Here is a 60,948-nt window from a genome sequence, read left to right on the forward strand (position 1 = left end):
CCTTTCCTACATGCGCCATGAGACTATGAAAGCTAAACATACTTCGGTCCTATTTCCACTTTGAGGCCCTAGAAAATTGCCAAAGGATCCACAGAGATGCCTTGCCTAGGGCTAGCCTGGAATATATCATAAGCTCTACTATGTGTTGGTACTAAAATCAGATGATGTACATTTTTTTGAAAAATGATCGCCTGTTAATATGGCATGATCAACAGCCTGAGCACATCCCTTTGATTTCTGAGACCATGTCTATACTACAGAGTTAAGTCAACGATCGTAAACCGCTGTAATTACATCACTTGTGCATGTTCAAACAACACTCCTTGTGTCAGTGGAGCACATCCACAGTCGGTCCTCTAGCACCGAGAGCAGAGCACCATGGATAGCTATCCCACTGTGCCAATCGCCACTTTCTCCCACTAGGAGTTCTGGGAATGGATTGCAGCGCACCGTCCCATGATGCAATTTTCTCCGTCCCATAATTCTAAGGGCTTCCAACTGCATTTCACACTGTTTTTCAACTGCCCCTGTAAACCTTATGCCTGCCATCTCTGCCTGAAAGCATGGATCCTGCACAACTCACCAGTCTTGTGATAAGTGTTATGAACACAATGCGGCTGATCCTGCAGTATTTCATGAGCTGAGAATCTGAACAGGAATCTGTGCTGCCTGCCCTGCTGTGTACTATGGAAAGACACAATTCAAGATTGATGTTGGCATTTATGAAGCAGCAGCTGCACACAGTGGACTGTGGTTATTGGGCTCAGGAAATAGATTGTGATGCAGGTATGGGATGATGAGCAGTGGCTGCAAAACTTTCATATGCACAAAGCCACCTTGAACACTCTGCAGAGCTCACCCCTGCCCTGTGTCACAAGGACATCAAAATGAGAGCTGCCCTTACGGTGGGAAAGCACGTGCTGATCGCTGTGTGGAAGCTAGCAACTCCAAACTGCTACCAGTCAGTTGTGAATCAGTTTGGAGTTGGGAAGTCCACCACAGGGGTTGCTGTGATACAAGTTTGTAGGGCTATTAATCACATCCTGCTATGAAGGACTGAGACTCTGGGCAATGTGTGGGAAATAGTGGATGGCTTTGTGGCAATGGGATTCCCTAAATGCAGATTGGCATGGCAAAATTTCCTACAATGGGGGAAGAAACAAAGCAACTCTGCTAAGGAGTCTTCAGCAGAGGATTGCAGAGTATCTGCGAGAAAGTTTCCTAGTGATCTCTATGAAGGATTCCCAGGAGATCTCAGTGTCCATTAACAAACTTTTCCACAGGGCCCTGCTGTATAGGGGAATGTGAAACAGATGCAAACAGTACTTAGTCTTGTTAACTTTGATCCCTTCTCCCACGTGCACCATGTAACCAAATAAAGGATACCTTTAACTCATCCTACCATGCACTATCAAAGAAAAATAAGTACTTACTGGAGCTCCCCTCCCTGCTTCAGGAATGTCAGAGCCAGACTGCTGGGACTGGCTAGACCCCTCTGGAGTCACAAAGAGGTCCTGGCTCGCCACGCCACCGGACAAGCCTGTTGTCTGTCCCACATCCTCCTCCAACTTGGCCTCCTCGTCCATCACTTCATCCCCAGGGTTGACTCTGCTGGCTGCTGCCTCCGGTCTCCCCCAGGTATCCACAGGGCTCTTGGCTGTGGAGGTGGTGTCGCTGCTGAGGATGGCATGCAGCTCCTTGTAGAAGTGGCATGTTTTTGGCACTGCACCAGAGCAATGGTCGGCCTCCTTTGCCTTCTGGTGTGCCTGCCTCAGCTCCTTGATCTTAGCATGGAACTGCTGCATGTCCCTTTCATGCCCCTTCTCATCTGTGCCACAAGCAATCTGCTCATCAGTGTCAAAGTTCCTATGGCTGTATCGGAGCTGTGACTGTACAGCCTCTTCTCCCCACAGATCCAGTAACTCCAGTGTACTCCACATGGGAGCCCATTTGCTGCAGAAAGTCAGCATGGTCAGCTGGGAAGATGCAATGTGTGCTGTCCACGCTGAGTAAACAGGAAGTGGAATTTCAAAAATTCCTGGGGCTTAAAGCAGGAGGGGCACATGCCTGTATACCTGGCTATAGGGCAGCAGAATAGAAACTGCTTACCAGAGCGGTCATGATGGGAATTGTGGGACACCTCCTGGAGGCCACTTAGGGCGACATAAGCAAGTGCAGTGTCCACACTGACACTGCATCGCTCTAACTTTGTCAGAAAAAGATCTATTCTGCTCGTTGAGGTGATTTTATTAGGTTGGTGTAGCAGTCAGTTAAATCAGTGGGAGGAACATTGTTATGCATACACCTCCACTGTTTTGTCCACAAAACTGTGTAGTGTGAATAAGGCCTAAGTCTACAATCCAACAGTGAAGTCTGTGTAGGCAGAATCCTGTGCACATGCAAAGCTCAGTGCAGGACTGGCACCTAAATCTGATAAATAAGAAGGGAGGCTTCACATCAGAGGTACAAAAATGGAGAATTGCTTACACTGTAGTTTGGTTTCTACAGGGAAATCAAGAACAATTAGTGGCTTTTTGATCTGTTTTTATTTAATGAAGTTTAAAAGCCATTATTTACAGATCATGTTTATTTCTTTGCTAAAAGTTTGTATAAGTGTGAGGCTTGCTGTGTCTGTGAGAGACAAATATAATTGGCTACAGCCTGGCAGGAGTTATGTAAATTTTCCCTTCAAATCACTAGTAATGTACTTCAATTGGGATCCCAAATACTAGTGTAATTACAGTCCCAGGTCCCTCATGAGCAGAAGCTGATAATCATGCAGTGGTTTTGGATGTGGACTAGGATAAAAACACAACATTAATTTCTTATCTCCATTATACCAAGCTCTTCACAATGGCTAGGGTATCCTAGTTTTACAGGAATAAAAGACCTATCTCACTCCAAAATCTAGATCTTTGGTTTATTTGCCACACTTTAAGCTTAATCTGGGAGAATCTCTGTGTATATGACAAAGTGCACATATTCAGCAGCAGAAAATAGCAGATTAAAAAGGGGGTAAAACATTTGTTATCCCATGTGTGACCAAAAAGCATGGGAGTGGAAAAAGAAATAAATTCTTGGAGCTATGGAGTAATGATGGCAATGAGGCTAGAAGACCAATTTAGGGAGCAAGCATAATCTTGGTAAATAGACTCTTTCAGAAAGGGACAGTCTTTTTGTTGTAAATGTGTACAGTGCCTAGCACAATGGAGCATAGGCTCTGCTGCTTTATAAATAGTAAGTAGGTTGTGTCCTTTTCTCTTGGAGGTGGAACTTCCCAAGGTTAGACTATTGCAGTGCACTCTATATGGCAGAACCTGGATTTGGAGACCTTCACGGCATCCTGCAACATCCACCTACTTTCCATAGGGAAGAGGGTTTGATTGGGGACTCACTGAAGGATCCAAGAGAGAAGGGGGCTGAGAGAAGGTTGTAGAGGTCCTTCTATCCTTTAAGATTTACAGGTATAGCTCATGTTCAGATGTCCTGTTTCGTGAGCTGTATTACAATGATTATATTACATCTACCTGCTGCAGAGTATCTTACATCTTCCTCTGAAGAATCCGGTACTGGTTGCTGTCTGAAACAGGATACTGGACTAAGAATCATAGGACTGGAAGGGACTTTGAGAGGTCACCTAGTCCAGTCCCCTGCGCTCGTGGCAGGACTCAGTATTATCTAGACCATCCCTGACAGGCGTTTGTCTAACCTGCTCTTAAAAATCTCCAATGATGGAGATTCCACAACCTCTCTTAGCAATTTATTCCAGTGCTTAAGCACCCTGACAGTTAGGATGTTTTTCCTAATGTCCAACCTAAACCGCCCTTGCTGCAATTTACGCCTGTTGCTGCTTGTCCTATCCTCAGAGGTTAAGAAATTTTTTTTCTCTCTCCTCCTTGTAACAACCTTTTACGTACCTGAAACCTATTATCATGTCCCCTCTCAGTCTTCTCTTTTCCAGACTAAACAAACCCAATTTTTTCAATCTTCCCTCATAGGTCATGTTTTCTAGACATTTAATAATTTTTGTTGCTCTTCTCTGGACTCTCTCCAATTTGTCCACATCTTTCCTGAAATGTGGTGCCCAGAACTGGACACAACACTATAACTGAGGCCTAATCAGTGGAGAGTAGAGCGGAAGAATTACTTCTTGTGACTTGCTTACAACACTCCTGTTAATACATCCCAGAATGATGTTTGCTTTTTTTGCAACAGTGTTACACTGTTGATTCCCAGATCCCTTTCCGCAGTACTCCATCCTAGGCAGTCATTTCCCATTTTGTATGTGTGCAACTGATTGTTCCTTCCTAAATGGAGTACTTTGCATTTGTCCTTATTGAATTTCATCCTATTTACTTCAGACTATTCCTCCAGTTTGTCCAGATCATTTTGAATTTTAATTAGGGCTGTCAATTAATCACAGTTAACTCATGTGATTAACTCAAAAAAATTAACTGCGATTAAGAAATTTCAATTGTTATAAGTGCGATTAAATATTTTTGGAATTTTTCCTACATTTTCAGTATTGATTTCAATTACAACACAATACAAAGTGCTCAATTTATATTATTTGATTATAAATATATGTACTGTAAAAATGATAAACAAAAGAAACAGTATTTTTCAATTTGCCTCATACAAGTACTGAAGTGCAATCTCTTTATTGTGAAAGTGTAACTTACAAATGCAGATTTTTTTTTTTTTTTTTTTGGTTACATAACTGCACTCAAAAACACAACAGGGTAAAGCTTTAGAGCCTACAAGTCCACTCAGTCCTACTTCTGCCAATCGCTAAGACAAACAAGTTTGTTTACATTTACGGGAGATACTGCTGCCTGCTTCTTATTTACAATGTCACCTGAAAGTGAGAACAGGTGTTCACATGGCACTTTTTGTAGCCGGCATTGCAAGATATTTACATGCCACGCTAAACATTTGTATGCCCATTCATGCTTCAGCCACCGTTCCAGAGGACATGCTTCCATGCTGATCATGCTCGTTAAAAAAAGAATGCGTCAATTAGATTTGTGACTGTACTCCTTTGGGGAAAAATTGTATGTCTCCTGCTCTATTTTACCTGCATGCTGCCATATATTTCATGTTATAGCAGTCTTGGATGATGACCCAGCCAGCACATATTCGTTTTAAGAACACTTTCACAGCAGATTTGACAAATGCAAAGGTACCAATGTGAGATTTGTAAAAATAGCTACAGTACTCAACCCAGGGTTTAAGAATCTGAAGTGCTGCCCAAAATCTGAGAGGGACGAGGTGTGGAGCATGCTTTCAGAAGACTTAAAAGAGCAACACTCTGATGCGGAAACTACAGAAAATCAACCTTCTGCTGGTGGCATCTGACTCAGATGATGAAAATGAACATGCGTCAGTCTGCTCTGCTCTGGATTATCATCAAGCAGAACCCATCAATAGCATGGAAGCATGTCCTCTGGAATGGTGGTTGAAGCATGAAGGGACATATGAATCTGTAGCACGTATGGCACGTAAATATCTTGCAACACCAGCTACCAGGGGTGGCAGGTTTGTAGAAATTTTGGTGGTGCCCAGAACCTGCCCCCTCCCAAACTCCACCCCCCACCTGCCTAAGGCTCTGGGAGGGAGTTTGGGTGGGGGGAAGAGGTCTGGGGTGCAGGCCCTGGGCTGGGGCAGGGGATTGGGTTGCAGGCTCTGGGAGGGAGATTGGTTGCTGGGTGAAGGCTCTGGATTGGGGCAGCAGGTGAGGGTGATTAATCTTTTTAATCACTTGATGACCCTAATTTTAATCCTATCCTCCAAAGCACTTGCAACCCCTCCCATCTTGGTATCATCCAAACTTGATAAATGTACTCTCTATGCCATTATCTAAATCATTGATGAAGATACTGAACAGAACCAGACTCATAACTCATCTGTGTGGGACCGCACTCGCTGTGTCCTTCCAGCATGACTGTGAACCACTGATAACTACTCTCTGGGATTGGTTTCCCAAACAGTTTTGCACCCACCTTATAGTAGCTCCATCTAGGTTTAATTTCCCTAGTTTGTTTATGAAAAGGTCATGCGAGACAGTATCAAAAGTTTTACTAAAGTCAAGCTATACCACATCCATTTCTCCCCCCCCCCCCCCCCAAGACTTGTTACACTGTCAAAGAAAGCTATCCGGTTGGTTTGACACAATTTGTTCTTGACAAATCCATGCTGACTGTTACTTATCACCTTTTTATCTTCTAGATGTTTTGCAAATTGATTGCTTACTTATTTGCTCCATTATTTTTCCGGGTACAGAAGTTAAGCTGACTGGTTTGTAATTCCCTGGGTTGTCCTTATTTCCCTTTCTATAGATGGGCACTATATATGACCATGGCATTGATTCCATCTATAGCTGTATTATGCCTAGAATTTCAAACAAATGCAGTCAGATGTTTGAATAAACAAGCAATGGCCAATACTGCCCTATGCACTTAATTGTTAATAACACACCTTCAAGCTGAATAGACATCCAAATTGTAGTACTAGATTTCATAGGCTATGTCTACACTACCACTTAAGTCGGCAAAATGTATGTCGCTCAGGGGGTGTGAATATTCCACCCCTTTGAGCGACACAAATTACGCCAGCATAAGTGGTAGAGTGCACAGCACTATGTCAATAGGAGAGCTCCTTCTAGTTTGTTTTCAAATATTTTCTCCCTTCTACAACAAATTTGAAAAAGAACCACAAAAGTGTTATTTTGTCCAAGAATGCTCAATAACATTGTATCATTGTATTAGCTGAACATTTTGACACCTTTATTCTTCAAAGAGATGTTTAGAACAAGTGAAAATCCATAGGCCGTCCTACAACAGCTGGGTAGCTACAGGTATGGGGGTGAGTGTACTGAGCCATAAGCTGCAGCAGTGAAGGGACATGCTACTCAAGATGTGGGGCAGGTGGGAATAATCATGTTGCTTGCAGGGAGGGTACCCCTATTTCACCCCCTTATAGGACTGATACTTTTTACAAAAAGTATGCCCTATGAAGTATCATTTTAAAACATATTATTTGCTGATCATTATGGTTCTGGTAAAATGTGTGGCTGTATGTAAAATCTGATTCCACTATATGATATTACTAAGCCATGTTTTGGAGGGCAGTCGCCCACCAGTTCCCCAGAGACAAAAGGCTAATCAACGTCTCAAGATCAAGTGGACCATCATCTGATTCAGTGGCCAGTCTTCCACAGGAAAGAGGGTGTAGGCAAAAAGTCTACATTTTGATAAAGAAGCACCTTAAGGTTCCTGTCCACACAGACTTTCCCCAGATGATTCTTGTGCAAGACAAAGTGCTCTTAGAGGAGAGGGCAGACACCCCAAATCATCCTTCCCTTTCTCTATACTAATGGCATCAGCACTTGAAAGGAAGCAGCACGGGGAAGGGGGGAGATCCTGACTGAAGGATTCAGCCAGTTAAGACTGTTGGAACTTATGGTGAGAGAGACCTTTGCTTAAAATTCACTTAGCTTGTTAAGTTAGATATTAGTTGCATTTTACCTTTTTATTTAGAATCATAGAATATCAGGGTTGGAAGGGACCTCAGGAGGTCATCTAGTCCAACCCCCTGCTCGAAGCAGGACCAACCCCCTACTAAATCAACCCAGCCAGGGCTTTGTCAAGCCTGACCTTAAAAACCTATAAGGAGGGGGATTCCACCACCTCCCTAGGTAACCCATTCCAGTGCTTCACCACCCTCCTAGTGAAAAAGTTTTTTCCTAACATCCACCCTAAATCTCCCCCACTGCAACTTGAGACCATTACTCCTTGTTCTGTCATCAGTTACCACTGGCACAGTCTAGATCCATCCTCTTTGGAACCCCCTTTCAGGTAGTTGAAAGTAGCTATCAAATCCCTCCTCATTCTTCTCTTCCGCAGACTAAACAATCCCAATTCCCTCAGCCTCTCCTCATAAGTCATGTGTTCCAGTCCCCTAATCATTCTTTATTTGTAATCACTTAAAATCTATCTTTCTGTAGTTAAAACAAATGTATTATCTAAACTGGTGTGTTTGGACTGAAGTGTTTGGGAAACTTCATTTGGGATAACCGGATTTCTGTATATAATTTTCTATTAATTAAATGATGGACTTCATATGAGCGTGTAGTGTCCAGAAGGTTGCTCGGAAGTATAAGACATACATTTCTGGGGGAAAGTCTGGGACTGGGAGTTTGCTCGTGCTGCCTTGCAGTGAAATTCAAGAGTTGCTGGCAACCGGACTTTTACAATATAGCTGAGTGATTTACATGTTGGAGGCTGTGTGAGCAGACCAGGAGTGGTTGCTCTCTCAGTTGAGCAGTGAGAAAGGCACCCCGTGTTGGAGAACTGAGGGGACACAGCTCTCCATCACTCCAGATTGTATCCTGGGGTATGTCACTGGGTTCTTAGTTTTAGAAAATGTTAACTTTCTAAGTAAGCAAACGCAATGTTGCTGATGCTATACGACGTTACTGAGCTCCGCTCGAGGTCGAAGGCTGCTAACTTCTCACTGCAGAGGAAGCCAAGCCTCCTTCAGTCTCTTTGCTCTTGCCCAGGCTGTTTGCATAGCAACCCCGCGCCCAGCAGGAGAGCTGTTCCGGGAGTAGGAAGCGCCGGCAGACAAAGCCGGCTCAGTGCAGCCCGCTTTCCCCACGGCAACTCCAGCCGCAGGGCAAAGGGCTGGCCACAGCCAAGCCCTGCCGTGCGACGTGGGGCAGGCCCTTCCTGACCGGGGCGCCCAGGGAGATGGCGAGCGCCCCTCCGGCCCCGGGGCTGCCGCGCGGAGCGTCTGAAGGGCTCCGGAAACACCACCTGGTAGGCGCCCGCCCCATCCCGGGCTTCCCCCACCCGCCCCTCCAGCCCGTGTCCCCCCCCGCGGGGAACTGGGGGCGCCCCTCCCCGCCGGGCGAGCGCGGGGGGAGGGGCAAGGGTTACGCGCCCGGCGCGCTCTGCCCCTGGCCAGCTCGCGGGCTCCCCGCGCGGCGACGGTGGCGCGGAGACATTGCTTCCGGGCTCCCGACTACATAACAACCACGGCGCATGCGGAGAGGCGGTCCGTTACGCTCTTGCTTTAAGGTTTGTCAGAGCCTGACACCGCCGGCCAATCAGAGCGCAGCGCCTCAGTCTCGTCCGCTTCTGAGGCCGGGGCAAGCACCCAATGGGCGGTGAGAGTGGGCGGGACCTGTCATTCTCCGCGTGAGACCCCGGAGAAGGAGTTCGGTTCCTTGCAGCCGGATCCCGAACAGGGAAAGGGGCGGGGTTCTGGGAGCACGTGACGAGTGTTGGGTTTCTCGCCCCCTCCCGTCGTGTGATCTGGACCGGTCGCGGCAGCGTCCCCCAGGCTCTCAGCCTCCTGCTCCGCGCGCTGCCGGGGTGGCAGCTTCCAGGTGCCTCGTGGCGGGTTCGGGGCAGCAGCGACCCTGCCCCCCGCCGCGGGCCGGGGCTCGGCCGAGCAGGACGCTCCTAGCTCATTTTCAGGTATCCGGCGGGGTGCGGGCTGCTGCGGCTTCCTAGCGCCGGTAACGGGACCGGCCCAGCGCCGCTGCGAACCCGCGGGCGGCCCTGAGCAGGGATAGTAACTAGTGGGGGGGGGGGCCCTCTGCATGCAGCACAGATTAATACCCCCCCTCCCCACCCCCAGGCTGCTCGGGGTCCTAAGCAACAACTGCTTGCTTTGCGTTTGTGTAGCGGTGGCTGCGGCCGGGCCGCGCTCTGCCCTAGCGGGGGTTTCGGGGTGGAGGGGAAGTCTGGGGTGATGGTGGGGAGAGCGTGGGAAAGGGGGGTGATTGGGCGGGTAGCTGCGGAGGGCAGAGCCTTTGACCCCGGGTTGCTCTGTGTGGGGGCTGATCTCCCCCCCCCCCCCTCCGCCCCCCATGGCTCTGTGTGGGGGCTGGTCCTTGCCTGGTGCCTTGTCTATAGCTCCCTCCTGGCCTTGGCTGCTCTCCCCAGAGGTGGCTGCATTTCAGCGCTGCTGTGCTCCGGCTCCCGCGGGCCGGGACCTGGTTGTTACAGATGCTCCGGAGCGACTCCCGGGCGGGCGCCGCGGTGGAGCAGGTTGAACGGTCTATGTCTGGCGGGTCAGCGCTGGAGGCGCCTTTTCTCTACCTGGGGGTTTGGGTGGGTTGCACCTCTCCCCCCCCCCCCAAATTTCTGCGGGAGACATGTAAGAGGGGGTGTTTGCTTTGGATCTGAACTAGTTCTTGCTGTTTCTTGGGTGCTCCAGTAAAACTTAGGAAAAAGGGGAATGAAAAACAGTTTACAGAGCTTTGTGCTTAAGCTCATGGGTGAGCAAATATCTGTTAATGCACAGGGCTCTCTTTGAGACTGCCACAAAAGAAAAAAACAAGAACTTGGGTTCGTGTGATATAGTTGACTTAAACCCTGAACTCCATGACATTCAAATTGAAATTAAGGCTGATGCTCTGCCTAGGGCACTGCAGCTATCCTGTATTGTGTAGCCATTTTAGCGTATATGGTATGTCAAGCCATGCACTGTTCTGATATCTCCCCCATAAATAGAGAATTGTGCTACCTTGGATATAACAGGAGTGAGTTAAAGATGAAGTGACAGCCTTTACCCTTTCACTGCACTGTAAGACTGAATGCTCTTAGAGTTTAAAATACTTGTTTTAATTCCTTGCACTTTTTTGGAATGTGACTGTCTTATGAAATCTCTCATGTTTTTCTGGGGTGTCCTCCACTTCCCTCATTGAACTTTAAGTACTGCCCTTTCTGTTCTCTCCTGCCTCCCACTTTACCTTTCTCTCCATCAAGGACCTCAGTTCTTGAACCCTTCTTTCTTCAGAGAACTCCACAGGATTCTTCAGTACTTGTTAATGCATCTCCATAGATGGATGACATAAATAACTTCTTCACCCTTAAGGGATGAATGTTTTATGACTGCAGTACTCTTAATTTATAAAGGAATAGGCCAGCAATCAAACTGGGATTAGCTGGATGGCATTGCAGAACACTAGTAAGCCAGCTTCTGGCAGAAACCTGAGTAATTCTCCAGTGATTACCTGAAGGAAAGATCAGGAAATACTTAATGTGTCAGAACACACTACTTGAGGAATACATATAGCACCTTACAGACTAACCAATTTATTTGGGCATAAACTTTCGTGGGCTAAAACCCACTTCATCAGGCTCCATGCATCTGACGAAGAGGGTTTTAGCGCACAAAAGTTTATTCCCAAATAAATTTGTTAGTCTGTAAGGTGCCACAAGGACTCCTTGTTGTTTTTGCTGATACAGATTAACATGGCTACCACTCTGAAAGTTGTTACTCTAGGAATGTTTTCTGAAAGGAGTAGGTACTTGATTCAGTACCGAAGAGAGTAAAACTGGTAATTAGTCACAGAAAGGTACTTGACACTAACAACCATGTTATTTTGCTGTGATAGCTATATTATTCAGGTTTCAGAGTAATAGCCGTGTTAGTCTGTATTTGCAAAAAGAAAAGGAGTACTTGTGGCACCTTAGAGACTAACCAGTTTATTTGAGCTCAAATATTTATGCTCATAAATTGGTTAAGCTATATTATTATTATTTTCAAATTTGAGTAGTAAAGATAATGAAATATGTCATAATTTAGAGTATTGCTGTTGTATAAGATAAAGAAACCATTATATTTACTGTACAGACTCTGAACTGTATTAGCCAGTATAGAAGCATATAACTTTTTCACCAAAGAGCCATATAAGAGTGTAGGGTTACAAAAGTCCTGGGAGGTTGTTCCCTTGTTCCTGGTATGCAAGTGTCTTAGAGTCATAGAAGATTAGGGTTGGAAGAGACCTCAGGAGGTCATCTAGTCCAACCCCCTGCTCAAAGCAGGACCAACCCCAACAAAATCATCCCAGCAGGGCTTTGTCAAGCTAGGCCTTAAAAACCTCTAAGGATGGAGATTCCACCATCATAGGATTCTTACTCTAATCCTATGAGCACAGATGCTTTTTAAATGAAATAAGTGCTGTTTAGGAAAGACCGAAATAAAGGTAAAGGTGGTGGAGTAGCACTGTATATCAATGATGAGATAGAATGTAAAGAAATAAGAAGCGATGAAATGGATATGACTGAGTCTGTCTGGGCAAAAATTAAATTGGGGAAGAAAACTATTAGAGCCTCCCCTGGGATAGTGCTTGGGGTGTGCTATAGACCGCCGGGATCTAATTTGGATATGGATAGAGCCCTTTTTAATGTTTTTAATAAAGTAAATACTAATGGAAACTGTGTGATCATGGGAGACTTTAACTTCCCAGATATAGACTGGAGGACGAGTGCTAGTAATAATAATAGGGCTCAGATTTTCCTAGATGCGATAGCTGATGGATTCCTTCAGCAAGTAGTTGCTGAACCGACTAGAGGGGATGCTATTTTAGATTTGGTCTTGGTGAGTAATGAGGACCTCATAGAGGAAATGGTTGTAGGGGATAATCTTGGCTCAAGTGATCATGAGCTAATTCAGTTCAAACTGAATGGAAGGATTAACAAAAATAAATCTGCAACTAAGGTTTTTGATTTCAAAAGGGCTGACTTTCAAAAATTAAGGAAATTAGTTAGGGAAGTGGATTGGACTGAAGAATTTATGGGTTTAAAGGTAGAGGAGGCCTGGGATTATTTTAAATTAAAGCTGCAGAAGCTATCGGAAGCCTGCATCCCAAGAAAGGGGAAAAAATTCATAGGCAGGAGTTGTAGACCAAGCTGGATGAGCAAGCATCTTAGAGAGGTAATTAAGAAAAAGCAGAAAGCATATAGGGAGTGGAAGAAGGGAGGGATCAGTAAGGCAAGCTACCTTATTGAGGTCAGAATATGTAGGGATAAAGTGAGACAGGCTAAAAGTCAAGTAGAGTTGGACCTTGCAAAGGGAATTAAAACCAATAGTAAAAGGTTCTATAGTCATATAAATAGGAAGAAAACAAAGAAAGAAGAAGTGGGACCGCTAAAAACTGAGGATGGAGTGGAGGTCAAGGATAATCTAGGCATGGCCCAATATCTAAACAAATACTTTGCCTCAGTCTTTAATAAGACTAAAGAGGATCTTAGGGATAATGGTAGCATGATAAATGGGAATGAGGATATGGAGGTAGACATCACCATATCTGAGGTAGAAGCGAAACTCAAACAGCTTAATGGGACTAAATCGGGGGGCCCAGATAATCTTCATCCAAGAATATTAAAAGAATTGGCACAAGAAATTGCAAGCCCATTAGCAAGAATTTTTAATGAATCTGTAAACTCAGGGGTTGTACCGTATGATTGGAGGATTGCTAACATAGTTCCTATTTTTAAGAAAGGGAAAAAAAGTGATCCAAGTAATTATAGGCCTGTTAGTTTGACATCTGTAGTATGCAAGGTCTTGGAAAAAATTTTGAAGGAGAAGGTAGTTAAGGACATTGAAGTCAATGGTAATTGGGACAAAATACAACATGGTTTTACAAAAGGTAGATCGTGCCAAACCAACCTGATCTCCTTCTTTGAGAAAGTAACAGATTTTTTAGATAAAGGAAACGCAGTGGATCTAATTTACTTAGATTTTAGTAAGGCGTTTGATACGGTGCCACATGGGGAATTATTAGTTAAATTGGATAAGATGGGCATCAATAGGAATATTGAAAGGTGGATAGGGAATTGGTTAAAGGGGAGACTACAACGGGTCCTACTGAAAGGTGAACTGTCAAGTTGGAGGGAGGTTACCAGTGGAGTTCCTCAGGGATCGGTTTTGGGACCAATCTTATTTAATCTTTTTATTACTGACCTGGGCACAAAAAGTGGGAGTGTGCTAATAAAGTTTGCAGATGATACAAAGCTGGGAGGTATTGCTAATTTAGAGAAGGACAGGGATACCCTACAGGAGGATCTGGATGACCTTGTAAACTGGAGTAATAGGAATAGGATGAAATTTAATAGTGAGAAGTGTAAGGTCATGCATTTAGGGATTAATAACAAGAATTTTAGTTATAAGCTAGGGACGCATCAACTAGAAGTAACGGAGGAGGAAAAGGACCTTGGAGTATTGGTTGATCATAGGATGACTATGAGCTGCCAATGTGATATGGCTGTGAAAAAAGCTAATGTCATCTTGGGATGCATCAGGAGAGGTATTTCCAGTAGGGATAAGGAGGTTTTAGTACCGTTATATAAGGCACTGGTGAGACCTCACCTGGAGTACTGTGTGCAGTTCTGGTCTCCCATGTTTAAGAAGGATGAATTCAAACTGGAACAGGTACAGAGAAGGGCTACTAGGATGATCCGAGGAATGGAAAACTTGTCTTATGAAAGGAGACTCAGGGAGCTTGGCTTGTTTAGCCTAACTAAAAGAAGGCTGAGGGGAGATATGATTGCTCTCTATAAATATATCAGAGGGATAAATACCAGAGAGGGAGAGGAATTATTTAAACTCAGTACCAATGTGGACACAAGAACAAATGGATATAAACTGGCCACTAGGAAATTTAGATTAGAAATTAGACGAAGGTTTCTAACCATCAGAGGAGTGAAGTTTTGGAATAGCCTTCCGAGGGAAGTAGTGGGGGCAAAAGATCTATCTTGCTTTAAGATTAAACTCGATAAGTTTATGGAGGAGATGGTATGATGGGATAACATGGTTTTGGTAATTAAATATTCATGGTAAATAGGCCCAATGGCCTGTGATGGGTTTTAGATGGGGTAAGGTCCAAGTTACCTGGGAAAGAATTTTCTGTAGTATCTGGCTGATGAATCTTGCCCATATGCTCAGGGTTTAGCTGATCGCCATATTTGGGGTCGGGAAGGAATTTTCCTCCAGGGCAGATTGGAAGAGGCCCTGGAGGTTTTTCGCCTTCCTCTGTAGCATGGGGCACGGGTCACTTGCTGGAGGATTCTCTGCTCCTTGAGGTCTTTAAACTACAATTTGAGGACTTCAATAGCACAGATATAGGTGTGAGGTTTTTTTTTGTAAGAGTGGTGGGTGAAATTCTGTGGCCTGCGTTGTGCAGGAGGTCAGACTAGATGATCATAATGGTCCCTTCTGACCTAAATATCTATGAATCTATGAATCTATAAGTGTTTGCTTTCTATAGTGCTGGTACTTAGATTGATAACATGCTTGAATTTTTCATTTATGCTGGAAGTTTCCTTCCAACACTTTTTCTTCCCCTACCAACTATCACAGTGTCTGCTAGCTAAATATTTTTGTTCAGCTCATCCTTCTTTCCTGCTCCATGGAAATAGAGATCTAATTTCTTGAGAAATTTGGACTTTGGACATTTCTGTAATAAGTCTGTCTCTTCAAGTGACATCTGTGATGCAGTGGTTGTTGACCACCGCCTTCCATCTCTTGCAGTCATGACAGAGTTGTAAAACTTCCACTCAGGTGGGTAATTAAGGTTTTCAGATCCTTTCTAATGTAAACCCTTAGTCTAAGGAACAGGATTTTTTTCCCTCATATAAAGGTTTTTGGGATCCTACTTTTAAAGAATCTTAGTATAGGAGTGAATGCAGAGATGACATTTGTATCATTATAGCTTTCATTGCACATGAAAGGATCCTAACAAATTAAATATAAAAAGAGTCTTGTCTCTCCCTCATATTTACATAGCAGAGGTTAGGAGAAGTCATGGAGCAACGCAAAAGTTTTTGAAGGAACGTAACATAAGAGAGGGGTTATTGCACCCTTCTAAATTTCAGGTAATTGTAAATAAACACCTGTACATTTTGAGAACCAAATCCATCATTGATCTTCTTGGGAAAACAATCCATAGAAGGGACAAACAATAAGTTTAAAATTACTTCCTCTGTGTTTAGCCAAATTGAAATCAATACGGTCTTAGGAGCTGTTTAGGATAATTGAGCTGCTTCAGAAGTAATGATGATTCAGCTAAACAAAAATCAGCATATTGTAGCCATAATACTATATAAAAATGTTTGGCATTCAACATAGTACTTAAGTACTTTATATAGTTAAAGCTGTTAAAACAGTTATATCTGTTTATAGATAATAACCTAGGATCTAATGCTGACCCCATTTTATTTATCTATCTATCTATCTATCTTGCAGTTACTCAAGGCAAATAGTTAGGAATGTTTAATCAGTGTAAAATTAACAAACTTCATCTCCACACTGGTCAGTGGAGGATATTTAAAAATAAAGCGGAAATGTGCAGGGGTTTAAACATATGATTGTATTCTAGTAACTGCCTTTATGGTAAGGCTTATGTTTGGAACACAAAAGAGCCTTAGACCAAACAAGTACACTTGGAAAGAGTATAAATTAGTGGTATAGGAGAAATTGCACACTTTAAAAATATCTGATTCAAATGTCTAATGGCAATCTTTGTGTTCTTATTGCTCTTTCTTTATGTTTAAGTTGCTATTATAAAATGGCAAAAGTAAGAAATGCCATACGTGTGAGACCGACCCTCTTTAAGCTTGAATTTTCACATTTTTGTTGGTGTATCCCTACTTAATTCTTTTTAAAAATTGGTTAAGTTTCAGTTACTGCACTTGCTCTTGAGTCCCACTGCCAACTCTTACGGTTTTACAACCAGATTTTCATGTTTTTGTTTTGTTCTGGGTTTTTAAGATGTTTCTCTCCCCTGTTAATTTATGAAAGACCTATACAACTAGAGGAAACTGACTAAAATTCCGACCCTCCCAATTTTTCTCTGCAGATGCAGAGCTTTGAATATAGGAACAACAGTTGCAGGATTGGGGTGCAACTGAGGGAAACAGTGGAAGTGGATATACCAACAATACACTAACAAATGCTCAAAGCATATAAGTTTTAAGACTAGAAATGTTTTTCTCTAAACTTGTTCAGTTTGTCCTCTTGGGTGTGTTTCTTGTAATGATAGTAGGTACACCATTTTCATGCAGAAGTGTGTTTAAATTGATTGTGTCCTTTTAAGTATAGTTTAATTAATCTCTATTATAAAATAATGTTAGGAATAGTTTTAAAAAATCAGTTGAAAGCATTTTGTAAATATTTCTGGCATTGACTTTGTAAGGGGATGGAGAGGGAATCCTAAATGCCCAAATGATCCTTCTCCACATCCGTGACAATCAGCTTGCAAAATGTTGTTGTGAAAAGTAAACTAACGAGAAGAATTCATGAGCAGTTCAGTCTTTTCAGATTTGTTCAATCTGTACAAATCTGGATATCTGGGGGTTTTTTTCCTCCCCAGATGTTAATAAAGATACTGGATTTAGCTTCTCTGATGTTTTTAAAATTTTTTATTTTCAGGACAATGTGTAAACGCTTCAGCTTTATTCCCCGCCAGTCTCCTCCTTTTGTTTGGTGAACACTTTTGTTCATTTGTTTGTGTTTCAGTGGAGCTGAAATTACCATGGCTTTTTTGTTTTTGTCCTTGTTTGAGCACTAGTACATTGGATCATTTCAAAGATGTCATCACAGCCCTGGGAATGGAGTGAATGGACTTATGCTCCTTCTGCTGGCTAGTTCTGCCATAGTGGAACACAAAGCATTGCAGGTCCTGAAAACTCTTACTTTAAATTGTTTGTTTGTCAGTGGATCAGATGACAAGAATGAAAATGGATATTTGGAATCTGGAGGACTTTATCATTGCTTGCCATCAGTTTGATCTTTTGAGAGGGCCTAGAATGAAAATATTAACTTGTTCATATGCTATTTTTCCAGGAATATTTTGGTACAGTAATTTTTAAATGTGCACTTCAGGTGCGATGCTGAATCTGATACATGGATGAAGTTCAGAATCTTCCTAGATCCTCCTTAAAACTGACCTCTGCCATGATGCCTTCAAATCCTGTAATGTCTGTTTTCACCTGTTGTGTCTTCTCTTATACTTAGAATATAAGCTCCTCAAGGCAAGGACTGTCTTTGTTATGTTTGTATAGTGTTTAGCACAGTGGGCTGAGGCCTCTAGGGGTTGCCACAATACAAATAAATAATCAAACGTTACATTTCTGATGAAAGTGGACCTGGAAAAGATCACCAAATAAGGTAGTTTCCAGAGTAGCAGCCGTGTTAGTCTGTATTCGCAAAAAGAAAAGGAGTACTTGTCGCACCTTAGAGACTAACAAATTTATTTGAGCATAAGCTTTTGTGAGCTACAGCTCACTTCATCAGACGCATTCAGTGGAAAATACAGTGGGGAGATTTATATACATAGAGAACATGAAACAATGGGTGTTACCATACACACTGTAACCAGAGTGATCACTTAAGATGAGCTATTACCAGCAGGAGAGAGGGGGCGCAGGGGGGAACCTTTTGTAGTGATAATCAAGGTGGGCCATTTCTAGCAGTTGACAAGAACGTTTGAGGAGCAGTGGGGGGGGGGGGAGGGATGAACATGGGGAAATAGTTTTACTTTGTGTAATGACCCATCCACTCCCAGTCTCTATTCAAGCCTAAGTTAATTGTATCCAGTTTGCAAATTAATTCCAATTCAGCAGTCTCTCGTTGGAGTCTGTTTTTGAAGTTTTTTTGTTGAAGAATTGCCACGTTTAGGTCTGTAATCGAGTGACCAGAGAGACTGAAGTGTTCTCCAAGTGGTTTTTGAATGTTATAATTCTTGACGTCTGATTTGTGTCCATTTATTCTTTTACGTAGAGACTGTCCAGTTTGGCCAATGTACATGGCAGAGGGGCATTGCTAGCCCATGATGGCATAGATCACATTGGTGGATGTGCAGGTGAACGAGCCTCTGATAGTGTGGCTGATGGGATTAGGCCCTATGATGGTGTCCCCTGAATAGATATGTGGACACAGTTGGCAACGGGCTTTGTTGCAAGGATAGGTTCCTGGGTTAGTGGTTCTGTTGTGTGGTTGCTGGTGAGTATTTGCTTCAGGTTGGGAGGCCAGTCCTTGCTTACAGACAGCCCGTCTTCCAAGATCTGTGAGAGTGATGGGTCGTCCTTCAGGATAGGTTGTAGATCCTTGATGATGCGTTGGAGAGGTTTTAGTTGGGGGCTGAAGGTGATGGCTAGTGGAGTTCTGTTATTTTCTTTGTTGGGCCTGTCGTGTAATAGGTGACTTCTGGGTACTCTTCTGGCTCTGTCAATCTGTTTCTTCACTTCAGCAGGTGGGTATTGTAGTTGTAAGAATGCTTGATAGAGCTCTTGTAGGTGTTCGTCTCTGTCTGAGGGATTGGAGCAAATGCGATTGTATCATAGAGCTTGGCTGTAGACAATGGATCGTGTGGTGTGGTCTGGATGAAAGCTGGAGGCATGTAGGTAGGAATAGCGGTCAGCAGGTTTCTGGTATAGGGTGATGTTTATGTGACCATCTCTTATTAGCACCGTAGTGTCCAGGAAGTGGATCTCTTGTGTGGACTGGTCCAGGCTGAGGTTGAATGTGGGATGGAAATTGTTGAAATCATGGTGGAATTCCTCAAGGGCTTCTTTTCCATGGATCCAGATGATGAAGTTGTCATCAATGTAGCGCAAGTAGAGTAGGGGCATTAGGGGACGAGAGCTGAGGAAGCGTTGTTCTAAGTCAGCCATAAAAATGTTGGCATACTGTGGGGCCATGTAGGTACCCATAGCAGTGCTGCTGATTTGAAGGTATACATTGTCCCCAAATGTGAAATAGTTATGGGTGAGGCCAAAGTCACGAAGTTCAGCCACCAGGTTTGCCGTGACATTATCGGGGATACTGTTCCTGACGGCTTGTAGTCCATCTTTGTGTGGAATGTTGGTGTAGAGGGCTTCTACATCCATAGTGGCTAGGATGGTGTTTTCTGGTACTCTGGTTACAGTGTGTATGGTAACACTCATTGTTTCATGTTCTCTATGTATATAAATCTCCCCACTGTATTTTCCACTGAATGCATCCGATGAAGAGATCTGTAGCTCACGAAAGCTTATGCTCAAATAAATGTTAGTCTCTACGGTGCCACAAGTACTCCTTTTCTTTTTGTAAATAAGGTAGTGTTATCCTGTTCCACAATTTGTCGTAGTATGGATGGATTCTGAAGGATGCGCATTCATCCCTATGCTTTCATAGCTGTGTAGTTTCCTCTGGGCTGTTCCTGCAAAAATAAAAATAATAAATGATTTACGCAAAGAGCCTTGCACAGGAATCTGAGGTTGTATTTAGAATATGGTGAGGGATGGGACAAAAATAATATATTGCAAATTGTCTACATAGAACATAAGAGCAGCCATACTGAGTCAGACTAAAGGGCCATCAAGCCCAGTATCCTGTTCTCTGACAGTGGCCAATGGCAGGTGCCTCAAGGGGAGTTAACAGACAGGTAATCATCAAGTGATCAATGCCCTGTCACCCAATCCCAGATTCTGGCAAACAGAGGCTAGGGACACCAAATAGTTCCTGGAAGGTTTGCTTCACCCACTGTCAGAGGATTCAGAAACTAAGTGGGACATTACTTTGATAACAGGCGTAACTATAAGCTGACATCTTTCCAAAACAAGTTTTTATTCCCCTGTATGGAAGTTTTATACTGTCTTTAGAGAGGAAAAGGATGGACCTGTGACCAGGTTGGGAATTAATTTTCCTTCAACAACAGAGGAACTTGTAGTGTACAACTAATAGAAACTAACAGAAACAGTTAGGCGCTCTTAAAGCTATCAAAGCAGTAGGTCAGATATTGTGAAATAATGAGCTTTAAAGGAAGTATGATTAATTTAGGCTTAATCAAAAACAAAAAGAGCCCTGACATTAATGTAAAAAAATGCCAATTCATAACAAAATACTGTAGCAAACTGCACCATCTACTGGCAATAGCTAACCACTGCAGTGACGTGGGTGTGGGAAACCCACCATAATAAAGGGTACTGTACTCTCATATCACCTAGCAGGCAGGAAGCCGTTAACTAGGACATCTGTAAATTTTTAATTGGTCACTATATTTCAGAGAGATTTGAGGGTTGTGAATTGGTAAACACAATTTCATTATAGCAAATGGTCAAGAAAGAAACTAGAAAATTATAGGCAAAGGACTCATTTGTGATGGGAGGGAAAAAAATTCTTGAAACTAATTTAAGAAGAATAATGGTAAGCCTTGGACAATCACACTTTTAGAGAGAGGGAATTCATATTTGAATAACCTGCTGGAGTTCTTGTTAAATACTACCACTATGGATGAGAAATGCAGGGACTATAATGGAGCTAGATTTTTTTTTTTTTTTTTTTTTTGGAAAAGCATTTGACAAGATCCCATGTCAGAGATCCGTGGATAAAATCAGATTATATGATGTGGAATAGAAAACTAAACTGAAGATCAAGAGAAGAAAACCAGTTTTTTGTTTGTTACCCACAAAAGCTTATGCCCAAATAAATTTGTTAGTCTTTAAGGTGTCACCGGACTCCTTGTTGAGTAATGTATGGTATCTTTCTTGCTTGAGATGCTCAAGTGGGGTACATAAGGAGTCCATTTTAGAACGCTGTTCCAACATATAGTAAAATAGGCAATTATGGTTAATAGCACATCTTAATGGCCAGTGAATTTTTAGTCCTCCTGAGAGTGCATGTTAGTCACACTGGTGTCTTCAGTTACTTGCTACAGAAGCCAGAAAAGAAATATCCATGTTAATAGATTTCACTCTAAAATAAATGTTTTAAAATGAGACTTCCAAATTTGCAGTTAATGTTAGGAGTGCTACAGTTAATAAAAAAAACCAATGTAGCTGTTCTTTAAAATATTTTGATCATATAGGTGGTAGCACCATTAGATGGTAAATAAATTGGTCACTTGTAAAAATATTAAGTATCGGAGCAAGGGGCTAGACAAAGGCTTAGTCTGTACTTAAAAATTAGAAGAAAAATATCACACCATGAGCACCATAGTTAGCTCAACCTAACCCCCAGTGTAGATGCAGCTAGGTCAACAGAAGAATTCTTCTGTTCAACTAGCTGCTGCCTCTTGGAAAGGTGGATTAATTATATCAATGGGAAAACCCCTTCCCTCATAGCTGCAGCTGTGCTGCTGAAGTGCTTGTAGTTTAGAGGTAGCCTTAAAATATAAAGGCTGCTAAGAGGTGTACTGACAAAACAGTGGACAATCAATCCTGGACATGCAAGGTGAATCTGAAGTTTCAGTGAGCCCAGATACCTTTCTTAGCTATTGCTGTGTAAAAAGTTGATCTCAAGGGATTCCTTCTACTCTTGAAAATAACAGGCAGACTTAGCTTTAATTTCATTCCATGACAAATCTGTTTGTAACCTCTTTTCCATAGCACTTTGCATCTTTGAGTAGATTCGAGGTCTTGTATTGCTCAAGCTTGTCTGTATTCTTATAGTGTTTGCCTCCAGTCTTTTTACTTGTGTGTGCCAAATAGAGTGTGCACAAGAGCCTATCTCTTGAATCATGTGGGTAGTTTGTCTGCAAATATGCCAAGTAAACTCAGAGGTCAGCCATGAATTCCTAGGAATTGTAAGGGTATGCATTGCAGTAAAAGACCTGTGGCAGCAAGCCTCTGAGTCTGGATCAGCTCTCATGCTACTGTGCTTAAAATAGTAGTGTAGACATTCGGGCTTGGGCTGGAGCCTGAGCTCCAATACCCTCATTTCCTCTCCTTTCTCCCACCCCTCTCCTTCCCCACTGGGTTTTGGAGCCCATCCCCAGCCCAAACATTTACACTGCTGTTTTTAGCCGGGTAGTGTGAGCTTGAGTCAGTTGACCGGGGTTTAGAGACTTGCTGCCTTGAGTTTTTGTTTTTTGCAGTTTAGACGTACTTTTATAGACCACCATTTCATAGAAAGCAACATGTTCTGGGTTGAAATTATGTTTGTTGCTGTGATCTTTATAACTCAAATACATTTAAAGGTAGTAATTCATCTACTGAAGAAAGTTTTTAACAAAAAAAAAGAAAAAAGAAAAGCTTTCCTAATGGCTTGTCAACGGAATGTACATGATTGCCAAATCTATGCATGTAGGAGGAAATCCTAATAGATTAAGGCCAGAAGAATCTTTTATGATGATCTAGTCTGACCTCCTGAATAACACCAGTGAACGCAAAAAGAAAAGGAGTACTTGTGGCACCTTAGAGACTAACCAATTTATTTGAGCATAAGCTTTCGTGAGCTACAGCATTCCTGACTCAAAATCCACTGAGCAAGCGAGTTGATCATGTTCCTTTCCCAAAGCTTGTTGCTGAATTAAAATTTGTCTATCTGTCCTAAAGCACTTATAGTGTGTAAGAGTGGTTTTCAAACTTTTTCTGGTGACCAGTTGAAGAAAAGTGTTGATGCCCACAACCCAACAGAGCTGGGGATGAGGGGTTTAGGGTGTGTGTGGGGGGCTCTGGGCTTGGGTTGGGGTGCGGGAGGGGGTCAGGGCTTTCAGTTGGGGGTGCAGGCTCTGGGTCGGGGATGAGGGGGGTTCGGGGTGCAGGAAGGGGCAGGGGATCAGGGCATGGGGTTGGGGCGTGGGCTTAACTTGGGTGGCTCCCGGTCAGCGGCGCAGTTGGGGTGCTAAGGCAGGCTTCCTGCCTGTCCTGGCACCACGGACCGCACTGCACTGCGCTCCGGAAGCGGCCAGCAGCAGGTCTGGCTCCTAGGTGGAGGCGCACAAGCGGCTCCGCGTGGCTCTAGGTCACAGACACTTCGCCCCCTGCCTGCCCCAGCATCCAGTGGGAGTGTAGAGCTGGTGCTTGGGGCTGGGCAGCGTGCAGAGCCCCATGGGCACCACGCTCCCCCTACCTAGGAGCTGGACCTGCTCCTGGCCGCTTCCGGGGTTCAGTGCGGTGTCAAAACAGGTAGGGACTAGCCTGCCTTAGCTGGGCAGCACCGCCGACAGGACTTTTAATGGCCTGGTTGGCGGTGCTGACCAGAGCCGCCACGACCGAGTGTCTTACAGTACTGGGTTGTGACCCGCAGTTTGAAAACCACTGGTGTAAAAGTCTTATATATAATTGTTTGGTTGCCATTTTGTATCTAGCAGGAGCTGCTTCTTTAGTTGGGAGCAAATACAAATAGCATATCCTCTACAGCTGGAGAGGTCTAAGAGATACGTTATCCGCTGACTAGACCTTTCCCCTCTTCACATAGAGTAAACAGGATGTTGGACTGCAATGGTAGAGGAATTCAGTATAAATCAAAGGTGATGGTTTATAAGAGAGAGCGTGATTCTAAGTATGGTGCTGTGTGTGCAGTCTAGGTTAAAGATTTGTCGAAGTTGGTAAACGATTCTGAGGTTTTTTAGATCTTGGCAACTAACTAGCTTCCAATAGATAATTGTTACTGATTAAGAGAGTTTAAATGCAAGCTCATTGTTTAGCTGTATAAATTACAGTAATGTGTAGGTCTTTCTGGTGTTTAGTTTTGAAAGAACTTTGTAAACAAGCTTTTGTGGAATGAGTAATAACTATATAGAGACTATATACACTTGAAATCTAGGCCACAGTTTTCAGATATAGTAGCCTAAAGTTAGGCTCCTAAATCCATATGTGGGCACCTATGTTGTTTTTTCAAGAGTGCTGGGTATCTAGCAGCCTCCTCTTGGGTGCTCAGTGCTCTTGAAAATGAGGTAGATGCCTTCCTATGAATTTAGGAGTCTTACTTTAGGCTACTATTTTTGAAAAATCTTTGTTGTAGTCAACTTTTAAAAAATGTATTAAAAGTAGTTTCAGGTACTAAATTCGCTGCTGAGAGGTTTACCAACTTCTGCCTTTTTTTAAAAAAGATAGGAAAACAGCTAAATGTATATATTCCTGTTATTGCGTGAAGATCCAGGAACACAAAAGGACGAACTAAGTATACTGAAAGTACGGTCAAATGCACAAAGTAAACAAATAAAATAAACATACAACTTTTTTGCTCTTATAATTTTAGGTGGTGGTTGCATTATTAGTCACTTTTTTTAACCTGATGTTGGAGGTGTCCCTTTAAAACATGTACATGAATACTTATGATTTTATAGCCTTTAAATATCTTGTCAAAGATTTAGAGATAAGGTTGTCATGGTTTCATAGCTTTTTTTACATTAAAAAACAATAACAAACTATTTACAGTAACTGAGTGTTGAAACTTGTCCTATGCATTGCTCCGCAGCTTAGGGTCACAGTTTACCTAGGATGGCTGCTTATTTAGGACTTCCCTCCATTAAAGAATTCCACCGAAACATTTCCATTGGTTTAGCTGCATTGATGACAGCCCTCCCTGTAGGTAAGGTAAGGATGCCAGAAGTTACCATCAGTGCCAAATTAGCTCCTGCAGCTGAACTGAGAGTATCCTCAATGGAGAACTTGTTGGTAAAATTCTGTATCATAAATGTGGCCTTTGATTCACTGTCTCTCAAGGTAAGTAGACAAAGGGGAAGCAAAGTCTCTCAGATTTGAAGGGACAAGCCCAAGGTCACACAGTGCTTCAGTGGCAGAGTGGGTCTTGTTAGGTTTTTAAAAGTTTTATAAACTATCTGGTCAGGGTGGTAGATGACACTTGCATTCCTAACTACTGAACTATTTACATGCATCTGCTTTTCATTCTTTCTTCCATTTTGAGCCTACAAAAGGTCCTCTGGACAAAGCAGGCTCTTCGGTGTGGGCCTTCTCTTACATTTAAATTAATGTAATTTTCCTTTCCAAATCTCGAGGATTTTTTGAGGTTTTGCAGTAAACTAACTCTGGTAAGAAGAGTTTGCCTAAGATGACTGTAAACACAGAATGAAGCACAATAGTATTGTCGACTCTGAGCATTCAGCTATTGTGTCTCGCCCCAACCAATCATGACATTAAAAAAAGGGTTCTTTGTTTTTCAAGCATTTAGTCTTGGGTCTCATTTTCAGTCTTTCCTGCACAACCATGCAGGCTAGCAACTTTCATCTTAAAAAGCTGAGATTCTCATGTAATAGCTTGACTCAAGAATGTGGGGCTTCAAGAAAAACACCTAAAATTGTGAGATTTTGCAACATCCAGAATAAATTTTTCAGATTTGTATTTTGGTACTTGACCACGTGCTAAAGTCATAAACAGCCAGTCCAGATAATTTACATGACTTGGCTTATAGCGTTAATCTCATGTGAAAGTAATTTTTAGGTTTTATATAGCACTTCATTGTGTAGTGTTCTGAACATTTAACTCTTCATTCTCTACGTGGCAGAGGCAAGTGTATTCCCCATTTTACAACCACATATGTCTTTAATTCTGAGTACCATCAACTTCTGTCACTCTGGCTTCTGATTAGGAATAGTCTTCCTGAGTCGGAGTAGTTAGTAGTTGATGTGTTTAATCTGCACAGGCAGACCCACTGACTCCATTGAGGCTCCATACAGATACAGGGGTCCGCTCACTCAGAGTGACTTCCTGCATCAGAACTCTAGTTGATAACTGAGAGCTGCACAGTTGTGAAACTTTTGTGATGGACTATAATCAATAATACTGCATTTAACAGAATGTAGCTACGCAATCTGATTTTTTTTTTTTTTGAGGAACATAATCTCTTGTTTTATTGTAGGCTGAGCTTGTAGTGCCAGCTGTAGTTAAGGTCGCCTAATACTTGCCATTATAAGAACTTGTTTTCAGCTGCTTGTAACTCTTGCAAACTTTAACTGTTCATTCAATTTTTGAAAAATTTCAGCTAGAGCAGTTAATTCATTTCCAAGTGTGAGTTGAGCAAACAATGTGTCTCTCCGTAATATTGGAAAAAATGCTTAAATCCATTTAATTGAGAAGCTCTAGCACTTCTTTGTGTTGGAGTAGACACATAAAATTTGGCAGTGAGATTGTGTGGTGTCAGGGGAGGTGCCTTTTCTTCAAGTGTCCTGAACATATTTACACTCTTGAGTTGCACTGACAGCTTGGACAGTGCAGTGTTCTGGTTGTAGTATGGGTTAGAATGTTCACAAACCCCTCCTGCACCCTTAATGTTCTAACACATTCTGAGGGTGTGGCTATAAAAGGGAGCCTGGCTCTGGTTGCTGCCTCACTTCCTTCCAACTGCAACGGTGAATGTACACAGACCTCTCCAGATTGCAGGGATCCATCGATATAAAATAATCTTTCCATTCTTAGATTAGTTAGTAGTTAATAGTTTTAGAGTAAGCTCGTTTTAGAAATAGGTTTAGATTAAGTTTCAGTGTAAAGTAAGTTACTTATACAATATCATGGTAGATTTGAAGATCAAGAAACATTGTTTTAAAGGGTGTTTGTCATGCCCGGCTGTCTTCGCCACATCTGATGTGCATGTTCAGTGCTGAAATGCCTAGGAGAAAGGCATTCTTGTTCGTATTGTACTATTTGGGGCCCTCCTCAGCCCCACAGAGCTAGACAAGACTTCAGGCTCTTCTGTTACAAGAAACTTTTGTCGGTCAAGCCTCTGGGATCAGATACTTCTAAACAGATATCTGATACCTCACTTTAGGAAGGAATCTGGGGTAACTTAAGACTTTTGATATAAATCAGTGTGTAAATTTACCAGTATTCTTCCCCAACCATGGGCATGTAAGGGCAAATCTAAATTACATTATTTAGACACAGAGAATGCATTCTGATCTGAACAGAACTAAAGACTTTAGGTCCTCTGCTACATTGTTTATATCATATGTTGGTCAAGGGTCAAGCTGTCTCTGCCCATTCCCTGTCAGTGGGTCAGACAGTATATAGAGGACCTTTATAAAAGTTCTTCACTCTCTCCTCCTGCAGTTCTTAAATTTCATTCTACCAGTGAAGTTGCTACATCTGTAGCATATGGTAGACATGTTCCCATTATTGAAATATGTAAATATGGAGTTCAGCTCACACTTTCACTAAACAGTGTGCCTTTTTAGATTTGGCAGCCAGATCTGATGCACAGTTTGCCAAAGTGGTACTTCAGTTGTTTTGTTTAATTAGGACTCAGTGTTCCTACATCCACCTTTTATGTACTCTTTGCCAAACTGTCCCAAGAGTAGGAATATTCAGAGGATTCTTGAAGGAAATGGAGGTTACTTGTAACTGTAGTTCTTCGAGATGGACTCTACATACTTCCATTCCCTGCCCACCTTCCCCTCTTCTGTGGAGTCCCAATTAAGGTTATCACTGGATTCTGTAATAGGGATGGAAGAAACTGAGGCCACTTGTGTCACCAAGCCCTTTTGATAGCCATGCCCTCAGAATGGGCTAGAATATCTAGGGAAGTGGGGAGAAGGGCATGTGAGCACTCTAATCGACCCTGATAGCAGAAGTTCCACTAGCCAAGCTGCACCAGTTGGCGCATCCCAAGAGTGTGAACTTGCTGATTGACTCTGCATAAAGTATGGTTACAAGTAACTAACCTTCATTTACTCTGTGTGGAAAATAGTCAAAACTTGGCCAAGTTACACATTTTTGAAAAAACTCAGACTTGTAAGTTTGGAAGCTATGTCTTCTGAAGATTCTTTATGCACTAAGCATGCTCCAGCTAAGGGCTGCAGGGACTGAGCAGGACTTTTCTTGCAATTGCTCCTCTTGGTGTCCTGAAATGCTATGGTATCAGGAACTGGGAGTAGGGGGATTCTCTTCCTGGGCACCCGAAGTAGAAGCAGTGAGAGCAGGGAAGCATGGATGGGGGGGTGGGGTGGGGTGGAAAGCCTGTCTTGAATTCAGAGGGATGAGAAATGGGAGGAGTGAGGGAGGAGAAAATGGGATTGTGGGGTGGGAGGTTGCAGGAGCCAGAAAGTGGGGGAGGAAGAAAGGGAGCAGCTGGAAGGGGTTGGATAGGAGCTGAGGAGGACAGGATATAGGTTGCACTTCTTAACTGAGTGTTTGACTCTGCAATTTTAACTCTTTTAACATAGTCTTTTAGGTATAATAGATATTATGTTAACAGTATTATTTCTATGTGACGGTACCCAGGGTCATGAGGCACCTCACCACCATCTGCCTATAGCGTGAGGAAGTGTTGTCTGTACCTTCTGTGGGTCAGCTCCTTGAAATCACCAGCCTCTGGCAATCCAGACCTCTGCAGGCCTTGCTGTGCCTGTACCACGTAGTTATAGGCATACATCAATTCCTGAGTCTTCTGAGCATTCCCTGTAGTGCCCAGCTCCTTATCCACTGAGCACTCAGAATTACTAGGCCTACTGTTCCCAAAGGAACAGTAAACACCAACTTATACCTTAGAACACAGCTTTGTTAAACACTTAATTTTTTTCACTATAAATGCATCTGTTTACTGTTAAAGAACTGACATTGAAGTGAATAAGAATATTGGAAACAAATGGTTACATATAAAACAATCGTAAAACACTTTCTAGAGACTAAACATAACTAACAGGTGAACATCTTGTTTAAAGAAGCTAGTCTCACCCAAGGTTCTTTCCAGCATTTTCAACCAAGTGTGGTTGAGATCCCTCTTGCATGAAGCAAACTCATTATCCATTTGCTTCCATAGTGAAGGATGCTAGGGTGTCTTCTTTGTCCCCCAGATTACTAGAGCAGACCTTGGGTGTCCAGACAGTGGTGTAACCAGGTGGAGAAAACAGGGGGAGCGGTGATGATAAAGGCACCACCCGCTTGTACTCACCCGGCGATGCTCCAGCTGTTTGGCGGCAGGTCGGGCGGCGCTCCGGGTCTTCAGTGGCACTGAAGGACCCAACGCCGAAGTGAGTAAAAATTAAAAAAGGCGCCACTTGTGCTCGGTGGGGAAGCGGCCGCTGCCCCGCTCCCGCCCTAGCTACCCTCCAGTGTCCAGGTCAGAATAGGGTTGTCTCCCCTACACTCCCACTGCTTGCTTCCTCCTGTTACTTTCATCTTTTGAATCTTTCACAATCCTTCGTTAGCATTCAGTTTAGACTGGTGAGAAGAGGCCCTTTGTTTACTTGTAAATTAAGCACTGTATAGTTCAGACTGCTAGATAGCAATTTCTCTTCTGACAGAACCTGTATTTCCTCTTTGCTGGAGATCAGTTCCAAAATACAGACCTTAACATAATTTTGTGTGTGCGTGTATGTCTGTCTATAGACACACACACACGTAACCCCTTAACAACATGTTTCATGATGATTTTGATGACCAGTGTGTGACAGCAGCTTTTATTTCGGACCTCACATGAGACTTGCCGGTGAACTAGAATGTATATTCCAGACCCAGGAGGTCCCTGTAACATCTAGGCACCCCTCTGTGCCCCTTTCTAGTTGGCGCAAAGAGGTTCCTGGGTCATACATGACCAGTGCGTACCATAGTGCTGTCATTTTATGGAATGCTCTGGTGAGAGCACAGATCTGTGCCCAGGAAGTACTAGCATATCACATAAATGTGGAGAAGTACTAACAGCAGAATCTCTTTGGAGCATCAGTGCTAACATGATTTTTCTTTTGTGTGAGGATCTGATCAGATCTAAAACATCTTGCATAGTTGCTTCTTTTTTTGAGTATTTTTATCTCCTCCTTGAATCCACACAGTGTTCATGCGCAAACTAAAGGTGATGAGGGTGGTAGAAATTTGTAAGTTATACAGAGTGATCTTGTTTCTCTGGCAGATTTGATGATACTTTTGTCCATCTTCCAATGTTCTAATGCAGTCCAAAGTGTTTCCCAATTAACCAGTAATGACTAGTTGCTCTGCACAGAGTTCTCCAATGTTTTTCATTTAGTCTGAAGCAAACAGATCATGGTTTTGTGCTGTAATTCTCCCATGCTCAAAAATAGTTATTTTTGTCCACAAGGAAAGTTTTAAATCAGCCCCCGTCCCCAGGACATCCCCAGTACTTTAACAAAAAACCCTAACAAACTGGCATCGTGTGCTACTTGCATATATTGGGATTTCACACTGTCCAGAATTAATTGGATTGCACACTCGTTATAGGAGACAGATATTTTACTTTAAGATCTGCTTGTTTTTATTTAAATGGAATCTAGGCTTGGAATACTGTTTCACGTTTACAAGAGAATTGAATGTAATACAGAAGAAAATAAGATCCAAAATAAAGCTCAGAAATCTACTGCCACTGAAAGGCAATACTTGCTAGGTTGCATATTTTATCGACATATGGATTTTTCAAGTAGAACGGTGTCTTTATCAGGGTTTTTTCAGTAGTTATTAATTCAAAGTAGCCCAGCAGGTATTTGTTTTTAATGACATTTCTCTAATATCCTGTCTAGGACTAGCTATTTGTTCTTCCTTGGTATGTTGTATGATTACACATCTTAAATAGGAATAGAATATTCATTCATCAGAGAGACTAATGTCTCTGTAGTTAAGTTTTAGGTGCTATTTTCTTTTCTAAAGAAGAATATCTTGTGCCTTTTGTTGAAAACAAAAAATAAGCCTTTTTAATAGTTTGTTTTTGTTCCCCCCCCCCCCTTTTTACAGCAGAAATGTCAACTTTCTTATAGGAATTATATGAAACCCAACATAGTCATGGTGGATGTAGGAAAGTGGCCAATATTTACCTTGCTTTCACCTCAAGAAATAGCATCTATTAGGAAAGCATGTGTATTTGGCACATCGGCCAATGAAGCTATATACATTACCCATAATGATGAGGTAAGTCTATAAGGAAATGAAATACCTGATCTATTTTGGGATGTAATTCTAACCCCTTTGAAAGCCTGTAAATAAGCAGCCTACAAAAGACACTATGCATGAATCTGTGTCCCAGTCTGTGAATGAATGTCGCGGAAATGAATTGCAAATATTTGAAATCTTGCATGGGGACATAACTGGGAAGAGAGTAAAAGGAGTCACAATAAAACACTCTTAACAAAAATTATTTTCATTACTATTAATGTCCTAGATTAGAAAAGATGGAAAAAATAAAAACTTGCTACATAAACTGGGTCTCTTTACATTTCTTTTCACTTGGACAACTGAACTAGACTGGTCAGTTTCACTTCTTGGATCTCTTATACTAGCACACATTTAAATATAACCCGGCAATTATTATGACAAATGTTAGAAGAACTTACTATCCTTTAGATCGCTATTGGGTATAGCAGCTGTAATAAAAATGAATCTCCAGTCCAGGATATGCCCATTAGAGGTATCCTTTTAAATTTAAGTAACTTTTTTCTGAATCAAAATAGAATTGTCACAGCTTTTTTATGGAAGAAGTAGTAGTAGTGCATTGCCCTAAATAAGCTTAGGCACCCAAGAGGAGGAGATATTTGGATGCCTGACTTTAAAGCGTACAAAACGCAATTAAAAACACTTCCGTAAACATTTAAAGACCTATGATTTCAGTAGAATAATTTCCATTAGGGTTCGTAAACCTTCCTTCTGTGTGTATTAAACAAAAATCTAAATTTGAATCTAGAACTAGCTGTAGAACCCTTTGAACCCAGTAAAGTTCTATGGATGAAATCTTTGCCCCGTTGAAGTTGATGGGAAAACTCCCAGTCACTTCACTAGGGTCAGATTTCACCCTGTATATCTATATCTGTCTATCTCCCTCTCCATAAATATGAATCTAAATAGTTTAAAATGCAAATTGTTTTTTTTTCCCTTTTTCCCCCCAGGTGTTTGTGTTTGGACTAAACTGTAGTAATTGTTTGGGGACTGGAGATAATCAAAGCACCATAGTACCAAAGAAATTAGAAGCCTTATGTGGAAAGAAGATTAACAGTCTCAGTTATGGAAGTGGACCACATGTTCTACTTAGCACTGAAGGTAGAAAACATTTAGTATGTGAAATAATCAGTTACCTATTCTATAAGGGTTAACCAAGAACAGAAGTGGAGATATGTTGGTAGATTGATACTTGGCCAATGTGCTGGGTTTGTTGCTCTTTGGGGAATTCTGATCCTGGGCCAACAAAGTTCAAAGGCCAGATCTCTCCACTTACAGAGATCATAGCTTTGCTGAAGTCACTTTACACTAGCTGAGGAACTGGTCCAAAGCATACCATGAGGGTGACCTGCTTAGTCTTCTCTCTGGGAAGGAGGAGCTACGTGCATTCCTAATTATCAGAACTTAATGATCAGATAACATTTTCCAAACCTGGTGACCATCCGAATCAAATAGTATGTTCTAGTTTTTGTGGCCTTCTAACCAGCCAGCTTTTACAAAAGAAAGAATGCAGGTTATTTCTCAACACTGGGTGGGTAGTAAACAGCGGCAAGGAAATGAATGCATTTTACCTTTTGAACATAAAATTGGAAACCAGACTCCAACATGAAGTTGTGAAGTTCATTGGCTGACTAGCAAGGCAGTGCTGATTAAAAGGGTCTGGACTTGATGGCTTCAAACCTTAACATTAGACTTTTCTTTGTTTTTAAATAGTTGTTTTGAGTTAAATTTGTCATAAGAATAGACTGTGCTTTTGTAGCATGTGACTTCAGGCTTCTGAAATATTATGAATAAAATGACAGACTGCTCACTCTCTTCTCTAAATTGTTTGCTTGGTTCCTTTATTTAATGTTGGATTTTGAGAACATTGAAACACCTTGCTCAGTTGTTTTTTTTCTGGGAAGGGGGTATTAAAAATAATTTAACATCAAAATTAGTTAATGTGGACTCACTGGACAAAGCCGCCTTTGCCTTGAATGGACAAGAGGCCAGATAGAATCTGTTTAAAGGAAGTCTGGTGAAGGCAGAAAGTCGGAGAAGAGCAAAGAGGTTGCTTGAGAAATTCTCAAGGGTAAAGAATACTGAGCCCAAGGAGGGGAAGGAAACTAAATGGAGTCCAGGAAATGTCCACTCAAAGTTGGCTTCCCTTTATAGAACAGCAAATTCATATAGAAAGCTGGTTTGGTTTGGGGAAAATAGCTTTTGTCTGTATTGTCTGATCAGGCAGCTGACATCAGTTTAAATAGTTAATGATATTTACTGCCAATTATAGTAGGGTGGTGTGGGGAAGCAAGCATTTTCATTCTGCAATAAGGTTAGTGAAACCATTTAAATCTGTCTGTTAACAATGTCCTCAATTATATTGAGGTGCCACCATTTATCTTTCTCAATTAACCCAGAGCTCATGCTATGGTATAGTCACGAATAGTTAGACTTGAGAAGGAAGGCTAAATACCGTACAAAGAATATACTGTAGAACAATTACTACACTAGTCTCACTACTTAGTTATTCTACTCTCGCTTTCACTTATAGCACTGTCTGTACTCATGCTTTTATAGAAGTTAAAGAAAGAGAAGACCAGTGTTAGAATCAATTAACATCTTCATTAATTCGGAATCGGTGGAGTGATATCACAAACATGCATGTTTTGTGCAGATGGTGAAGTTTATGCTTGGGGACATAATGGATACAGCCAGCTTGGGAATGGAACAACCAATCAGGGCATTACTCCTATTCAAGTCTGTACCAACCTGCTAATTAAGAGGGTGATTGAAGTAGCTTGTGGTTCTCATCATTCTATGGCCCTATCATCTGATGGAGATGTAAGTCTTACATTTTCTTATTTAACTTTTTCAATAAACTTGGAGTTCCTGAAAGGAATCAGATAGATAGCTTTGGAGATTGAAGTCCTTTTCTATCCACAGTACAGGTACAAAATAACCTTACCCGTGCGCTTCAAACCCAACGCATCCTCTCTTTAGGGTGGGGGGGTAGTTCATTCTCCTGGCCAATTTTAATTCTTCTTCCTACAGTGATTTGAAAATTTAGGCCAGTGAGTATTCTTGTGGGTTTTTTGTGCATCAGACGCCTATCAGTAAGACTGAAACTGGAAAGAACACTGCACCTAAAAAGCAATGTAATTTTGAAAGACTTTCTTTTTCCCTAGCATTCCCTATCTGTATAATAGAGAATTGTACCAGAAATGGTAGAATCTTTCAAAAGATACAAATTTAAGGTTGCCTTCTGTGTGCGCTGTTGTAGCACTTAAGATGTGTGCCTTGGGCAGATGGGTCAGTCTGCGGTGTCTTTTAGTGTTTTGGTTCTCTTTAATACTGCATCTGATTTCTGCATTATTCATTATTGTGGAAGTATTCTGCTCTGTCCATCTTCACATACATTTAGAGGGATTGGGCATAGTTGGCTTTGTATCTAAATTCTGCTTTGTGCTATATATGTTGAAGAAAATATATCCCCGCAGAAATGAGTGGAGTCAGGCTTGGTTTGTCCATGTGTAGTTACCTGGAAAGTGTAAATCACAAATTTCTTTAAATACTACTGACTAGTCAATGTTTCCTTTTTAATGAGTGGTCAATGTTTCCTTTTTAATTAGTGTAAAAATGGTATTTTTAGACTGAGTAATCAGCCTGATCTAATGCTGTTTTAGGGCTTCATCTGAATTGTTTGATTCTAAAATCAGCTTAAAATAGTTAAGACGAGGAATTCAAAATAGCCATAATTCTGTCTATGTATTGGGCCCCCAGAACTATAGTATCTGAGCACCTCCATATCCTATTCTAATATGAAATCATACTACTGCCATTATGACACACAGTAGCATATCAATATCTGTAATGAGGGGGATGGAAGGCAGATTCAGAAGCTAATTTTTTGTTGATAATGTGCTGCTTTTGAGAGGAGCTTGTGCTTAGGAAAGATCTTAAAATCATAGAATATCAGGGTTGAAAGGGGCCTCAGGAGGTCATCTAGTCCAACCCTCTGCTCAAACCAGGACTGATCCCCAGTTAAATCATCCTAGCCAGAGCTTCGTCAAGCCTGACCTGAAAAACTTCTAAATCTTGAGATTTTTCACTTCTTTGCCTTGCATAGGGTATGAAACTTGGAAGTGTAGTGCACCTAGTTAGGCAGCAGTGCTATGGTCCAAACAAGATAAGATGAGAAATAGTAGGAGGGATGTTCTACAGGTGCGAAGAATGAGACCTGAAATGCATATTTTGAACATAATGTATATTTAAACTGTACTTAATTACAGTGTTAACCTCCTGGAATTTAGACATTTAGTTTGATCTATAGTCTGCTGCATTCTTAGTGGTTGACTGAGGCTTTATTGTCAAGATATATAACCCTGATTATACAAAACGTAAGGGAATGTGGAATAATATTTACATATGGAATATGGAGTAATATTTACAGAAAGAATTGGCTGCAAAAGTAAATGACTTTAATCTCTGGAATTTCAGAAGGTCTTTGAAGTGTCACATGACTGTTCATGTGACGTTAAATGATGAGCTCTAGAGTAGATGAAGAAAGGTAAGTGAAGGGCAAACAGACCACCAGCAATTGTCAAACTGGGAGAACTGTTGAACAGATGAATAGAGACAGCTAGTTCATTCCATGGTTTAAAGAGCAGAAGCTGTAATCACAGATGGCTGTCTTATATAATGAGAATATATATATTATAACAGTGGCTTAAATTTCACATTACTGTGGTGGTTTGCTAAAAGGTGGGGAGAAAATTATGCTTAAGTTCACTCACAATTTAACCTCTAGGAACCTTTAAATTTAGAGTCTCACTTTTCCATTATAATTCTGAAAAATAAAGCTGGTAAATGGTCTTCTTTGAAAACATCTTCATTATACCTTAACACACAGAGGATGTTAGTTATACAAAGGATACATTTAATACAGTAGAATCTCAGAGTTACGAACACCAGAGTTGTGAACTGACTGGCCAACCACATACCTCGTTTGGAATTGGAAGTGTGCAATCAGGCGGCAGCAAAGACCAAAAAAAAGCAAATACAGTACTGTGTTAAACATAAACTAGTAGAAAAATAAAGGGAAAGTTTTTAAACAGAATTTTTTGAGAAGGTAAGGAAACTGTTTTTGTGCTTGTTTCATGTAAATTAGAATCCTAGAAAATTAGGGTTGGAAGAGACCTCAGGAGGTCATCTAGTCCAACTCTCTGCACAAAGCAGGACCAACACCAACCAAATCATCCCAGCCATGGCTTTGTCAAGCCGGGCCTTAAAAACCTCTAAGACCATTGCTCCTTATTCTGTCATCTGCCACCACTGAGAACAGCTGAGCTCTACCCTCTTTGGAACCCCGCCCCACCCACCAGTTGAAGGCTGCTATCAAATTCCCCCCTTGCTCTTCTCTTTTGCAGACTAAACAAGCCCAGTTCTCTCAGCCTCTCTTCGTAAGTCATGTGCCCCAACCCCCTGATCATTTTAGTTGCCCTCCGCTAGACTCTCCCTCCAGTTTGTCCACATTCTTTCTGTAGTGGGGGGCCCAAAACTGACACAATACTCCAGATGTGGCCTCACCAGAGCCAAATAGAGGGAAATAATCACTTCCCTCGATCTGCTGGCAATGCTTCTACTAATGCAGCCCAATATGCCGTTATCCTCTTGGCAACAAGGGCACACTGCTGACTCATATCCAGCTTCTCATCCACTGTAATCCCCAGGTCCTTTTCTGCAGAACAGCTGCTTAGCCAGTCAGTCCCTAGCCTGTAGCGGTGCATGGGATTCTTCTGTCCTAAGTGCAGGACTCTACACTTGTACTTGTTGAACCTCATTAGATTTCTTTTGGCCCAATCCTCCAGTTTGTCTAGGTCACTCTGGACCCTATCCCTATCCTCCAGCAGATCTACCTCTCCCCCAAACTTAGTGTCGTCCGCGAACTTGCTGAAGGTGCAATCTGTCGCATCATCCAGATCATTAATAAAGATATTGAACAAAACCAGACGCAGGACTGACCCTTGGGGGCACTCTGCTTGATACCGGCTGCCAACTAGACATCGAGCTGTTGATCACTACCTTTGAGCCACCAGTTTAGCCAGCTTTCTATCCAATTAAATTAAGATGGTTAAGGGCAGCATTTTTCTTCTGTATAGTAAAGTTTTAAAGCTGTATTGAGTCAAAGTTCGGTTGTAAATCTTAGAAAGAATAACCATAATGTTTTGTTCAGACGTTTGTAACCATAACGTTACAAATGTTTCAGAGTTATGAGCAACCTCCATTCCCTAGGTGTGTTTAACTCTGAGGTTCTACTGTACCATTTTTCCCCCCCCTCCCCTCCAACCCTCCATATATTTAGCAGGTGTTTAGGTTTAGATTAATTAGAATAGTTAATAAAAGCAAAGGATGTGATATAGTTATGGACAAAGAACCTCATGCTTTTTATTTTTTTCACGATGGTAATGTTATAATGTGTGTGGCTGATGCTTTTGCACAAAGTTTTTCTCCATTTATCTTCTATCCATAGATATTAAAGTAAAGCGATCAATTAACACCAAAAAGGATACGTAGAATTTATGCAAAGGCAACCTCGGTCTTGCAGTTGCAATCAGCAGCATGTCTGGTAACATCTTTTTCATAAGGGTAAATTTAAAGCAGGACAAAACACTGGACAGTAAACAGTAGGAAATATTCCTACATTTGCCTCTGGGGATGGACTAGATAACCAAATATGAAATAACATGACTTTAGAGGAGGAGAAAAAGTCTCCTGAGGGAGTATATATTTCATGATCTTTTAGGGTTTTATGAACACAGACAACATCTTGCTTGCTTAATTTTAGATATTTTCAGTAGCAACAAATTCTTGTACAAAACTACCACCAAAACCAGTACTTCCCTTAATGCAATTTTTATCAAGTAACATTGCTGTTGAAACTTGTACAGTCAACCAGAACTTCCCCATTCACAAGCTCCAGTGGCAGGTTGGGGGAAATAAGGAACCCCAAGGACACTCTAGATCCTTATCCACCTGAAACAGACTGCTAAGTGAGAAGGGGGGAGTTCTGTAAAGCTGGAAAAGAAAATGACATCCGTCACTGCATTCCCCGTTACGCTTAACTGTCTTGAAATGTATTGGAAGAGGTGTGTTCAAATTCATCCCCTCAAAGTTGTGTATGTCCTTCTGCCACCTTTATCTTTTACACTGGAAATATGTCCCATATTTTTGACAAAATTTGGATGCTCCTGTTTTGGAATAAGTAATTGAAAAAAGTGCCATGTTTATACTTACAGTACCAGATCTAGCTCATAATCTTTAAATTAAAAGAAAAAGTCAGTGATTTGGTTTTAGCTAGGGTTGGACAAGTCATATTTCTTCAGAAGAACCTAGTTGCAAAACTAAACATTTTAGCTCTAAACTATTCAGATATGTATCTCTCTCTTTTCATGGGCAGGTATATGCGTGGGGCTATAACAACTGTGGTCAGGTTGGATCTGGATCTACAGCAAATCAGCCAACTCCTCGCAAAGTCTCAAATTGTTTACAGACTAAAATGGTGGTCAGTATTGCTTGTGGTCAGACCTCCTCTATGGCTGTAATAGACAATGGTGAGGTAAGCTTTCTCCACTAACCTCATAATATAATACATTTGTTGTCCGATTATGACTGCATAGAGATGAGAAATGCTGACATGGAGAACACTTCAGTTACGGAATATACATCAGTAACTACTGTGGAATTTTATGGTCCACAAGAAATACCTTGGTGTAACTGTTCAATGGTCACAGCTTGAGCATGAACAGTAGGAAGTATCTGTTAAGGGAGAGTTAATTGCATACTTGTCCAATCTGTTAACAGGGTTTTTCACTTAACAAAATTCACAGAATGGGTTACTCTTTTATAGAAGTTATTTTAAGTCTCCACCTCCTAGTTACCATTCAGGTGCCTTCTATGCAATAAGAAATAACTTCCAGATGTGGCTCAAAGATTGAGTAACCAGTTTCCAGTCTCTAAACGATATATTGATCTGTTTGTATTGTAAAATGTCTTCTGTATTTTTGTAACCAGAGAAAATAGAAAGTCACAGGCTCTGAAAGTCTGCAAATTTATAATACTTAGTTCTATAAGACTATGAGAGTGGCCATACAAGGTCAGAGCAATGGTCCATCTAGCACAGTATCCTGGCTTCTGACAGTGACTGGTGCCAGATGATTTAGAGGGCATGAGCAGAACAGGGCAATTTATCGAATGACCCATCCCATATCATCCAGTCCCCGCTTCTGGCAGTTGAAGGTTTAGCAACACCCAGAGCATAGGGTTGCGTCCCTGACCATCTTGGCTAACAGCCACTGATGGACCTATCCTCCGTGAACTTATTTAATTCTTTTTGATCCCAGTTATACTTTTGCTTTTGACAACATCCCCTGGCAATTAGTTCCCCAGGTTAACTGTGTATTGTGTGAAGTAGTACTTCCTTATGGTTCTTGTATTACATGTTACTATCATGTACCCTTCTTAGTCATTTCTTTTTCTAAGATATAGTCCCTGTCATCTTAATCTCTCCTCATGTGGAAGCTGGTCCAGATGCTTAATTGTTTTTGTTGCCCTTCTTTGCACCTTTTCCAAAATAATCTTTTCTGAGATGCGGTGACCAGAGTTGCATGCAGTACTCAAGATGTGGGTGGACCATGGATTTCTATAGTGGCATTATGATATTTTCTGTCATCTTATCTATCCCTTTCCTAATGGTTCCTAACACTGTTCAGTTTTTTGGCATCTCAGAATTACCACTTTTTCTTGAACGGTAACAGCTAATTTAGACCCCATCATTTTGTATGCATAGCTGGGATTATGTTTTCCAGTGTACATTACTTTGCATTTATCAGCATTGAATTTCATCTGCCATTTTGTTGTCCAGTCAACCCAGTTTTGCCAGATCCCTTTGTAACTCTTTGCAGTCAGCTTTGGGCTGAACTATCTTAAGTAGTTTTGTTTCATCTGCAAATTTTGCCACCTCACTGGTTTAATCCTTTTTCCAGTTAATTTATTAATACGTTGCACAGCACTGGTCCCAGTACAGATCTTTGGGGGACCCTGCTATTTACTGCTCGCCATTGTGAAAACTGACCATTTATACCTACCCTTTGTTTCCTATCTTTTTAACCAGTTACTGATCCATGAGAGGACCTTCCCTCTTATCCCATGACTGCCGCCTTTGGTCCAAGGCTTTCTGAAAGTTCAAGTACACTATATCCATTGGATCACCCTTGACCTCATGTTTGTTGACCCCCTCAGAGAAGTCTAATAGATTGGTGAGGCATGATTTCCCATTACAAAAGCAATGTTGACTCTTCCCCAAGAAATTGTGTTCATCTGTGTCTGATAATTCTGTTCTTTACTATAGTTTCAACCAGTTTGTCCGATACTGAAGTTAGGCTTCCCAGCCTGTAATTGCCAGGATCATCTCTGGAGTCTTTTTTTAAAACTTGGTGTTCCATTAGCTATTCTGTAGTCATCTGGTACAGTAGCTGAATTAAAGGATAGGTTACGTACCACAGTTAGAAGAAAGACCAGTAGTAGTTCTGCAATTTCATATTTGAATTCCTTCAGAACCCTTGGGTGAATACCATCTGGTCCTGGTGGCTTATTACTGTTAAATTTATTAATTAGTTTCAAAACCTCCTCTATTGACACCTCAATCTGGGATAGTTCCTCAGACTTGTCATTTAAAAAGAACATTTCAGGAGTGAGAATCTCCCTCACATCCTTTGCAGTTAGGACAAGATGCAAAGAATTTATTTAGCTTCTCCACAGTGGCCTTGTCTTCCTTGAGTGCTACTTTAGCATCTTGATCATTCAGTGGCCTCCCTGATTGTTTGGCAGGCTTCTTGCTCTTGAAGTACCCAAAATATATAGTTTTTGTCTTTTGTTAGTTGCTCTTCAAATTCTCTTTTGGCATGCCTAATTATACTTTAAACTTACCTTGCCAGAGTTCATGCTCTTCTCTGTTTTTCTCAGTTGGATTTGACTTCCAGTTTTTAAGATGTCTCTTTGTCTCTAACCACATATTTTATTGTTGGTTAGCCATGGTGGCAGTTTTTGGTCCTCTTGCTGGTTTTTTGTTTTTTTTTTTTGTTTGGGATATATGTATAGTTTGAATCTCTGACGGTGTTCTTAAAAAGTTTCCATGCAGCTTGCAGGCATTTCACTTCTGTGATTGTGCCTTTTAATTTCCATTTAACTAGTTCCCTCATTTTTGTGTAGCTCCCCTTTTTCTAAATTAAATGCTTTCTTCCCCAAGAATGTTTAAATTTAACTACATTGTAGTTGTAGTTCAGCTATATTCACCTCTTGGACCAGATCCTGTGTGTCACTTAGGACTAAATCAAGAATTGCCTCTCCCCTTGTGGGTTCCAGGACTAGCTGCTCCAAGAAGCAGTCGTTAATTATGTCTAGAAATTTCATCTCTGCACTCCATCTGAGGTGATGTATACCCATTAATATGGGGATAGTTGAAATCCTTCATTATTACAGTGTGTTCTGTTCTCTCTCATCTCCCTGAGCTTTTCACAATCACCATCACCCTGGTCAGATGGTCAGTATTATATTCCTACTGTTGTAATCTTATTATTCAAACATGGAATTTCTATCCATAGAGATTCTATGGAACAGTCTGCTTCATTTTAGATTTTTGCTTTATTAAACTTTATGCTTTCTTTCACATATAGTGCCGCTCCCAACCAGCCATTCCTGTATATTTTATATCGTGTGCCATTGATTATTATCATTTCAACAAGTTCCTGTGATGTTTATTAATCAATATCCTCATTTAATACCAGGTGCTCAAGCTCACCCATAATAGTATTTCGACTTCTTGCATTTATATACAAGCACTTTGTCGATTTAGTGTTGTGCCTTCATGTGATATGATTAAATGGGACTCTCTCATTTGACTGTTTCACTACAGTTCCTACCTATATTTTATCAACTTTTATCCTCTCCTCTTTACTAAGATATAGACTCTCCTTTAATAAAACCTTCCCAAGGGATGTCTGTCCAAACCATATGCTCCTGCCGCACCTTTCCCACAGCTTTCTTATGAAGTGCATTTCATCAGAAGCTCTCAAAGTGCCTAAATAACGCCTGTCTGTACTTCAGCACTTTAAATTTACAAAATGCTTCACAGACATCTGTTAATCCTCACAACAGCTCTTCCCACAGTTTTATACAGAGTTCTTCTTAATTGAATCATAGAAATGTAGGGCTAGAAGGGACCTCGAAGTCAAGTCCAGCCACTTGTGCTATGGCAGGACCAAGTAAACCTAGACCATCGCTGACAGGTGTTTTGTCCAACTTTTTTCAAAACCTTCAGTGATGGCGATTCCACAGCTACCCTTGCAAGCCTATCTCAGAGTTCAACTATCCTTCTAGTTTGAAAGCTTTTCCTAATATATAAGCCAAATCTCCCTTGCTTCAGAGTAAGCGCATTACTTCTCATTCTACCTTCAGCAGACATGGAGAACAATTGGTCAGCGTCTTGTTTATAACAACCCACAGTATATTTGAAGAGGGGTTATCAGGTCCTCCCCCCCCAGTTGTCTTTTTCTCAAGACTAAATATGCCCAGTATTTTAATCTTTCCTAAGAGGTCTGGTTTTCAAAACCTTTTATAATTTTTGTTGCTCTCCTCTGGCTGCTCTCCAATTTGTCTGCATCTTTCCTAAAGTGTGGCATCGGAATTGGACACCGTACTCCAGCTGAGGTTTTATCAACGCTAAGTGGAGCAGGACAGTTACCTCCTATGTCTGTCATACAACACGCTCTTGCTGATACACCCCAAATGTTAGCCTTTTTTGCAGCTGCATCAAATTATTGACTCCTATTCAATTGGTGCTCCTCAGTAACCCCCAGATCCTTTTCAGCAGTGCTGGCACCTAGCCACTTATTCCCCTCTTTATAGTTGTCCAGTTGCTTTTTCCAGTGGTATACTTTGCACTTTGTTGAATTCAGACCAATTTACCAATTTGTCAGGGTCATTTAGAATTGCAAACCTGTCCTCCAGAGTGCTTGCAACCCCTCCCAGCCTTGTGTCATCTGCAGATTTCATAGCATACTCTCCGCTCTGTTATCCAAGTCATTAATGAAAATATTAAATAGTTCTGGACCCAGGACTGATCCCTGCAGGAACCCACTGGACACTTTTCCAGTTTGACACTGAACCACTGATAAATAATCTTTAAGTAGTCTTTCAATCAGTTGTGCACCCACCTTATAGCATCCCATATTTCCCTAGTTTCATTATGAAAATATATTGATTTTGACAGTTGCACGTGATATTACATCTATTTCTTTTCTTTCCTTCCCTATCAATCAGGCTAGTAACCCTTTCAAACAAGGAAATTAAGTTTATTTGGCATGATTTGTTCTTGAGAAATCCATGCTGGCTATTCCTTATAAGCCTATTATACTCCAGGTGCTTCTGAATTGGTTGTGTAACAACTTGTTTCAGTATCTTTCCAGATATGGAATATGATTTTTTTCAGTGTAACTTCTAGTTTTTCTGGTTGCAAAGATTGCATTGATACATATATTTTCCTGAGTCTGTAGCTAGAAGGATTGAAACTACCACACAAAGTATAAATTTATTTATTCATCTTAATAGGGTATTAAATGTGAAGCTTATTTACGATAATCTAAAAGCTCGTATGGTTAAACTTCCATTTAATACAGTGGTCCTGTGTACTTCAATACACCATGCAATCCCATTAGTTGAATTATGTCTCCTGAGTGGAGTTCTAGTATTATCTAACTGCACTTAGGGTTCCCCAAAAAGTTTGTAATGCAGCCTTGCTGGAAGCAGCCAATTGGATATCTGTTTCACTTTGCTTCAGATACCCCAGTCCAAGAGCACAGCATCACCAACTGACGGATGGGGCTGTGAGGACCCTCAGTCTTTCCAAGGTTTTAGTTTTCCTGAGAGACCTGTGGATAATTGGGTTGCACTGTATGTGTGCTGTTCTGAAGTGTCTATCCTAATGAAAACTAGGAGTAAAGTAACAAGTTCAGAACAGTGAAGTAATGGATTACTCTGCTGTTGGACATACCTTAAGTTGATCCATTGATCAAGATGGTTGCTTTACAGTTCTGTCCACTAAAAATATTAGACCGGCACAGTAAGACTGATGTGTGGGATTTTGTGGTATTGTATGTCTTCTGGGAAACTAGATCAGTACGGTAAAGGCAGGCATCTTTTAAAAAGCAAACTTTCCTTTAAAACCTGGAGAATAGAGAAGTTGGAGAAAATGATCAAATTAATATAATATGCCCTCCTCTCCATTCCCCTTCTTCTTGTTAGGTTTGGGAAGATTTGACATTATCTCAAAGGTCTTTCTCCAGACTTCTATTGTCTCTGGTTACAACTCATATTTTCTGTATTCCTACAAACAGAACAGGTAGCTTAATCTTTGTTTTTCTTAAACTAGGTATATGGCTGGGGTTACAATGGTAATGGGCAGCTAGGTCTGGGAAACAATGGCAATCAACTCACACCTTGTAGAGTGGCAGCATTACATGGTGTATGTGTACTTCAGGTAAGTCCAAAGTAGAAGTAAACCATGCATTAATATTGTATACATCTCCAAAAATTTAACCCAGTCTGAGTCATAAGCACGTTTCTAAATTCAGGATTTCAGTGTTCTAGTTCTTTTAAAATCTATTAAAGCTGAAAGATTGTGGACAAACTTTGTAATGCTTGCTTTTGTATAACCTCGTGAATGTGTCAAAATGCTTCATTGCTGAATAACCTAAATAAACTATGCATACAATTTGTCATGCAGGTACCATCTCTATATATTGTGGGGCATGATGAAGTGAGGTATAATGGGCAAACTTGTAAGGAATGATCAAGAACAGGGAAACTAAGAGGTTCAAAGGATTTGTCTTAATATCCTATGTAGACAGTGGGTTAGGAGTGAAAGGCTAGCGAGAAGTATCTTACCGTGAAAGCTTAGGGCTAGGAGTCAAGAGATCTGGGTTCCAGTTAGGACTGTGTCAGACTTTTGTATAACTTAGGTTAAGTGGTTGTGTGACCCACCCAATTTTTTTTCTCCATCTCTACAATAGATAACCACCCCCCTTACAGGGCTGTTCAAGTCTCAGTTCATTACAGTTTGTAAAGAACTTTGAGATCTTGGGATGAAAAGTTCTGTGTAGTTGTCTAGTGTGAAAGATTCAACTGTTGTTGTTTCTGGAATAATTACTGAAGTTTGTAACTTAGAAGTCAGAGAGACTACAAGGGGATTCTCCAAAGAAGTCCAAGGTTAAAAACCTAGGACCAATTGTTTAGCTATTGTGGACAAAGAATGCTAAACTAGATTTTTTTTTAAATCTATTTATTAAGTGAAGAATTAACCAATGAACACTAAATTACCAGTACTTGGGGTTTTCTAGTACTTATTGCTAATGTATTTCATGTTAGCTTTAAGTATCCTAAATGGAGACTGGTGGAGGTATTTAACGTTGTTCAGACAGATTAATGTAATGAGTGTAATAATTTTGTCTTCCACTTGTAAACTTACTTGCAGATTACCTGTGGCTATGCGCACACACTAGCCCTAACAGATGAGGGTTTGCTCTATTCCTGGGGAGCGAACACTTATGGGCAGCTGGGAACTGGCAATAAAAGTAACCAGCTAAGCCCAGCGCAGATCATGGTGGAAAAAGAAAGGTAACGCTACAGCTAACCTATTTCTAGATTGGGTTGTGTGAGCATGCATTATGCGTCTGTTTGTAGCTCTAGAAAGGTGTGTCTTGCTTTGAGTACTTGTTCCTATTGTTTGTTAATCTTTTACTATACCATACTCTTATCCTACCTTTTTTTCCCTCTAAATTCTGGACAGGGCGCTTTTGGTATTTGTAGGGGCTCCTATGCTAACCTTTGAAAGTATGTATATTCTATACATATCTGGTGCAGAGATGTAATGGACAAGGAGGCCAAATGTTAATTACAACAAGCTATTCCACCAATGACCTCTCTAATCAAAACATTTGGATTATATGTGCCAAGTTGTTATACTACATTGATTCCTACATTTGAAAAAAATGCCTGGTATGTGGTGATTCACTGGAAAGTCAGCTGTCTGAGATTCTGTAGTCAAAGCCACCAGTGTGTTCAGTAAGTTCCTCTTAACTTTGAAACACTTGGACTTATGTCAATTTTTAATAAGTGGTCTGTTCTCATTCTACCTAGTTCTGTTTGTGTAGTTCTCTAATGGGCAAACAGTCAGCATCTGGCTGCTTTTTCTTTATACAGCTAAATTTTCCATTTGGGAAACCAAGGCCATTCATAAGATGTCTTTGCATCTTATAAATGTGAGGTGGCAAAGCTTCTCAGTACTGAGCCTGCTAAAAGTTCAAAAAACTAAAGATTGTAGAAAATAGTGTGTTTTGTGAAGTACTTCTTGAAGTGATAAAGAATCAGAAACCAAATTGGATGATGGAGACCACTGGTGGAAGGAAAGATAATACAGAATAGGGTTTTATTTTTTCTTAAATAGTGGTTCAGGTGAGGTGCATGGAGAACTTAAATTCAGAACTGATCATGTCTTCAGGCATGTGTGCTTTTTTTAAAAAAAAAAAAAAAAAAAAGTCTTCCTTTCAGAAATATAAAGTGGATAATGCCTTGCTAATGATAAAATGGAAAAAATGTTCCAGAAAAAGCAATTTGTGGTACTAAATTGAGATGAATCTACCCTCCCCTACTGAACTTACCTGACTAGTCTTTCTTGGAGTTAGTGCCTATGTAACAGTGTTTTCCGGTGGGATATATTTTAATGCTTGCTGCTCCTGTTGGCTATACATACTACCCAATCTGTTGTCTATGCTAAATGCTACTAATAGAGGCTACTAGCAGATCCTGTTGAAGCGGCGTGCCATGCTGTCCCAAGGAATAAGTATGGTGTATCACTGAATTTGGGTTTTACATCCAGGGTGAAGCCTAATAGCTTAAAAGGAAGTCTGAGTTAACCTGGAGATGCAGCCTTGAAGGAAAGGATTTGAGTGCAGATGTCCAGCAGGTAAAGGACCTCTATTTATCAAAGAAAGAAAAGGTGATGTGCTTAGTGCTCTACAAGACACATGCCACCTTTGACCATAGGCACTTATATTCTAGAACAAGGACGCAGATAAGGCAAGACAAAAAATAGGGTAGTGTCTGTGTTGGTGGAGTCCAGTTGGGGAAACAGGTAATTGAGGCCACAGTGGAGTCATACATGGATTTGAAGGCAAGGAGTGGTTGTGACCTCAGAAGGAGAGGAAGAGTTATTAACAGAACTTAATCATTTTAATGTTGAGAGAGTTTGCTGTTGGTGGCTGGGATGGGCAGTCCTGGTAAAGATGAGGTTGTAGTAGTGGTATTGTGGGGGGGTGAATTGAGAGTGAGAACAGGGAGCATGCTAAATTGTTGTAGTTACCAGCTGGCGATCCTATGTGATGCTCCAAAATCTTGGTGTCTGATGGGTCTTAATAGTATTTTAAAGTGAAACAATGATTGTGTGTAAAATAATAACTTGTTTTCTTTGTAAATTAGGATTTACTCAATACTTACTTTGTGCCAGGGCTGAGCCCTGGCACCTGTCGGCTTGGCAGTTCATAGCCCCGGTACCTCTGGGCTTGCTGCATCAGTTATGAATGTAAAACAAGTTGCTTGTGCACCAGCACCACTTTCATTACAAATTAAACTCTGGATTTACCACTGGAAGTACCAAAATTCAGGATGATTTACCGCCTGATACTCTATGCTGAAAGACCAGTTTTGCACTATAATCTGATATTTGTGCTACTCCTAGATTTTCATATTGGGATACTGACTTTTGATATACAGAAGAAAAACTGCCAGAAAATATGAGAAATTGGGTTTTATTGGAAATTATTTGTCTGTCCTCCGCTGACTTCTTCTTTTTTTTTTTTAAATGCGGAAAAAACCTGAAACCCTGGTATGCATATTTTTAACATGGGAGGAAAAACAAGAAGACCCAGCTTATTTTAAAACTAACTCTAGAACTTCCCTCCCAACTTTTCATTTCTGTGGCATTGTTCACCAGCTGAACAGAGATTCTGGATACGTCTTTGCAATTCTTTTAACGGGAATGTGATTCTTCTCTGTTTGTATATAATCACTTCAGATAACAGTTTAGGGATTATTTGAGCAAAGGGAGAACAGAATCTGTAAGCGTACAGCAGCACCTACAGTTCTTTAAAACAGTGTGGATGTAGGTTTTTTTAAAAACCGTGAAACGATTTTTTTTAAAGAATGTGCTTATTGAATAATGTGAATATTTAAAATGATGATCCTGTCAATTTGTTGTTTTCCAAACAGGCTTCAAACACTGGGGGAGGGGACTAAATACAACATGAGGCCAAAAATAAAGGCATGTTTTACAGCAGGCTATATCTGTCTAAATATCAGAGCCCATCCAAAGAGGGACTGGGAGATTCTTTAGTGAAGTATTTGAAGTGCTTGCTTCAAAAGGCATTTTCACTGGTACTAATAATTTAAAATGAGAGAACTAGCTCATAAAAGTGCTGTTTGGAGACAGAAGGCCTGGAACATGCACCATTAATTTGGGAATAGTTTTCCAGGCTACTTCTCAAATCTTGTTTTGTTACAAAATATAGATGTTGTAATTTCTTCATGCTTATCCATAGATTTTGCTTATGTGTACTGCGATATCTGGCAATGGCTCTTCATTTTAGAAATCTCTGCCTGTTAAGTGCCTATTGTGGGTGAGGTCTGAAGAATGTTTCTTGAAAGACTTGTGAATATCACTTTCTGTAAATGTCACTGTAATCTGATATTGCATTGGCTTATATCTCGGTAATTTAATACTGAATCTGGTTATGTGAAGGTTGTTCAGTTCAAAGTGATACCCAGCCAAAAGAAAACACAGGACTACAGGTAGCATATTCTCTGCTTTTCCCACTAACACAATTAGGTTGTCTTTAATTTTATGCTTCTGTGGTTTTAAATATACGTTGTAGACAAACTGTGTTTTCTTTTGATTTTTTTTTTTCTATTCATAGGGTTGTAGAGATTGCAGCCTGCCACTCTTCTCACACTTCTGCTGCCAAGACCCAAGGTGGCCAAGTGTATATGTGGGGCCAGTGCCGTGGCCAGTCTGTTGTTGTTCCTCACCTCACTCACTTCACTTGCACTGATGATGTGTTTGCTTGCTTTTCTACTCCTGCTGTGATGTGGCGCCTCCTTTCAGTAGGTGAGAGCGAACTGGCACATGTTATGCAGTGCTACAGTACAAAAAATCTAATGCTTGTATGGGACAGATTTCTTGTTTATAAATATTTGCACCTTCTGAAAATGTGCTTTCTTCTTAGAATCTGTATATTCTAGTGGGGCAGGAGCTCCACGGTAGTGAAGGGTGAAACCAGCTTACTGTTTAGCAATCGATGTTTAAGTGCTCTAAAAAGCATGTGCACTTACCATTGTCATGTATGCGACTGGACTGCTAGAAATCCACCGTGGGAAGAATAGAATAGTCCACTGTGCTGCTCTGCTTGCATGACTCACAACTCAGCATAGAGATGAAGGGTCTGTGTTTCCTTTGGGTGCAGATGCACCTCTCATATCACACCATGAGCAGTGGCAATTTCCTGCTACTAATCCCTGCACCAATCAGCATAGCTGTCACTAACGCAGGGAAGGGCAGTTGGAGCGCACTCAGATAAATAAAAGAATAGCATTGTGGGGCACAGCACACCACATGAAATGACAACTTACTTAATCATCCTTCATGCCTTCTCATTGTAGGGCAGCCTTGGCTGAAACATACTTGCAATATATTCCAAGGGGCTCTTGCCAGTTCATGGGGGGCAGAGTTAAGGTTGCTAAGCTCATAGTTAGGTTTCCTGCAATGCCACAAGTCTCAAAGCTTGTGCTACTACTGACTGTTGTACATATATTTTTTTTATAGGTAAATGGAGGACTTCAATCCCCATTAATCAAGCACCTTTCACAAATGCTAACATAAGTTTTTTGGGGTTGTTTTAAAAAGTAAATCTGACTCTTTTTTTTTTTTTAGTTATTTTTTAGAGAGCAATGTCAGCTTGGGCACCACAGGCTCATAATACATGAGGACACTATTTGTTTTTCATAGTTCGGTCCGATGTACTGCACTTCCTCGCAGGAAGGTTAATCTACATTTTCCAGACCTGCATAGGATCTGTCCAAATGCTGAAGAAACTCAGTTTGGGAGTTTGCTCAAGTGGACAATTTTAATAGTTTTCCAATAGTTTTCCAGTTTTAATAGTTTCCTTGGTAGCAGTTGCAAGGCTGTTGTACCAACCTCACTTTTCATGACACACTTATTGGATGTTATGCTCTCATAATTGGCTCATAAAATGGGTGCTGACAACACTGAACCCCAGTCAGGACTACCAACATAGATCTGCCAGACATTTACTTCCTAAACATGACATAGTTACCCAGTGACCCATGTTTTCTTGACTAGCCTGTTTAATTAAGCCACTCTGCAAATGTATGTATGTATTAGGCAGAATGTATTTTGTTTTCAAAACCTTTTGGTGGTGTTTTGTTTTTTTTTTTTTTTTAAGAGCATGAAGACTCCTTAACAGTAGCTGAGTCTCTGAAGAAAGAGTTTGACAGTCCAGAAACCTCAGACCTAAAATTCCGCGTAGATGGAAAATACATCCATGTGCATAAAGCTGTTCTAAAAATCAGGTAGTGTTCATGTTTCATGGCTTCTTGGTCAGCAATCCCTCTACTGCATAGAGAGCAACCCGTTAACTTGTCGTCTCAGAGAAATCCATCTGCAGTGCTGTCAAAAGCGAAGGTGTACTTAGACTTTTTAAGACTGTTCACTATTATTGAAATTGTTTAAGCTTGTATTTTGGACTGCTTGGAAGGATGAGATTGACACACAGATCTTTAGAAATGAGGGGATTTGTCTGAATTAGTGCGTTGATGTCTTTCTATTTTTCATGGACCAGTAGCTGTCATAGAAATATCTCAGGTAATATCACCACACAGTTACCAGATCTTTTAAAAAAACAAAGATAAGTAACTAAATCGTTAATTGCACTGACTTTGAATACATATGAAGGAGACATGCTGTTTTTACATTTATTAGAATGAGATTGTTACATACTAAATTTGAGAAGGGGCTGAACCGAAATACCAGTTCTTAACATTTTCTGTGTGTGGATCAATATCCAGACTTCACAGCAAGGGCCTATTTCTTTATTTAAAAAATTACTAAAGCCTTTTATTAAATTCCATGTGTACAAAACTTAATTCTTTCAAATTCTCATTTGTTGTATCACATACAAAATAATTGCTTTATTCTCTTGGTGTACCAATATTACTTGCATTTGATGTACCCCAGGATTGGGAAGAGAACATACCCTTTTGGTATTTAACGACATTTGTATTTAGAGATCTTAATTTATTGTAGAGAAAATGAAGGGAAGCTTTATTTCAAATGGTCTCTAATATAGTGTTCATGTATCATATCAAGGTATGCCAGATAAATCTTCTGCCTTTCTGTTCTAGATGTGAACACTTCAGAACCATGTTCCAGTCATATTGGAATGAGGACATGAAGGAGGTGATAGAAATAGACCAATTTTCTTACCCAGTGTATCGTGCCTTTCTTGAATACCTATATACAGACAGCGTTGATCTGCCACCTGAAGATGCTATAGGTAGCAACAGCCTTCTTTGGCCAAATTACATGATAAATCCAGTGATTCGATAAATGGACAAAAAAGTGGGGGAATAAATGGTGCATGTTGGTCTTAGGACCACACATATGATCGGTTTCATTGTGATTACTTTTAAAGTGCAACTAAAGTAAACTCTTAACGACTTGCTACAGAAATAGTGCTGTGTAACTCTGAATAAATTGAGCAGCAAGTATCGGAGAGTAAAAGATAGAGGAGGTGTTTACATTTCTCTTCTGAAATAAGCATTCATCCCTTTTGCTAAATGGAATCAATTATGCTTTGAAATGACTTCAAGAAAAAAATTCAGTTACTCTATTCTACTCGGTATAGTCCCTGTAATGAGGTAGTTGTTACCCAGCACAGTGGACAAGCTCTGAGTTAAATTCTAGCTTTTATAGCAACAGTTTGTGCACTTGATACTTTCCCTGTTCAATAAGCAGGGCCCCTATCTTGGAACATGTACTTAACTTTTATGCACGTGTGTAGTCCTGTTGGTGTCAGGGGAACCACTTATGCTTAGGGATAAGCTCCTGTGTAAGCGTTAGCGGGATGAGGCTTAAAGTAGTGAAAAGGCCTCTGTTTGTTTTTGTATGTCAATGAAGCTGCTTTTCTGAATAACGCCCAGTTTAACTGAGAGATGCTGTTGCGTGTTGGGGCATGTCTGTGCTGCAGCTAGGGGTGTGCTTCCCAGCCTGGGGAGGCACAGGCATGCACTCCAAGAATAGCAGTATGGACCTTGTGGCCCTGGGTGGCAGCTTGGACTTGCTCAACCCCTTGGTCCTCATGTGAGTGATTAGCCTGATTCACCACCTACTCCGCAATGTCCACGCTGCTATTTTTCGTGTGCCACTTCAAGCCCAGCTAGCCCGTGTCTGCCCAGGCTGGGAGGTAGGCTCTCAGCTGCAGTGTAGACAGACCATACTTCACACGGAGAATGAAGACTCAGCCCTGGTCTACACTAGGACTTTAGGTCAAATTTAGCAGCGTTAAATCGGCTCTTAAAATCGATTTCCTTACTCCTTACTCCTGACAAGTGGATTAGTGCTTAAATCGGCCTTGCCGGGTCGAATTTGGGGTAGTGTGGACACAATTCGACAGTATTGGCCTCCAGGAGCTATCCCAGAGTGCTCCATTGTGACCGCTCTGGACAGCACTCTCAACTCAGATGCACGATTTGTTTGCCATTGCTCTGACGCAGGGAGGGGCGACTGACGACACGGCTTACAGGGGTGGCTTACAGGGAGTTAAAATCAACAAAGGGGGTGGCTTTACATCAAGGAGTATTTCAGGCAGGACTTCACGGAGGGTTCCAATGAGAAATGGTGCACCTAAGTTATTCTTATTGGAACAGGGAGGTTAGTCTGGCCTCTGATTGATACATGGCTAGATTTACCTCGCTGCACCTTCTCTGTGAGTGACTGCAGTGTGACCTAGAGGAATGAGTCCCCTAGACGGGGGGCGGGGCGGGGTTTGCAAATGAGTACAAAACAAATCTGGTCTATTTCTTGTTTTGATACACTCCATCTATCTTTTACATCTTTGGCTGGCAGCAGACGGTGCAGAAGGACTGCATGCCATCCACATCTCATGGCTGCTCGGCAGAAGATGGTACAATAGGACTGCTAGCCATCCTCATCTCTTGCCTGTCCAGCAGAAGATGATGCAGTAGGACTGCTAGCAATCCATATCGCCTGCCTGCTCACCATAAGATGGTTCAATAGGACTGACTGCAGGACTAAAGAGAATGACCTGATCAGGTCACTCTAAATTTAGTCCCTGCGCCCATGTCTGCCCAGGCGCTCCTGATCGACCTCACAGAGGCGACCAGGAGCACCTCGGACACGACGATGATGGCTACCAGTCCTGTTGCACCGTCTGCTGCCACAAGGCAATGGGTTGCTGCTGCTGTGTACCAATGCAGTACCGCGTCTGCCAGCACCCAGGAGACATACGGTGACAGTGAGCTGAGTGGGCTCCATACTTGCCGTGGTATGGCGTCTGCACAGGTAACTCAGGAGAAAAGGCGCAAAACGATTGTCTGCCCTTGCTTTCACGGAGGGAGGGAGGGAACGGGGGCCTGATGATATGTACCCAGAACCACCCGCGACAATGTTTTAGCCCCATCAGGCTTTGGGATCTCAACCCAGAATTCCAAGGGGCAGCGGAGACTGCGGGAACTGTGGGATAGCTACCCACAGTGCAACACTCCGGAAGTCGACTCTAGCCTCGGTACTGTGGAAGCAGTCCGCCAAGTTAATGCACTTAGAGCATTTTCTGTGGGGAGACACACTCTCGAATATATAAAACCGATTTCTAAAAAACCGACTTCTATAAATTCGACCTAATTTCGTAGCGTAGACATACCCTCAGTGTGGAGCTTGCCTTGATGCTGTAAAAGCAGAGTTTGAAAGTGGCTAATATAATGGCATTTTAATTTCAGGACTTTTGGATTTGGCTACATCTTACTGTGAAAACAGATTGAAAAAACTGTGTCAACACATTATCAAGAGAGGAATTACTGTGGAAAATGCATTTTCATTGCTCTCTGCTGCAGTGAGATATGATGCAGAGGTAAACTTCTAAAGATTAAACTCACTAAATAGACTACCTCTTTTTGACCAGAACCATGGAGCATAGCAGACAGCTTTTAATCTCCATTTTGATTGAGGGAAAATTGCTTGTTGCACTGAGAATTTGAGCAGTAGGGTTCTGGTGCTGTTCCTTGGACTTTGTAGCCATTCTGTTCAGAGCGAAAGCCATATCTTTGTATTAAACTTTTAGTAGACAAATTAACTAGCACGTTATATCTATATATACACACAGAAGACTTATTTAATCAAGCCATAGAATGAGGCACAATATAAGTAACTTTCATATTTTCTAGTTTGTGGTAGCCATTTTATGCTGTTTTGCCTAGCTTCATAATGCATCGCTCCATGTTATCTGGAAAAAAAATTCTGTGCTGAAAACTTTCCATCTAGAGGCTGAAAATATTACCTTGCAAATAAAGGGCAGGCTTTAAAAAGAAAGCAAAACCTGGAGATTCTAAAAGTCCTGCTGATTGGTTTTAGAACACTAATCTTTGCTTAATACGTTTAAATATGTACACAGTACAAGTTGCAGCTTTTTAAATCCTCTTCATGTGTTTGGGATTTTTCTTGTAATATTATTGATGGGAGGGTACTGACAGCTGCGTCCAAACTTTTGTTAACAAAGTTGTTTAGAAGTAGGTGACATAATAGGCACCAGATGGATCTATTTGCTCCCTCTTGATTTACGCTTGAATATAGACATAGACATCAGAGTTTTTGGTGCCACGGAAACATCCATTATCTTATACTCAGGGTAGACTGATTTAAATCAAAGCAATTTTAATCAGCAATTTAAATCAGCAAGCAGGAAACTTTGATTAAATCATTGATTTTAATCTTGTTTTGCATTTGTACTTTTCTTTCCTAAAGAAATTGAGTCTCACTGGTTGGTAACTATTAAATGTTGATTTGCAACTAAATGTAGCCTTTACACTAAATGTGGTACTTTCTACTCACTAGAAAGGTACATGATATAGATATCCACATTTATTTAAGAAATTATGTATCTTAAAATAACTGTATTCTGTCTTAATTTTTGCCTTTTAATAAGTTAGAAAATGGTGAATGATGCTTTACATATTTCTTAGATTTTTTTTATTCAATAGATTAATTTTTTAGTCATGACTGTGTCGAACTGCATTTGGTTGGAAGTCGGAATGCAATTAAAAACATACAAAAATGGTAATTTAAAATTTCTTTTCATTAGTTAAATGAAACTACCTTAAATGTGCTAGATGCATAAGAAAATATAAGTTTCTATCAATACCTGTTTTGCATTTAAAACATTGATTTATGCAACAAAGATAGTATCTGTAATTAGTGAAATAAACTGTTCTCCTGGTGACCCATCTCCTTCAAGATTTTAGAATTAGTAGAACTCGTCCTCTCACCTGATTTTTGTTTTTCTGGTGTATGGTTTCTGAGGGCACAAACAATGAATTAGATGTTGAGTAAGTGGTGTAGCCATTCTCATGGCAGTTCTTATTCATAGATTGGAAGAGGAAAACAATATTTCCTGTTTTTTTTTTTCCAACTCCCAGTCAGTGTCTTGGTTTTGAAATAACCAGGCATTGAGCTGAACTAGCTGAACAAACTAAAATGAAAAATTTCCTCTGTACCTGTAATTCTCTACTGCTGTCAAAGCTGGTTTAGCGCTTCAACAAACTGGTTATATATTGTTTAGCCAGTGACTTCTACCAACTCACTGGTTTGGCTTTTTTTAAAGGTTTGGCAGCAAATATGTACTGCTTTAATATTTGTATTCAATGTACAATTATTTTAATAGACTATATTAAGTTTAGGCTTTTAATATAGGTTGTCATAACTTTATATATAATTTTAAATACACTTTTCTTTTTAAAAATAACTATTTTTCATTTAAATCAGTTTTAAATTAAATAGGCTTATCTTGACTTCTTGAATTTATTTTTATCCTCCCTGAATTTAAAGTGCATTTTCCTTTTATGTAGTGCGTAGTTCCTTTAAATATTTGGGAACCAGAGACTCCAATTCTTGAAATAGAAAGACAGTTGTGTCTGGGTATTCAGGTATCAAATGTTGTTGGTCACATCCAGAATGACCATATCCAAATTCTTTAATTATTGAACTGATAATGGAAATAAGTTTATTTCATTATATTTAACTTAACAACAAAAATCAGATTACAATCAAAGTACAGTACATTTCCAATCCTTCCGTGTAAAATCTGTTCCTACAATGGAATAAAATGGCAGGAAGTAAAGCTCATCATGGAGCCAGCTAACTGAACTATGAAGTCAGATAAGTGGTATATGAAGGGGAGATAAAAATGACATTTTTCTCATTATGAAGTTAATATTTAACTATTTTGCTGTTTAAGCAGATCAGCTGGCAGACTACTCTCCTAGGGTCTGCAGGTCCTGAAGGTATTTACGTGTTGATTTCCTTTGGCATTTGTTACTCAGACTAGCCTTTGTTACCAAATGTGCAACTCTGCTGCAGCTTGCTTATTTTCTATAGGTTGTTCACTCTTACGAAAGAGTGTGTTGCTTCGTAGATCACACATCACGTGCTTTGTAGCAACCAAAATGCACATATATATCCGTGCGCCGTTGTGCGTTCCTCAAAGCTTAACAGCAATTCTGTTAACAGATGAAGTTATCTCAAACCTTTTTGTTTTGGAGATAATAGACACAATACAGAGCTTTTTATTTTAAATGGAAGGTTATCTATTTTAATTTCACAAAGGCAGGTGTGACATCCATGAATGTGGTTTGGGAGGTGAAGGTGAAATAGTCCTGCAGAATGTGTTTCCCATGTGCCATCATGATTCTCCCTTTTAAAGAGTGGGGGAAGAAACAGTTACTCTGCTGCAGGATGTACGTTCTGCCTTTTGCTAATTGAGGTTTGTGTACACAGTCTGCCTTACTGATTGTCAGGTGTAAAAGCTAAACCAAAGAAAGCTGGAAGGCACTGCACTTGGTTCTGAGCTTTTCTTGGGCATCTACAACATTCAGAAGACTGATTTTTAAATGTCTCTAGAATCTATAATTACATATGCAGTAAGCTAACTGGCAAGTTCAGATGACTTTAGTAATGAAGTTAGTTCCTGGGATGTCCTTTCTCTAGAAAGCATCAGTTAAAACTGCATCATCTATTTAAAATACTTCCATATCATGAAATTATATACTTTTCCAGTACTGAGGGTGCAGTATGTTTCTCTGGGATTAATGACTGGCTGAATTGTAATGGCCAGAGTTACACTGTAGGTCCAGTTTCTCCCTGTAGCTAACTAATCACTGGAAGTATCTTGTGCCTCTATCATTTATACAATATACACTGAGGTTTTACTTTGTGATCCAGTGTGCAAATATAACTTATCTAATTTTTCTGCAGAATTCTGAACTTTCCAAAGTCTTATTGTAATGATAACACTGCTTGTATTTTTGTTACTCTGACTTGGAGTATGGGAATCTTATTAATAAAGTACTGTAATACAGTAAATGTGTACGTGATGAATTTTTATTTAAAATCAGTTTAGTCCATTTGTTATGAAAATTCACAGCTATGTTCGGCCTTTCATAAACCTGTTACTTATTACAAAGACACAACACAAGCCAAGACATGCATGCAGCTCCAGAGATCCTGATCTTAAACCAGTGCATTTTCTGTATTGCTGTGTCAAGAAATGTTGACTTGGTGTCAATGAGCTAACTTTCCATCCTAGCCTAGAGTGTAGAAATGCAAATATGGCTTTACCTAATCACACTTGCATATTGTACGTGGCTTGACTGTCTTTAAAACTATTTTATATGTTCAGTAGGCTGGATACTGAAGTTAGACGAGACTAGATGGAGTCTGTCACATTGACGTTCTACTCCATGGGGAGGTAGGATGGAGGGGGAAATACTTAAATAGAATGCAGTAGTCCTTACTATAACAGATTATCTGAACCTAGAATTGTAGCATGAAAGAGAATGTTCCTTTCTAAATGGAACAGTTGTCTACTTTAATCATCTGATCATCTGGGGTTTATGGCTGACTTTGCTGTGGGCTGCAGAATTAGTAACTCTGTGTGTAATATTAATAATATTAATACCTCTGTGGGTGCAGTGTGAGAATTGTTTGAGGCACTTTTTGATCTTTAGATGAAAGGCACTATGTAAATAGTTAGGCACTATATAAACAGTGGGTCAGACTTTAATGAGGCGTAGAATTAAAGTATGGGACTTGGGCTGCCTTGTGCCCAATACATTCCTGCTAAATATTTTCATGAGAAACAAATAGAGCCATTTCAGTACAGGTTTATTCCTAGTGGACATAAAGGTGTCCTGCATGAACTTTACAGATTTCTTTAAAGACCTCTCCATCTAGATATACTATGCTGTAATTTGCTTTTTCTCTAAACCAGTGCAACATCACTCCATTAGGGAAACCAGTGCAACTTTGTATTTAGACCGGGCTTTAATGTGGAAATGGAAGAACTGAATTTTCTCAATGCAGTCTTGGGTATCATTTTTCAAAGATGGCTTTTACTCATCTTTCCATTAGCTGTCAGTGGAATGTAGATATAATTTCCACCCTGGATGCTTCCTCTGAAATAGCTAAAACCAATCTAGTCTACAAACACTCTTAACAAGGGTAGGGGAAACTTTTGAGGTGAGATGAGGCAGTTCACTCTGTCTTAAGTAAAATATACTAATTTGAATAGTACATGGTGTCTCAAACTGAGAGTTGTGAACATGTTTGAAAGGGTCAAGAGCACCTTCTTTTCTTTATGGTTAGTTTGGAGGATCTATTTTTTGTTGCAATGTGGGGCACGATATGGAATAGGTTGAGAACATCTGGGAAAATGTATTTACGTAGCTCTCATCTGTTTATAATTCCACTGTAATTACAAAAGATATGTAAAAGCATTTGAGCCTGGTTCTAAATAGTCTCTTATGGTGTAACCAAAGCTAATAAAAAGGCTTTTTTTGTTTTGTTTTGTCTAGGATTTAGAAGAATTCTGCTTTAAGTTTTGTGTCAATCATTTGACGGAAGTGACACAGACTACAGCGTTTTGGCAAATGGATGGCCCCCTGCTAAAGGAATTCATTGCTAAAGCCAGTAAATGTGGAGCCTTTAAGAACTGAAACACATGGCTGTAAGTTTTGGATGACGTAGGGTTGTACCAGTCATAGTTGGTTTGCTGTATTCATGTGTAACAGGCTTGTGTAACCCTGCAGGTGAAGAAGAACAAACCAAACCTAATTGATTGCATTATATTGGGGTTATAAAACTCTCTACAGAAACTGCAGCAAATGTTCTGTGTGCTGTATCCATGTTTTTAAAAAAGTGAACTGTTGCAAGAGATGCAAGTCAGAAGGTTAACATTAACTCTCATTTGAAGAGCTGGAAAACTTCATGTTGCTGTTTTTGAGTTTACTGTACTTTTGAGGTGGGGAAAAATTGAAGCAGGAGGATGGTTTTGAGTGGTGATGAGAGGATTAATCATTTGGTGCCAGGAATTGGGATTTCTTAAATTGATCTGTTGGGACCTCCAGGGAGTTTCAGCATAGGCTGAACTGAGCCATTGAAACATTTCATATAAATTGTTAGCTCTGTAGCATTACCCTGAAGGAACAAACAGGACTGATTTCTTTGTATTGTGGTTGCATGATTATGAATTTCGCTATGTATAAATAATCAAATGTATTCAAGGCTTAGAGGAAACTGCAGAAGACATAATGTCGCTACAAAATATGCTCAGAGCAAATTTACTAATCGAGTTGGAAGTAAAGCTGCCCATCGGGGATACCTTAACATGCAAATGGCAACATATAACCTAGATGTTCAAACATTATTTATAATGGTCATTGAAGGACATATTGCCCTGTTTTGAGGTCCAAATAAAGTTAATTAGGCTATTCTAAATAAAAGGGGAGAGCAAACTGTTGGAAAGGTTTTTTTGCATTGGAGTATTATATAAAAAACTTTAAAATTACATGTAATAAAATTACACTTTTTTCAAATTGTCTGCTGTAAACTCTTCTGACTTGAAGAAATGTCATTATCTTTTATTACGTCTACCACAGAATAAAGTTACAAACAGTGTGGCAAATGTGTATTGACAGAATCCAGTCCCAGTCCAGCTTTACATGCCAAACAAGCGGTGCTACACCTGCAATCCGTACTTCAGGAAATAGAAAAGAATTTATCCATGTACATACTTGGCCTCCATCAATGGTAATATGTCTCTCTCAAATGTCA

The 60,948-nt window shown here is 40.7% G+C and overlaps 1 protein-coding gene across 5 annotated transcripts; it reads left to right on the forward strand.

Moving 5' to 3' along the window:
* Window positions 1-9,326: 9,326 nt before the first annotated feature.
* Window positions 9,327-60,710, forward strand: RCBTB1 (RCC1 and BTB domain containing protein 1). Of its 5 annotated transcripts, XM_077811203.1 has the most exons (13): window positions 9,369-9,482; window positions 31,194-31,367; window positions 32,339-32,489; window positions 34,045-34,211; window positions 38,827-38,985; window positions 44,854-44,961; window positions 45,955-46,097; window positions 49,451-49,641; window positions 50,996-51,122; window positions 51,954-52,105; window positions 54,567-54,697; window positions 59,691-59,842; window positions 59,925-60,710. In XM_077811203.1, the coding sequence occupies exons 2-12, from the start codon at window positions 31,224-31,226 to the stop codon at window positions 59,829-59,831; spliced, it is 1,614 nt and encodes a 537-aa protein (XP_077667329.1). In that variant the 5' UTR covers window positions 9,369-9,482; window positions 31,194-31,223; the 3' UTR covers window positions 59,832-59,842; window positions 59,925-60,710. The 5 variants fall into 5 exon arrangements, 4 of the variants coding, with proteins under 4 accessions (XP_077667340.1, XP_077667349.1, XP_077667329.1 ...); XM_077811214.1 differs by having other exon boundaries at window positions 9,327-9,482; window positions 59,691-60,710; XR_013345316.1 differs by lacking the exon at window positions 59,925-60,710 and having other exon boundaries at window positions 51,954-52,008; window positions 59,691-59,828.
* Window positions 60,711-60,948: the final 238 nt, after the last annotated feature.

Source organism: Eretmochelys imbricata, chromosome 1 (genome assembly GCF_965152235.1).
Source record: "Eretmochelys imbricata isolate rEreImb1 chromosome 1, rEreImb1.hap1, whole genome shotgun sequence".
Taxonomy (NCBI): domain Eukaryota; kingdom Metazoa; phylum Chordata; order Testudines; family Cheloniidae; genus Eretmochelys; species Eretmochelys imbricata.

What these genes read in the sequence shown, in the direction of transcription:
- RCBTB1 (XM_077811214.1), top strand. Translation starts at nt 31,224, where the DNA reads ATGAAACCCAACATAGTCATGGTGGATGTAGGAAAGTGGCCAATATTT. An exon ending in ACATTACCCATAATGATGAG is followed by an intron (nt 31,368 to 32,338) that starts GTAAGTCTATAA and finishes TTTTCCCCCCAG; the next exon opens with GTGTTTGTGTTTGGACTAAA. An exon ending in CTGTAATAGACAATGGTGAG is followed by an intron (nt 38,986 to 44,853) that starts GTAAGCTTTCTC and finishes TTCTTAAACTAG; the next exon opens with GTATATGGCTGGGGTTACAA.